Source organism: Cavia porcellus, unplaced genomic scaffold, assembly GCF_034190915.1.
Source record: "Cavia porcellus strain 051 isolate PalLab524CR breed Dunkin Hartley unplaced genomic scaffold, mCavPor4.1 scaffold_9, whole genome shotgun sequence".
NCBI lineage: Eukaryota > Metazoa > Chordata > Mammalia > Rodentia > Caviidae > Cavia > Cavia porcellus.
Genome location: NW_026947492.1, coordinates 36,718,405 through 36,790,493, shown reverse-complemented (window position 1 = coordinate 36,790,493; position 72,089 = coordinate 36,718,405).

The following is a 72,089-nucleotide window of genomic DNA, read 5'->3' as shown; positions in this document are numbered from 1 at the left end:
AATGAAAGAGATTCTGAATGTATCTAAAGAAAAAAAATTGGAGGAACTAAACAAAAATATAGAAACCCTGGACGAGCAATATAAGAAACAAACAGAATACATAATGCAGATGCACAGAAATATACAGGAAATAAAAAACTCCACTGAAAGTTGTAAAAACCGCCTTAATGAAAGTGAAGATAGAATTTCAGACCTTGAAGACAGGATTGCAGCTAGTGAACAGGAAAGGAAAGATGTTTTAAAAATAACATGGAATCAGGAAACAACAATTCAACAACTGCAAGATGATGCAAAGAAGAATAACATGAGAATGATATGGTTTAATGAAAAAGAAGGAGACAACATAAAGGATGTAAAGAAGATATTTAGAGAAGTAATAGCTGAAAATTTCCCAAGCATGAGATCAGAAACTGACATCAGGATCAGTGAAGCATATAGAACTCCAAATAGTCATAACCAAAATAAAACTACACCCAGACATATAATAATCACCATCCCAGAAATCCAACACAAGAATAGATTATTAAAAGCTGTCAGAGAGAAAAGACAGATCACTTATAAAGGAAAACCTATCAGAATCACAGCAGACTTCTCATCACAAACAATAAAGTCAAGAAGAGCATGGAGTGAAGTATTCCAGATCCTAAAGCAAAATGATTTCCAACCTAGACTGATATATCCTGCAAAACTACCATTCAAAATTGATGGTGAAATACAATACTTCCACGACAAAGAACAGCTAAAGAACTTCATGAACACCAAATCAACCCTGCAAAAAATATTGAAAGACAGTTTAGATACACAACGGAAAAAACCACTAAGCAAAGCAAATAATTAAACAGAACAGAAAGATAAAGATGCAACAGCAGAGAGACAACATGTCAACAATAAACCAGCATTTAACAGTAATAACCATTAATGTAAATGGTCTCAATGCACCAATCAAAAGAAACAGACTAGCAGAATGGATCAAGAAACAAAATCCAACCATATGCTGTTTACAGGAAACCCATCTAACACAGAAGGATACTCACAGACTGAAAGTCAAAGGATGGAAAACAATTCTTCATGCAGCAGGAATCCAAAAAATGGCAGGAGTAGCCATTCTGTTTGCAGACAACGTAAACTTTAAACCAACAATGACCATAAAGGACAAAGAAGGTCACTACATACTCGTAAGGGAAAACTCCAAGAGGAAGACATAACTATCTTAAATATATACGCACCAAACTCCAAAGCACCCAGTTATATAAAACAATTATTAACAGAAATGAAAACTCAAATTATCAGTAACACATTTGTAACAGGAGACCTTAATATGCCATTGACACCAAGGGACAGATCAACCAGACAGAAAATGAGCAAAGAAATAACAGAACTGAATCACACCTGTGAACAAATGGGTTTGATAGACATATACAGAATGTTCCACCCAACAACATCAGAATACACATTCTTCTCAGCAATACATGGATCATTTTCTAAAATAGACCATATATTAGCTCACAGAACATATTTAAACAAATGCAAAAGAGTTGAAATCATCCCTTGCATGTTATCGGATCATAGCGCTCTGAAATTAGAAATTAATGATAAAAGATACTGCAAAAATCCCGCAAACACATGGAAACTGAATAACACACTCTTGAGTAATCAGTGGGTCACAGAAGAAATTAAACAATACCTAAAAGAAAATGAAAATGCAGATACAACTTACCGGAATCTGTGGGATGCAATGAAAGCCGTCCTGAGAGGAAAATTTATTGCACTGAGTTCCCACATCAGGAAAACAGAACGAATACAAATAAATAACCTGATGCTACACCTCAAACAGCTAGAAAAAGAAGAGCAAGTCAAGCCCAAAGCCAAATGAAGAGAGGAAATTATAAAAATCAGAGCAGAAATTAATGCAATAGAGACTAAGAAAACAATCCAAAGAATCAATGAATCAAAGAGTTGGTTCTTTGAAAGAATAAATAAAATCGATAAGCCCCTAGCCAACCTTATTTTAAAAAAGGGAAGAAAAAGCTCAAATTCATGCAATAAGAAATGAAAAAGGTGAAATCACTACAGACCCAATAGAAATACAGAAGATCATCAACACCTATTTCGAAAACCTCTACTCTCAAAAGTTTGATAACACAGAAGAAATAGACAGATTCTTAGAAGCATATGAAGTACCAAAGCTAGATCAAGAGGATATAAAACTGCTGAATAAGACAATCTCTATTAATGAAACTGAAAATGTAATTAAGTCCTTACCCACCAAGAAGAGCCCAGGCCCAGATGGATTCACTGCAGAATTCTACAAGAAATACAAAGAAGACCTAATGCCGACACTCCTCAAACTATTCAATGAAATTGAAAGGGAAGCAATCCTTCCTAAGTCATTCCTGGAAGCAAATATTACTCTAGTACCAAAACCTGAGAAAGACCCAACTAAAAAAGAGAACTATAGACTGATCTCCCTAATGAACACAGACGCAAAAATCCTCAATAAAATATTGGCAAATTGGATCCAGCAAATCATCAAGAAGATTATACACCATGACCAAGTGGGATTCATCCCAGGAATGCAAGGATGGTTCAACATACGCAAATCAATAAATGTAATCCACCATATCAATAAAGCCAAAAATAAGAATCACATGATCATTTCTATAGATGCAGAAAAAGCCTTCCATAAGGTCCAACATTTATTCATGATAAGAACTTTACAGAAAGTTGGAATCGATGGTCTTTACCTCAATATAATAAAGGCCATTTATGACAAACCAACAGCCAGCATCATACTAAATGGCCAAAAATTGAAAGCCTTTACTTTAAAATTGGGCAAGGATGTCCTTTATCACCACTCCTATATAATATAGTACTGGAAGTACTAGCCAGAGCAATTAGGCAGGAAAGAGAAATAAAAGGGGTAAAGATAGGAAAAGAAGTTAAATTATCATTGTTCGCAGATGACATGATACTCTACATAGAAGACACCCTAAACTCCATTGAAAGACTCTTAGATACAATAAATAAATTCAGTAATGTGGCTGGATACAAAATCAATACTCAGAAATCAATAGCATTCCTATACACAAACAACAAAATCACAGAGAGGGAAATAAGAGAAACTGGACTATTCACATTAGGAAGCAAAAAAATGAAATATTTAGGAATTACTCTTATGAAAGAAGTGAAAGACTTATACAGTGAAAATTATAATACACTGAAAAAGGAAATTGAAGATGATCTCAGAAAATGGAAAGACATCCCTTGCTCATGGATAGGAAGAACAAACACTGTGAAGATGGCCATTCTCCCAAAACTGTTACACAGATTCAATGCAATCCCAATAGAAATACCATCAACATACCTTATAGATCTAGAGAAATCACTCCTAAATTCCATCTGGAACCAGAAGAGACCTAGAATCGCGAAGGCAATTCTAAGCAGCAAAGACAAAGCAGGAGGCATCACAATCCCTGACTTGAAGTTATACTACAAAGCAACAGTAGTAAAATCAACATGGTATTGGAATCAAAACAGAGCCGAAGATCAATGGAATAGATTAGAAGATACAACCACAACTACAAACACACTCAACCACCTTATCTTTGATAAAGGAGCCAAGCAGGTTCACTGGATGAACGACAGTCTCTTTAATAAATGGTGCTGGAAAAACTGGCTCTCCATTTGCCGAAAACTAAAGCTAGACCCATGTCTATCACCATGTACTAAATTAAAATCTAAATGGGTCAAAGATCTGAATATTAAAAGAGAAACACTAAATCTATTGGAAGACAAATTGGGTAGAAACCTGGAGACATAGGAGTAGGTAGAGAATTCATGAACAGGACTCAAACCGCACGGGAAATACTTCCCAGAATCAATAACTGGGACCACTTCTTATTAAAAAGTTTCTGCATGTCAAAAGAAATCTCCAGCATAGTGAAAAGAAAACCCACAAACTGGGAAAAGATTTTAGTGAACTCTCTCTCAGACAAGGGACTAAAACATATAAAGAATTAAAAAAACTCAGACCTCCAAAATTCAAAGATCCAATCCAAAAATGGGCATCTGAGATGAATACACAATTCTCAGATGAAGAAATGCAAATGGCAAATAAATACATGAAAAAATGCTCACCATTATTGGTCAGTAGAGAAATGCAAATTAAAACCACACTGAGATACCATCTCACTCCTGAAAGAATGGCCAGGATCAAGAAAACCAACAACAAATTCTGGAGAGGCTGTGGGGAAAAAGGAACTCTCCTGCATTGTTGGTGGGAGTGTAGACTGGTACAACCTTTGTGGAGGTCTGTCTGGAGATTTCTCAAAAAGTTGGGATTGGAAATCCCATTTATTCCAGCTATTCCACTTCTAGGCATATTCCCAGAAGAACTGAAAGCATCATACCACAGTGATATATGTGCACCTATGTTTATAGCAGCACAATTTGTAATCGCCAGATCTTGGAAACAACCCAAGTGTCCATCAACTGAGGAATGGATAAAAAAGTTGTGGTATTTATACAATGGAGTATTATTCAGCTATAAAGAAGGATCACATTGAGACATTTATCAATAAATGGGCGCAGCTTGAGACCATACTCATAAGTGAAATAAATCAATCTCGCATGTGTGAATACCGAATAGTTTCCCTAATGTAAGTAATGATTCAAATATATAAAAATATGTGGTAATCATGATTCCCCATTATGTGGCCTTGAAGCCTTATAAAGTTTTCACTTATTAATTAGAAAGGCTTTTTCTGGACTTCTTGATATGGAAATATTTGAAGCTATAGTATATGAAGTTTTATCCAAATATTTCAAGGAAAAAGACAAGACACTATGGTAACTACTATTGAGTTGGGTTATTTGGTGGTGAAGCACTAGGTTGCTGAAACAGTCATGCTTTGAGCTCTATTGTTATATTGTTATGTCCTGTTATATCTCAATCTCCCCCTTATTCTTTAAAAAAATTATTTAGTTATTTCTTATGTTTGTTTTAATTAAGGGGAAAAATTTTAAAAATTAGGATATATAATAGTAACTCTTTTTGATTTCCTATTAACTTGTTTTGAAGTCCTGTAATACTTCCACTATCTTGTTTTGACTGATTAGACTCTGTTCCATTCTGTATGATAGTATCAAGTTTGAGGGTATAGGCAACTACTTTGAAGGCAACAAGATTCACTAAGATGCCCATTCTGGTTTGACTATTATTTCCTTTGGAAGTCCTGTAATGTTTACAATGCCTAAGTTTTATTGGTCTTGTTCTCTACTGTTTTGTCCAACTTTATAATATCTAATGAGATAGACAATTCTTTTTAAGGAAACAAGAGACAACGTTGATAACCATTGTTGATAACCTTGTACTCTGTTCTACATCATGTGCTATGTCTATCCTTGGTTTTGACTGACAGCTTTGTTTTGCCATATTTGACTGTATTCTCTCCCCCCCCCCAAAAAAAAGTAATAAGAACTAAGGAGTAATAAAATCCAAAATGTGTAAATTTTGTTGTAAAAAAGAGAGGGGAAAAAAAGAGCTCTAACGGATATAACAGCAAGTGTGTTTAGGGGTGTTAAATAGCTGACTATATTAATGCTTTTGGATCATTGAACACTGTTTGCAGTCTCTCTGTTTGAATGTCCACTTTGTATTCTTTGATACTGTGATTTGAGCAACTATTTCCAAGATGATAATATGTAATCTATTAACAGGTGATTTCTTACTGTTATGTTTTTTTTTTTGTAGTTCTGTATTACGTGTACCCTTACACCGCTTTGTTTTGTTTTGTGTTTTTCTCTTTTTCCTCTTAAATAAAATTTTTTAAAAATGATGAAAAACTGAATTTTTCTGTACCATTTTATGTTTAGCAAAAAGAGAAGAAAGCAATCTTTCAAAATACAACTTTTGTCTCTTTCTATTTTAACAATTGCTTTGCTTAATATTTACTGAAAAAAGATGTGGAAGAGAAAAGGAAATACTCCTTCCTCTGGCTTGTCTAATTTATCATCCAGGATCCTTTATTTGCAATGCTTTGAGAACTGAAGAAAAGATTCCTTTGATCCTACATTTTCAGTGCTATAGATCATCATTCCATATATAATAAAAACTGGGTAAATACTTTAGCTGCTTGACTGATGTTAACAGCAATTACTGAAGACAGAAATTACTGTTTTTTTTTTTTTTTTTTTTTTACGATTTCCAGTATTTTTCACATAACATTGAAGCAATTATACATAAACGTTCACTTTCTAATATGTATTTAAAATTTTACATTTTATGTTTAGCAAGGAACTAAGTAAACATGACACTATTCTAAAAATCTTGGTAAAACTGAAACTTAAAATTATGATTTCAAGTAGAAAGAAATGCATAGTGAAAATTAGAGTTACCGTGTGTAGTACATTGCTTTTTTCAGTGTCTTTCAAATAAGTCAGTTTTTCATCTCTGACCTTTTTCTTGAAAATAAAATTGATTATATGTGGAAATAATATTCTTCTGATAATAAAAATATTGCATCTATTTCTAATTATTAACAGTATTGACATTATTAACATCAGAAAAAAGTGAAACTTTATATTGTTCTATTACGATTACTAGTGTAACAGAAGGAAGTAAAGATCAAAAGTACAAAGCCTTGGCCATGTCCTTTGTATGATGAGTGGTCAGACCTAGAGCAATCCCTGTTTGCTAGACTACATTAAATATCACTGGGCATGCAAAGAATCTGTGAGGCAAGAACAAAAGAGATGGTTGGGTTTCTTTATAGGAAAGAAAAGAAATCGAGCTCCCTACGGTGATAGAAAGGAAGATAAAGAAGAAAGGTTCAAAGGAGGCAGGGACAACAAGTGAGCAAAGCAACGTGGACAATAAATCATAATGAAGGAAACACAAATGGTCAAAGGACTTTCCGAAGCTTAAATGTCTAATATTCATTTTTAAGTTATTTCTCTGTAATGTTGCTTTATTTTTCTTCAATGTGATGTCAGTCAAGTACATGATTACACTGCTTCAGAATTATTGTAGATTCTGAGGGTTTAGCACAGCAGCACAAGTGCCTGCTTGGCAGGCGCCAAGCCATGAGTTCAATCCTGTGTACCAAAAAAAAAAAAAAAAAAAAAAAAAAAAAGACAGAAGAAAAAAGAATTTCAAAATTATTGTAGAGCATAGAGAAGCAATTAACAATAAAGTTAAATTGTTGTGAAATAGATTTTAAGCAGAAGCAGCAACTAGGAGACTGTTTTTCAGAATTCTGGTAGATTCTGGATCTTTATCATATATGGCATATGGATTTTAAGTGACATTTCATTTAAATAAAATTGACTGCATAAATTCTGAACAACAGAGGATTTTTAGAAACAGTTGTATGGACTTTATGATGTACATTTCCTGTTTTACAGGAAAAGGGCTTCCAGTGAGGTTCAAATAATACTTATATACAAACTTGCAGTGTATGGTATCAGAGGATATCTAAGTGTATTTCTAGAACCATCCAAATAGCATAAAAGCTCATAATTATAATGGATGAAGAACAACACTGGTAAATATAACACAAAATACACTACAATCAATTAAATGCATATAGTTCATTAGTTTCTGTTGTTTTTGTTTGTTTGTTTGTTTTTTGTCTTTTTCCTTTTTATCAGTACCAGGGATTGAACTCACGACTGCCTGCTTTCAAGGCAGGCGCTTATGCCGCTGAGCTAAACCGCCAGCCCCTGATTTTCTGGTTTTGTTATTTCAATACATTTCTACACTACTCAGGAAAAATGACATAAACAATACAGAGTGGAATTTCATAAAAATAAAGGAGAAAACGAGAGACTACATCTCTTGCAAATGGAAAGGGCAAGGAGAGGGGGAAGGAAAGGGGAAGTAAGAAGAATCAAATTGTACCATAAACTGTTCAGTCCTTCAATCTATGAAAATTGTTCTGGTATTATCCAGACACATTCATGTAAAGATATGTAGGTGTTGATATATTTAAGATGAAGATTTTAAATCTCATCTTTTCCATTCAGCATAAGCAGTAATAACTTAAATATTGACACAAAAATTTGTTAAAAATGAATTTATAAAAAATATTTTAGTGGTTCTGTAAGTGCTTAAAATTTTTGTTGTTTTTTTCTACTTTTTAGAGCATACTTTAAATCTTTGACAACAATTTAAAGGTCATATTACTTGTTATTACAGGACTATTTCACAAGAAAAAGATAAGGGGACTGGGGGTCTAGCTGAACAGCATAAACGCCTACCTGACAAATGAAAGGTCCTGAGCTTGATAGTACTATACCTAGTACTATAAAAAAAAAAAAAGAATAAAAATAAAAGGTTAAAAGGCAATTCCTCTTGCTAATCTCTCTAATAAAGATGCTCAGTTTCTGTGGGATGTGGAAAAGAGAATCATAGTAGTTAAAAGTGAAACAGTGAACCAGAAATTCTGCCCTGCCCAAGTTTCTTTTCTTCTTTTGTGATGCTTTATTTGCATAGCTATAGTGGGAGTCTTCCCACTACACTCTTCCTATACATTTCTGGCAGGAGAGTATGATGATTATTAGTATGGTCTCTGCTGTCAACTGACTGGGCTTTGCCTCCTGACTAATCAGCATGATGAATTAGGCAAAATAGTAACTTATTGTGTACTTAAGGTAATGTTTCAAAACAGATAACTAACCTTACTTTATGTTATTCAGATATTCAGAACTAGACTTTTAGATAAATAATTGCCAGTCTTTTGCTAGTTTTGTGCCTTCTGTACTTAACACAAATGTTTAAGCTATCTTTATTGATAGGCAAAAAAGAAAAAGGTGAGAGAGATGGAGGGCTAGAGTGAGAAATGAGTGAAACCAAGTGTGTTCATGTGATAGAAATCTCAACTGTGAGTGGTGAAGAATTTGCATAAAATTCAGTTAGGATATAGGTGTGAGTATATCAGCATTAATGTGATCCTATGGCTTTTATGACATACTGAATCTATGTCTAAATTTAGGATTGATATGGTAACCTCTAGAGCCAGCTAAACAAATAGAAAAAATTCATTAGCTTTGATCACAACACATATTTTGATATAAAGCCTAAAGTTAGAAAAAAGTCTACAGAATTAGTTTTAGAAACTAATCTGATGTCAAAGTTTTAGATGTGTGAAATAAACACAGGATATGAAATGTTATATATTCCATGAGTGAGAATCATAGCAACACCACCATTTTCTCTTAAACAGTTCTTTAAAACAGGTCCGATGGTATCCAGTTTACATTTTAATTAGAAAAATAATTTCAAAGATTTTCTGTAGCTTATAAAAGAAAACAGTGTAACTAAATGCATCTCATGGGGTCGAATTTCAGGATGGCAAATTGTCAATTCAGTGTAGCAACTGAAGCAATTTAAAATTTAAAATTGACATAAAAATTAACATTAAAAGGCTTGGATGCTTGGCGTGATGGCACATGCCTGAAATCCTACCATTTGGGAGGCTGGGCCAGGAGGATCACTGTGAGTTGATAGCCAGCCTGGGCTATATAATGAGTTCAAAGTAGCCTGAATCATATTTTGAGACCTTTTCTCAAAAAAACAAAAACAAAAAAGCATAGATTCTTGAATATTAACTAATGTACACTTTTTCCTTAATCATCAACCAATTATTTTTCATGCATTTATTCATTATTTAGAAAATGTAAGTGAAGTATCTGTTTTGTTCAAAGTATTATTCCAGGCCCTAGAAAACAAAGATTAGAAAGTCTAAATATGTTTTCTTAGAAAATAATTTATCTCAGTGGGGAAAACAATTATAATTTATTGTTGTCCAATTATAAAACAGATTAGTTCCAAGAATGAAGAGAATAATTTACTCATCCAACTTTAAGTATGAAAATTGGTCAGAAAAGGCCAAACAACAAAGGCCATACATGTAGGATTTTAAAGTACTTGAAGAGAGGAATTCGCATCTAGGAAAAAATAATTATTTTAACCATAAGGAACAATATATTTTAACAAAGAAGGTAAGAAACCAGATACTACACCATAATGCTTATTCATTAATTTTTAATCATCTTAGGTGAATTCTATTAGTTGTTAGTGATAAAAAGTGAGAAAATGATGCTCAGCCTTTGCTTCAACAGAATTTAATGTGAAAAACACACAAGTGAAAAATGGTACAGTTTCCTCATCTTATCCATGACAGAAGCTTTCCCAACCCCCCAGGAAGTACTGGAAGCCTCCTGAAGCCACAGATAGAAAATGTCAAACACCATGTATATGGAGTCTTTCCTATGCGTACATATCTATGATAAAGTTTACAAATTAGGCATAGCAAGAGATTAATAGCTAATAAAATAAAATAAAATATACCATAATGAAATTGATGGTAGCACTACTCTTGTAATTCCCAGTCCATAGTGATGGCTGATAACCAGACCAGGTTAGGTACTCTGGACAAAGGGGTGATTCACATCTGGAGTGGTGTGGAGTGGAATAACTCAGGATATCACTGTATCATTAAGAATTAAGACATTACACAATGTAAAACTCATAAATTGTGTACGTCCAGAAGTTTCCATTTAATATTTTTTAGACTCTGTTTGACCATGGGTAACTGAAATCTGAAAGCAAAAACACAAGTAATAAGGGATTTCTGCAATTACTATACCTCATGATAATTAATATAAAGGGGTAATGCAATTTGAAAATAGACTATGAAAGAAATGTAACTTAGTGATCTCATTGGATATGTATTTCACAAAGCAATGATTACCTGTCTTTTTAAAACAATATAACATAAGATAAAAGCTTCTTCCAGGATTATTTTAGGTATTATTTCAACTCTATTCTGTTTCTTTTCCTTTTAGGACATAAAATGTAATATTCTAGACAGTTTGACAGTATTCCCCATATCTCTTAAACACTTCTACCTTTCCCCCTTGGATTTGCTTAGTACAATTTTTATTTGCTTGCTTTAAGTTCACTATCTTTTTTGTATTTTGTGTAATGTTAAAGCCATCCAATGTGTTTTCACTGAATGTGTTTCACTTCCAATTTGTATTGCATTCTTTTGTGAAAATTTTAATGACATAATTTTCCATAATTTTACTTTTATTTTTACATCTTTCCTTTTTTGCTTAATTTTATCATAGCCTTTAAACATATCTATTTCCAAGGTCTTCATCAATGGTGGGTTCTTGTGATATACCTTTTATTTCTTTGTTTTTAGTTTTTTTTTCCTTTTATAACTGTGATAATTTTTCACTAGGTAATGACACTATGGTTCAGTTTTTAAAAATATAGATACTTATCTTTTTCTAAAAGGAGATCATTTTTGTTCTAGTTTTCTTCCTGTATTGAGTAATAGTTGAATTGCATCTTTATTTATAGCTGCATATATATTTCCCTTATTCCTAAGGTGAATTCGTTATTTCAAAGTAGTAAAAGTTACTCTCAAGGGCTGTAAAAATAAACTGAGGCACAAACTGAGAAGAAAAGTGTTTATTTGAGCTGGTCAGAATTGCAACTCAGAAGACATAACTATCAGGTAGGTTAAAATGTGCTCCTGTGTCTTATGGCTTTAAAACAACTTTCAAAGGCAAAAACAAACAAAAACCAAGAGGGGAGAAGCTTACATCATTTAGGTTACATCATTCATGTGTCAAAAATTTAGATCAGTGCCAGAAAGATAGTAATAAGCTCTCTTTAGGAAAGAGATTGAGTCATGTAAGTAACAAAGGTAATTTACTTTTTTAAAGTACTGGAGAAAGACAAGGTGAAACACATTCATGGAAGAAGGAAGAGACGGGCAAGTTGATTCCAGCAGCTATTTGTGGGGTTAGAATATTTTGCCCTAACGGAAACAAAAGATCCCAGAACATAAACAGAATGCAGAGAGTTGTGTGGCTTCAACATTTACTTTAAGGCAGAAGTGACAAAAGCTTAGTCTTTTGGAATTTTTCAGTCTGCTTTCATGTGTTTGATTTAAAATTTTCCATATTTTTAAAGTATACAATACAGGTTTGTGGGCTCATGGGTTTTCAACTAAAAGTCCAAGTATGAGCATCCTTCCCTTACAGTCACATATCCTTAACATGCAACTCCACTTCCTCACTCACTGTAGCCTCTGGAAACTGTTCAGCACTTTATCTTCCCAATTATTGTGTTATATGAGTACTTTAAAGTTTTGTTTTTGGTATGCAAAGCTTATTTAAAAAACCTGAGTGGATTTTGTATGCAGAGGTCAGCTTACTCTACAGTTCCTTCCTGTGTGGTTTTATATGAAATTGCAGCCATTTGATGGAACTAAATACAATCTGTTCCAGACCAGGAAGGCTGCTGTGCTGATACCAATATCATATTATATGTTCCCCACATCAAGAGCTATAGTCCCTCAAGCCCTGTGTTCACTGATTGCTTCCCAACACCTTCAACATACTGTTTATTAAGTTAATATAGGTTATTTAGATGTCAGTTATATGGGAGAATTAATAAAGCAGATTGATGGAAATCAACAAAAATATGGTTTTCTTTAAACTGATAAACCTCACTGCTACAAGAGTTTGGACAATCTAGATTAAATGGTGTCGACTTCCTAAATGTAATCTGTCCTTCCATCATATTCCTGGATATAACATGCATTCTTTTCTCCAGAGGCAGAGACTGTTTTTCTCTTTCTACCTTCCTACCTGCACCATGTTTCTACAAATGTCCTTAGGTACAATGTTGAAAATTATATTTCACAGATTAAGACTTTTTTACATGAAAATGAAGAGAAACAATAGTGTCCGGTGGATTTTAAATATTATCTTCCATTCTATAGCACAGTTACAATGTGATTCTGCCAAGCTGTGGGTTTTGACAGCTTTCTCCATAGAGTCTTGTTTTGCATTAAACACTGAAGAAATGAAGCAAGACAGACTTCGGCAAGGGTTGTCATTCTTATACCCACATTATCCATGGAGAGAATTTCCCCCAGATTGTCCATGATTCACTCTGTAAACTTTTCATGGTATTCCCGTAGATAATAGCTACAAGTTCCAGAGAACCCACTAGGTATCTGTCATCTCTGGTGTTTCATACACTCAGCCGCCAGTAATCTACAAAATTTTGTGGTATGTTCTTCTCACAGATTATTTGGCTTCAGGAGGCACTTGCCTCACGTAATTAATGCTTACTGTGTTTTCTTGATTTAAGGTATTTATGAGAAAACATTATCAGTTATATAATTTTATATAGATAATCAAAAGGTAAAAATATAAATAAGAAATACATTGGAAATGTAGAAGTAAGTATTAAAATGCTTAAATACATTTTCAGCATCAAAAATATTCATTATATATACATTTATAAGATCTTTATTGCGATTAAACCATGCACAAAATATACCAATGTAATATAACTTTAAGGAAAGGGTAGTTCGATGCAGCAAAGAATATTTTCATTATTACCAACCCTCATTTGCATTTTCCTGCACACCTATTTGATTTATTCCATAGAGTTATATTCCTATTTTATTTCTAGTACAAAGCCCAATACAGAATAAACTGATACTTAAAACATATCAGGTAAATGGCTAATGATACCAAGCCATTGCAGTTTGATATTTTGTACTATAATAACTCTTCTGAAAGTATTTAACTGGCTTCCCTGTAACCATAGCAACTATAATATTTTTCTAACTCATTGTACCATTAATTTAAGAGAGAAAAAGTATATTAGTTTAATATAAAGTATGAATGATTGATTTTAACATTGTCATGCACATTGATACCACAGTAATTCAGACACACAGTTTAAATATCTCATGATTTCTCTTATACAGAAATACAAGTTTAAATTAAAGAGAAAATTAAACAAAAAACAAATATAATAATAAAAAACAGGGAGATAGGTTTTTGCAAAAGTGAGAGGGATCAAGAGATGAGGTCAGGGGAGAGGGAAGGAGAGACTACAGGGCTGAAAAAGTAGTAGGATGTCTTACGTACATGTATTGAATCCCCACAATGATTAGTATGTGCTGCAAATATGTACATACAATTTTAAAAAAATTCAGAGAACAAGACCATATTTAGCTATCTTAATATATATCTCAGCACTTACCACAGTGGTGGGTAATGTCATATATATATTTGAGGAAGTTGATTTCCTAGTCATGAATCTATAATATATTAAATATTGGTTGAAGTCTAATCTATTGCCTTCTCTTTATATTTCTACTTTGTCAAAATGCTGCTTTCAGAATTCATTGTTTCAGAATTTCCTCAATATATAATTATAAAACACTACTGTTTCTTTTTTGTAGAGATCACTTGACATGGAATTTTCAATTTTTCATTTACTGTGTAATTTTATTTAATCTTTGCACTTAGAATTAACTGTTTATTGAATCACTATTTTGTGGTCTCTAAAGTAATCAAGTGTTTTGAGACTTTCTTCATTTCATAAAATCTAATGTTTATTTTTGTACCTCTTTTGATGTTGTGAGCAAATTCACAAAGTTAAACATTTAAATATTAAGTTGTTTTTAAAATTTTTTCTTTGATACTTTTTTAATTGGTCATACTTGTTCATCCACTTATGTATGTTAGAAGTAATGTTATATATGAAAAACCAGCACTTTATGGCAAAAATAAATTTTATTTTAATAGCATACAACCTATCAAAATTATTGAACCTACTGAAATGTTTGTTTTTACCTTCAGTCTCTAAAATTCATAAACATTATAACAAAAGAATACTTATCTGACTTATGATAGCACTCAAAAAAGAAACCATGCAAATAAATGCACTAAATGGGAAATAATCCTCAAATAAATTATAATCTCCTTGAAGGCATCTTCTACATTTTCTTCAAATTCAGTATAAAGGCACAAAACAGTATTAATGAATCACTATGTGGCATTTTATGTCGATTATCATAACCACTCATGTTAATGAATATCAAAGATGAGATAAATCAGAAAGTCAGGAGAAAGGTTAAATGCCTTTGCAAACAGAAAATACATTTATCAACAGTTTTGCAATGGCTCTCTCTATTCTAATCTGTCAGAGCAGTGAATTCTCATATTAAAGGGAGTTCTTAGTGGCTAGGGATGTAGCTCAGTGGCAGAGTAAAGCTTACCAAATATGGGGCCCTGGATTCACTCTTCAGCATGCTCACTTACATGCAAATACAGACACACACACACACACACACACACACACACACACACACACACACACTCACACATACACACACACACACACACACACACACACACACTCACAATCATAACAAGAACAGCAACAAAAATACCCAAATTCCTCATAAACTGACACTTTCCTATGAAATCTTAAATTGGTAATACAAAATAAGTTCTGGAGGAAACTAGTCTAATTGTTCACGAGAAATACCACATAAACTCAGTCTCTCTCACATCACAATTATTGCTTCCAAATAAGTTCTAGCCATGGTCTTTGGCATTACTCATGCATTTACTCACTTAATATGCAGTACTAAATTAGATGTATTTTTATATTTCCATATTTCATGTAGTAGAAACTAAAACTGTGACACCAAAAATTAAATTTATTAAAACTATCATTAAATACACAAAGAAGATTTGAACACACCTAACCTGGGTCTGTAAACTGGACTGAATTACTTTCAATGTTGCTTTGGAAACCTGAGAAACTTCCACATGGTATCTTTGTGTCCAGTCCTTCCAGAAATTTTTAACATTATTTTAAAAATGAGATATAATTAGAGGTGAACTGGAAATTCCTTGTTAAAAAATAGCTATCCATTAATCAGTCAAAAGCGTTTGTATGAATAAGTACATTTGATGTCTAATAAAAAAATGGTAGATTGGTTTTATGGAATTTGGAGAACTCTGTTTTCCTGAATTTATTTCCTAAATGCACACTTACTTACTTAATTGAGATAAATTGTTAAACCCTTATTTAAGGCAAAATTGATAAACACAGGCAGGGTGTTTTATAAAATATTTTAAAAGGTACAGATTTCTGACATTGTTACTGATTTTCCAATAAAATACATCATTATTGCTCTCTCTAGCCTTTCTTTTTTGTTGTTTTTTAAAATTTTATTTTACTAGTACATGTTGGTAGCATTGTAGCTGGAGTTTACATTCATTTTAAGGAACTGGTACATGCATAGAGTGTATCTTGGTTATTTTTTATTTCCCTTTCTTTCTCCAGCCAACTCCCACCCTCCCTCTCTAGAATTTTGCCCATTTTCATTATTATTTTAATTAGTAGTAGTGGTGGTGGCAATTCATGTTTATGACACATAATGCCTACATGCACTGTGGATATTTGGTACATGTAAATATGCATCATGAATCTTTTTATGTTCCCTTTTGTTCTCCACCCCCTCATTCCCATTCATTATTTCTCTATTTCCTTATATCAGTCTTTAGTTCATTGTTTGTGCTTTGTATTACTCAGATGAGAGAAACCACATGTTTATCACTCTTGTGTATCTGATGTATTTCACTTAAAATTATGTTTTTCAGTGTATATATTTTCCTAAAAATGTCTACAACTTATCCTCATTTATAGCCAACTAGCAGAGAATACATTTTTTGATACACTTGTGTGTTGATGGAAATAGATACACTTTCAGGTGTTAGCTATTATAAATTGTGTCACTATAAACATTTATGTGTGTGTCATTATAGGATGATGTCATTATCTTGAGGAAGAACTAGAAGAGACATAGCCAGGTCAAAGGGAACTTTCAGTTTTCGTTCTTTGAAAAATCTTCGAACTGGTGTTTATGTTAGTTTACATTCCAACCAATAATATAGAAGATTTACTTTTTCACTATACTTTTCACTATACTTTCACTATACTTTTCACTGTAATCATACCAGCATCTGTTATTATTTGATTCTTTGATAATTACCACTCTTTCTAGAGTAAGATAGAATCTTAGTGTTGTTTAATTTTTATTATTCTAATGGCCAGAGATGACTTTACCTGAATCTGATAAGGCCATTTGTGACAAAACACCAGCCAGCATCATATTAGATGGGGGGAAAACTAAAAGTTTTTCCTCTAATTTCAGGAACAAAATAAGGATGTACACTATCACTGTTTCTGTTCAATACAGTATTTGAAATATTAGCCAAAGAAATAAGGAAAGAGAAAGGAATAAAAGAAACATGTATGGGAATGGAAGTCATATCATCATTTGCAGATGATATGATGTTCTACTTATAAAATCCAAAGAATCCCACTAAAAGACTCTTAGATTTAATAACCTTAACAATGTAGCAGGATATAAAATCAGCACACACACACACACACACACACACACACACACACACACACAAATAGCATTTGCATACAGTACTAATGAACTCATTGAGAATGAAAGTAATACCATTTACAGCAGCATGAAGAAAAGTTCAATATCTAAGATTAACTTAACTGAGGAAATGAAAATTCTACAACAAAAAAGAAAACAAAAAACCAAAAATCAAAACAAAACAATAAAAAACCTGTGGTACTCTGAAAAGGAGTTTCAAGAGGCCATGATGAAATGGAGGGTGTTCCCTGCTCTTGGATACGCTAATATAAAAATGGCTATACTCCCAAAATTTTTATGCAAATTCAACACGCTCCCAATCAAAATACCAGCAGGATTTTTTACAGATGAAGAAAAATGTATCATAAAATTAATTGGAACCCAAACAGGCCCACAATAGCCAAAGCAATTTTGGGCAACAAGAACAGAATAGGAGGTCTCACAATACCTGACTTTAAGCTATCTTACAGAGCTACAATTACAGAAAAAAAAATGGTACTGCTGGCTGGGAAACCAAGCAATCATCTCACCTCCCTAGTAAGTGGCTGTGGCTCAGGCAAGCTACAGCTGCCCCAGGGCATGAACCACCCAATGTATCCTGAGATCCAAGCTATGTTGGAACTTAGGATGTTGGGAAACCAAGTAACCAGTTCACCTCCCTGTTAAGCAGCCATGAGCCCATGGGTGAGCAGGCTGAGAATCAAACATCCCCCACTCATTAGTAAATGGGAGCCAGAGATCTGAACATCTCTTGGGAGGCTGACCATATGAAATATAGCAAATAAGGGGAATTTCCTTCTACCATCTCTTTGAAGGCAAATATTTTTATCACTGTTTTGCTTTGTTCTGATTAATGGTATCGCTCTATTCAATATTCTGTTTTGATAAGTTCTATAATGTTCTGTATTTCACTTGATTTTGCTATACCTGATTGAAAGAACAACTATTGTGAAGATAATGAGATATACTATGGTATCTATTACCGTTATCTAGGTAACCTGCAGTGAAGTTCTGTACCAATTTCACTATACTGTCTCAGTTGGGTTTGTTCAGTGTTTTCTTTTTAATTTTAAAAAGATTAAGATAAAAGAGGACATAAAACAGATCAGAACAGAACAATTTAAGCAACATAGTGTTTCACCACAAGAAAACCCAACATAACAGTAGCTACCATAGTGCCTCTTTCTTTGAAATATTTGATTATACCTTTATACACTATAGTTTCAAACATAACAAAAATATAAAACCATTCAAGCAATGAAAGTATTACAGGGCATTCAGAACCAACTAACAGAAAATTAACAATGGTTACTATATTATCTCCTTGTTTATAAAAACTTTGTTTATACTATCACACATAATAAAATCCAATAAGATACAACATGAAAAAACTGATTGAGACAGAAGAATACAAGCATGGGAGGACTTCAAAATAAGATGATATTAAATCAGCACTAGCTATTATAATGTCTTGTTTTCTTCAGAATAGATGTTCATTGCATCACAGGCAATAGTATCAAACATCCCAGAATAAAACCATTCCAAATAATGAATGAAAACATTATAAGACTTTAAAGCAATATAATGGGGAATCATGATTATCACATACTTTTATGTATTCTTACCATTTCTTACACGATGGAGACTATATGGTATTTATACATGTGAGTTTGATTTATTTTGCTTATGAGTATGGTCTCAAGTTGCATCCATTTGTTTATAAATATCTCAATGAGCTCATTCTTTACAGCTGAGTAGTACTCCATTGTGTAAAAATACATCTTTTTTATCCATTCCTCAATTGATGGACACTTAGGTTATTTCAAAGATCTAGCTACTGCAAATTGTGCTGCTATAAACATGAGTACACATATATCACTGTGGTATGATGTTTTCAGTTCTTCTCAGAATACGCTTAGAAGTGGAAAAGCTAGATCAAATGGGACTTCCAATCCCAGCATTTTGAGAAATCTCCAGACTGACCTCCACAATGGTTGCATCAGTTTACAATACCACCAATAGTGCAGGAGAGTTCCTTTTTCCTCACAGCCTCTCCCATCATGTGTTGTTGGTAGTTTTCTTGATCGTGGCCATTCTTTTAGGAGTGAGATTTGCATTTCTCTAATGAGTAATGATGAACATTTTTTTCATGTATTTATTTGCCATTTGTATTTCTTTATCTGAGAAGTGTGTATTCATCTCAGATGCCCATTTTTGGATTGGATCTTTGAATTTTGGGGGGCTCTGATTTTTTTTAATTCCTTATATTTTAGACAGAAGTTCTTTGTCTGAGGGACAGTTCACTAAGATTTTTTTCCCAGTTTGTGGGTTTTCTTTTCACTATGCTGGAGATTTCATTTTTTTTTTTTATCGGTACCAGGGATCGAACTCATGACTGCCTGCTTGCAAGGCAGTCGCTTATGCCGCTAAGCTAAATCCCGAGCACCCTGGAGATTTCTTTTGCATGCAGAAACTCTTTAATAAGATGTGATCCCTGTTACTGATTTTGGGAAGTAGTTCCCTGCTTATGAATTCTCTACCTACCCCTATGTCTTCAAGGTTTGACCCAATTTTTCTTCCAATAGATTTAGTGTTTCTGTTTTAATATTCAGATCTTTGATCCATTTAGATTTTACTTTAACACATGGTGACCGACATGGGTCTAGTTTTAGTTTCCAGCATATGGAGAGCCAGTTTTTCCAGCACCATTTACTAAAGAGATTGCATCCTTCCAGTAAACATCGTTTTGTCTTGTTCTGTTGTATTTTACTACATTCAAAAGAATAAAAATTTTAAAAATGGGTTCTGCCAACAAAAACATACATGTGGATCATTGGACCAGATTAGAAGATACAGAAATAAGATCACATTCTAGTTTCAGGAACAAGATAAGGATATGTGATCTTGAAAAATGAAAGAAGGACATCATATTGCACAAAACATGCTAGAAAAACTACACATAAAAGATAGAAATCTCAATACATAATAAACTAAAATCAAAATGGATCAAAGTTCTGAACATTAAAACAGGAAAACTGAACCTACTAGAAGATAAAATAAGTGCAAATTTGTAGTCAGTGTTGTAGATGTGGACTAACAGAACTCTAATTGCATAAAAATAACCAGTCAACAAATGGGAGTACATTAAATTAAAAAGCTTCTGCACAGTGAGTAAATAAACAAATAGAATGAAGAGGCAACCCACAGAATAAGGGAAAAATTGCTAGCTTTTTCTCAGAAAGCAGACTAATATCTGGACTGTATGATGAATTTAAAAATAGACTCAGCTAAAATAAAATCCCAAATCAAGAAATGGCCAAATCAAATGAGCAGTCGCTTTTCAGAATAACTACAAATGGCTGATAAATATATGAAAAAAATGTTTAATAACTCTGGCCACTAGAGAATTGCAAAGTAAAACAACATTTTATCCATTTTCAATTGTTCAAGTGAGTAATATTAAGTACATTCACAATTTTATGTAAACATTATTAGCATTTCCAGCTATTTCCTGCTTTCAGAGGTTCTAAACTAACTCATTTCTTCCAAATCCTATATCCTGATATACTTTATCCTACTTTCTCTGTCTATAATTTTACACATCTAAGTGATTAATAAAAGTCTAATATGATATAACATTTGTACTTTTGTGTCTGGCTTATATTATTTAGAGTTAAGATCTTATGTTTAATACCTATTTCATCAGGTATCAGAATTTCTTCCTTTTTAATGGTTAAATATTTAATTGAATTTTAACATGTACAATGGAATGTATGCTTTTATAAAGACATTAAAAAAAAAGAATGCTGTTGTGTAGTACATCACATTGTTCTAGATACATCACAATGTGGGAATTCCACATTGATTTCTTCAAGTACTACTGTCTGATTAAGGAGTCTATAATATATGTGATAGATATAAAAAAAAGAGAGAAAAACTATATACATAGTACCTCTAAGTTGATTTTTATTGCCTACTCTCAATTTGTTTCTCATAAAAATTATTATGAAGAATTATTTAAGTATGAAGTTTGCATAGGTTTTCTTGATGCAACATCATGACCTTCACATTCAAAGTTAAAAGTCATGTGTTGTATATAAAACCCATGAAATCCACAAGAAAGTGAAATCTGTTTTGTGCAATCAAGTAACTCTATTCATAAGCAGGAATATTGACAAAGATAATATCAAATAAAATTATGTTACATGTGCAAATGGATGAATGAACAATACTCATTCAAAATATTGTTCTTTGACAATATATATAATTGAAAATGTACAGAACAATTATGAGTTGTACAAATCAATTTCACATTCTCATTTTTTATAAAATAAAGTTTATTGTAAAGCAACTGTAATTCCACTTAATGGTGACAAAAACAAAATATTATTTACAAGAGTATTAAAATGAGGTCCTGAGAAGATGGCAGATCAACAAGTAGCAAGGTAAAGATTCTCTCAGAGAAACAGCTTAGATGCTAGAATTTAACACAATGGAGAAGATCAGGTGAAAAAAAGAGAGATTCTCAAGATTCAGGAAGAAACTAAAAAAAAAAAAAAAAAAAGAAATGAAAAATGTGGACAGAAGGCTGGAGCCAGAAGCACTCTCACTGGAACTGGTCCCACACTGAGTGAGGTGCCTGGAGTCAGACCACTCACAGTCACTCTGAAGTTGCATTTGCATTGAAGTCAGGGATTGGCTAGCCTGAGGTCCTCGGCAAGAGGATGCATCACAATGGAGAATGGAGCTGGCATGTAAATCTCCACTAACCCACTGTGAGTGCTCAGAATTTGGTCCTCCTGTGGGAGGGGATGACTGGCTGGATGACATATTGGAATTGGGCAGGATGGGCCTGAACCTGGAACCAGAGCAGCTTCAGTTAGCCACTCCTGGCCCTGTGTAGATTGGTGGGATCTGCTTGGGCTGGGTCATGCCCATGATGGGGACCCAATGGTCAGGGACATAACTTCCCCTGAAATTGTCCTGAACCAGTTCCTCCCACAGGGCACACACTAATTTGTGGCCCTGCTGACTGACTGGCCTGGAGAGGAGGAGCCACACTACACCACCTTGGCATTCACCTCAGTGATAAACAACAAATTGCAGAGGGCAGCAATCCCTAGCCAGCATGCTTCAGAACCATAACCAATACAGAAAGGGTCTAGGATCTCCTCCACACACCTGTCTGGAAGAAACCAGAAACATGACAAGACAAAGCTTTCAGCCACCAACCCAGGGAATATAGGTCCAGGAGAATTAATAGAGAAGAGATTGAGGGCAGCAAACATGCAATACTGGACATGGCATCAGCTGACATAAAAAGAAAAAAAAAACTTCATGACATTATAGAAGAACTCAAAACAGAAATACTAATACAAGTAAAGCAAGATATAAAATTAGTAAAAGAAATGCTAAGCGTCTCTCAAGAAGACACAGACGAAAGAATGGAGGAACACAGAAAAAGGAGAAAACTTTAAATGAATAATATTTTTAAAATCTAGAATACATGAAACAGATTCAAAGAGATTACCTGGAAACTTAAAACCCCACTGAAAGCTGGCAAAATTGCTTGAAAGAAACTAAAGATACACTATCAAACCTTGAAGACAGATTTGCAATGCGTGATCATGAAAGAAAAGATCTCTTAAAAATAACAAGGAAACAGGGCAGTAATAATACAAAGGCTAGAAGATGACAAGAGGATTTATAATTTAAGAATAAAAAATGTGCATGAAGAAGCAGGGGTAAGCACAAATGAAATACAAAGGCTATTCACGGAAATAATTAAAGAAAATTTCCCAATCATAGGAAAAGGAAATGATATTCAGATACATGAGGAATACAGAACTACAGGCAGCTGTAACCAAAATAGACCTACACCCAGATATATAATAATCAAGATTCCAGAAAATCAACACAAGAACAAAATATTAAAAGCTGTCAGTGAAAAGAGACAGATCACCTATCAAGGAAAACCCATCAGAATCATGACAGACTTCTCTACACAAACCAGCAAATCAAAAAGAGCTTGGAGTGAAGCATTCTGAGCACTAAAAAAATAACCTCCAACCGAGATTGATGTACCCTAAAAAACTATCTCTCAAAACTAATGGAGAAAAAAGATGATTCCATGACAAAGAGGAACTGGGGGAGTTCATGACCACCAATTAAACCCCACAAAAATTACTGAAGGATATTCTAGAGAGAGAAAAAAGACCACAGAATCAGGAACAGTGGCAGAGACAGCTCACTGAATGGGGCAGACGGTGGAGTGAAGGGGAAAAGTAGACAACCAATGGCAGAAAAATAGCATAGCAGAGATGAGGCAGAGAAGGTTGGCTATAATCTCTAACATAGATGGCCTTGATACACTAACAAAAAGGACACAGGCAGAGAAGATTAGGAAATAGGACCCATTGAAATGTTCTATACAGGAAATATAATCAACCTGGAAAATGGTTAATGGATGGAAAGTCAAAGATGAGAAAATAATGCTCTATATGACAGGAGACCAGAGAGAAATTGGAGCAGCTCGTCCAGCAGCTGCAAATAGGTTAGACATGACACTTTTGTGCAGTGAGAACTACTCATCTATAAGGAAGGAAAACCTTGAGGGCTTTGTAGGTAAAGGAATACAACTTAAGATCAAGCTCAAGGGTAAAAAGTTTCTGAGCCACTTAGGTAAATAGAAAGTTGCCCCCATAATCTAAAAACTAAAGGAGTTAGTGGGACACAAAATGTACAATACATCCTATGAAAGTGAAAGGGGAGAAGTTGTCTAAAAAAGGAAGGCAGAGGACATTGTTAATAGTGTATCAGGATTTAAAACCCACATTATTTCCATTGCTCTTTTAGATTATATTTATTCCAGTCTGTCTACTTGTACTAAATTTGAGAGCACAGACAGCTATTCCAAAGTCAGCAGGATATATTATGGTAACCATCCTTAATTTCCTATTAACCTTATCTGAAGCCCTATATTACTTATATTGTCTTATTATGACAGATCTTATTTGAATCTGATTTTGTCTTGACTGATTTTATTTGAATCTCTTATGCTTGATAGTATCAATTCTGAGAGTATAGGCAATTACTCTGAAGACAACAAGATTCACTAGGATATCCATTCTGGTTTTGACTATTACCTGCTTTTGAAGTCATATAATGTCTCCAATGTTTTATTTTTATTAATATTGTTATGTACTGCTACATTCAGTTATACTCTGCTTGATGATATAGACAATTCTATTGAAAATAACAAGAGACATCATAGTAACCTTGTAGATCATCCTGTATTGAGGTTTTATGTATCTTTTTCATTTTGTGTTTTTCTAGCAATTTGTTTTGTTTTGTCTTTTCTTGTTTTGTTTTTCCCTGTAATGCAGAAAGGATAGGTATACCTGTAGAGACTCATGCATGCATAGAACTTCTAAACAGTTTATAAAAATTGGTTATATAATGCACAATGAAATGAACAACTACTTTGAAGAAAAAGAGACACTACAGTACCCAGTACTGATTCTGTAGTGTCATGATATGAAATCCATCAATAACATTGTTCTTTGTTCAGAGTGATTTTAGCTTGTTTTGTTTTGTTTGATTTCAACATACATGAAGGTATGGACAGCTATTTTGAAGAGAATGAGAGACATATGGTAGCCATTGTTGATTTCCCTATCGTCTGGTCTTGAAGACCTAAAATGCCTTCACCATCCTGTTCTGATCAGTTTTATACTATTTTGTTGTATATGAATTCACTGTGTGTGAAGATATGGGTAATTATTTGGAAGAAAACAAGAGATAATATGATAGACAGTGAAGATCTCTTGTTATCTTGCTTTAAATCTGTGTCTCTTACAGTGTTTTCTAATGATCTGTTTTGTTATGCTTAATTTTACTCTTTAAAATAAAATTAAAAATTTTTAGATGTACACACACATTAAAAAAGAATGTTAAAATATGAAATAGTATTAAATCTCACCACAGAATTTGCAAAACAGTAAATTAGAAAGCATACAGAGAAATAAAAGTTTCAAGAAACATTTTAAGATGAAATACTTGAAGATAAAAATTTTCCAAAAGCTGATGTAAAGATCTAATTATAATGAAAATCGTTTTTTTTTTATTGGAAGGTTTTTCTAAAATTGATTTTTCTAAAATCATGTTTTTTTAATTGGCAGATTTTCATATCAATTTTTCTAAATTGGCAGGTTTTTCTAAAATTGATATGAAAATTCATATCTTTCTTTATGCATTGCTTGGTTTTATTTCCAAGATTTTGCTATTACAAATTATACTGCTATAAACATTAGTGCACATATATAGCTAAATACAATGTTTTTAATTTTTCTGGGAAAATGCTTAAAAGAGAGATAACTGGGTCAAATTGGACCTCTGATCTGTTTTTAAGAAATCTTCACACTGGTTTCCATGATGGTTGTACAATCCTACATTCCCACCAGTAATGGAGAAGGGTTCTTTTTTTCCTCACAGCCCCCCCAGCATTGATAATGAATTGATTTCTTTATAATAGTCATTCTTTCCAATGTGAAGTGGAATCTTATTGTTGCTTTAATATGCATCTATTTCCATTGTCTTTAAATAGAGAGGAATTAACGAGTTGCTCCATTAGTCTTACCTTTTTCAATGCTTTTTGTTTCTACTTCTTTTTCTCTTCCTGTTTTCTTTCTGAATCATCTTAGAGTTAGTTGCAAATGTTGTCTTTTTATTCAGAGTAATCTAATATAAAGTCTTAAGATATAAAAGTTCCTTTTCATATTGCAGTATAATGATCAAAATCAGGAGATTTGAGATTGGTACCTGTACCATCATTATTACTTGGTGATACAGTATATATGTGAAGTTTTTGGGTTTTATTGTCAGCACTGAAGCTGCAATGACAGCCTTTTAAGATAGCACAAATCATCATATGCCAGATTTTAAATCCCCCTAGTTGTTTTCTACTTCCTTCAGAAAAACAAATCAGAATTTATAATGATTTACATGATCCTACATGACTTGGCCATTTGACAGCTGCCTTGTACTAATATGCTAAAACCATCCACGACATCACTCCCAATTTTAGTCCCTGGTCCTTGCTTTTTTTCCTGTGTTTTCTCACAGTCATCTACTTTGCTCTCTTCCCTTGGAACTTTGCTCTCTCGTCTCTTGTGCCAAATTTTCATCTCATTGAAAAGGCTTTTGTTGAGGACATTTATGTAAAACGGTAATACTTACTTGCCCCATTATTTCCTATGCTGTATCTTAGCAGTATCTGAGATACTGTATATTTTTCATGTATTTTATTCTATGTAGCTTCCATCTCCCACTGGTACATGAAACCTTTGGGGACAGGGATTTTTGTCTTTTCACTCATGTCAACACCTGCTAGAAGACATCCCAACACATATATGCAATAAATGTCTTAAATTAATAATAAAAAACTGAAAAAAAGGTCAGTTATGGAAAATAATTTTAAAGTATGGCAGAAAGAGCAGTAAACTAAATTATTATATTGGAATTTCATAAATTGTGGAGACTAAAGTGGGATTTGTTATTGCTTAATATGATTGTATGTTTTAAAGATTCTGTGGTGCTCATATTTTTAATATTATGTTTCTAAAAGTTAGAAAATGGCTAATTTTGATGATATATTTAAAATGAAAGAACTAAAGGTTAGCAAGTAAATTATATCAAGTGAACTTTATTACTGAAGTACAAATAGGTGAGAGTGACTAAAAAGTCTATAATATACTTTTGAAGTTGTTTAGCACAATAAACACCAGTGCCCAATAAAAACTACATGTTTTCTAAATTTAAATATAATTGGAAATATTTAAAATTTCTATATTTGCAAAGATTTTTCCTAAAAGTCTATAGTTATATCTATGACTGCAAGGCAAAAATATATTAAAGATACAGAAAAAACTGCCATTTTGCTTACACACAAAAAGAGAAAAAAAGCAACAGCACTAGAAAAACGATGGTACAAAAATTAGACTGACAAAAACAAAAGTCAGGTTAATGCAAAGAGAATATAATTACAATTCACAGAGCATGAAGTTTATATATATTGTTATTTATATGCACTCTAAGTGTATAGATAAATTATCGCCTACTACTGGTTACTTGTAAAACAATTTGTGATAACTCATAAAACAAATTGTGGTTACTCATAAAACAATTTGTGATAAATAAAGATTTAGAACATGTCAGAATAATCATAACTTTGATTCTTTTCTAATTATTTTCCTCAAATCAAGATAATACCTTATTTTAGTCCCAGTTAGAATTGATACATAAAATATAAAAATTATAATGTATAATGTGATATGTTGTCTCAGCTATACATCATATAATATTTAGGTCAGCCTAAATAATACCTCCTTAAACATTTATCATTTTGTGCTTTTAATTTTGGAAATATTCACAATGCCTTCTTTTAGCTTTTTGAAATACTGAATGAAAAACTGTTATATGTAATTCATTACTGTGCAGTGGCACAGAAAACTCTCTTACTGCTATCTAAATGTAACTTAGTATCCACTGATAAACCTTTGGCCATTCTTGGCCTGGAGTCTCCCTAGCCTTTGGTAACCACCTTTCTATCCTCAATCTCTGTGAGAACAACATTTTTAGAATCTTCATGCATGTGATGATATAATATATATCTTTTCTTCTTCACTTAATATATTGATCTACAATTCTATTGATCTTTTAAAAGGTTATGACTCATTAGTATTGCATTATGTATATGATCTACATTATATAAATTATTCATCAATTGACAGACACCTCAGTTTATCAATTGTTTTTGTGTATAATGCTTCATGAATATGAGAATGTAGATGTCTCTTGGATAAACTAACTTCATTTACTTTGGACATATATTCAATAGTAGGATTTTTAAATTTTTAAGAAATCTTCATAATGTTTTCATTAATGGGTATACCAATTTATATTACTGGCAAGAGTAATGGTCCCCTTGTTTTCCATATGCTTACTAATATTTCTCATGTTTAATATGTTTTATAAGTCATCCTTACTAGTGTGAAGTAATACCTCATCGATGTATTCCTTTGAAAATATATTTATTTAGGACTACTGACAGTTTTTATTCAAGTTGCTTTGCTTTCACCGTTGACTTTTTTAAGTTTCTTATATATTCTTGATGTTAACTCTTGTCAGAGGCATATTTTAAAATATTTCCTTTAATTGTTTTTTGTTTCTTCACTCTGTTGACTCTTTGTTTTGCTATGAAGAATATTTGTAGACAGATATGGTTACATTTTCTATTTGGATGGTTCTTGTTCAAAATAGACTTTGCATTAGCTATTCACAACAATGTATTCTTATTCATTTTAAAGCTGGTTTTTTAAAAAACTGATTAGAGATAAACATTGTTTTTTTCTTTCATATTTGGATATCCAATTTTCTCAGCATCATTTATTGAAAAGATTATTTCTAATCTATCTGTTTAGTACCTTTTTCAATAATCAATTGAATTAACATGTTCTGGATTACTTTAAGACTTTATGTTCCATTTTGTTGGTCAATATATCTTTTTATGTGATTACCATAGTGTTCTCATTACTACAACTTTGTAATATGTTTTAAGTCAGGAAGTATAACACTTTGTGCCTTGCACTACTTACTTAACATTATTTTGGCTAGCTGGAGAGTTTTGGGATTTCATATAAAATTTAGAACATTTTTTAACTATTTAGAATTTGGAATTTTGTGAAGAATGTTCTTGGTATTTGATTAATGATAGCAATGAGTTTATAGGTCACATAGAATAGTATGTAGGTTTTAACAGTTCTGATTACTCCATTCTATGAACTTGAACTATAATTCCACTTTTTTTTTTCTTTCTTTGATTTCTTTCAACAGTGTTGTAGCTTTTACCGTAATGACCTATCATCATTTTGGTTAAATTTTTTTCCTAGGCATTTTATTTTTGTAGCAGTTATAAATGAGATTTATTTCTTGATTTTCTATTTCAAGTAATTTATGATTGGAATAAAGCAAGAATATTGATTTTTTATGCTGAATTTGTATCCCACACCTTGTGATAAATGTATTAGCTCTAATGAATTTGACCAAATCATTGGCATTTTCTGTATATAAATATTTTACTTGAAGAAATTTTCCTTCTTATCCAATTTGGAAGTTTTTTGTTTCTTTCTTTATATTAATTGTTTCAGCTAGGACTTTTAGAACAATTTTGAGTAAAAGCGGTGAAATTAGAACATTTTTCTTTATCCTAGATTTTAGAAACATTTTAATTTTTCTCAATTTGAAGTGATGCTATCAGTTGGCTTATTATATATGCACTTTTACTAATATTTGACCAGGTAATTTGTTTAGAGTTTCTATTTTAATGTATTGTTGAATTTTGTCATGTCTTTTCTGCATCTGTTGAGATCACATGTTTCTGTTCATTGTATTCACACTATTGATATGTTGCATCACATTTCTTGAATTGTTATGCTGAACCATAATTGCAACCCTGGGATGACTACCACTTATACATGAAAAATAATCTTTGTAAAAAGAGAGACTGGATTTAATTGGTTTGTATTTAATTAAAGCTTTTTTTATCTATGTTCACAAAATATATTTGTTTGTGGCTCTTTTTTGTTGTGTCTTTGACTGATTTTAATATCAGTATAATGCTGACCTTACAGAATAAATTCTGACTTCCTTTATGATTACATTTTTGGAATAAGCTTTAAAAGAATTGCTTTAGTTCTTCTTTAGTATTCCCACCAGTTTGAAGAATCAGTGGTTAGCTATTTTATACTAGAAGATGGAATTCAAGTCAGAGCCTCCTGGAAGCAAAAGACACAAATTATGATCGTTTCATGAATATAAAATGTTTGGTACAACTTACAATGAATCCTCCTGGTACTGGATTTTTGTCTCATAAGCGATTGTTTTAAAAATAATTCAGTCTTGTCAATCCTTATTCATGTGTTAAGGATGTCTATTCCTTACATCACATTGAATTTTTACAGCACTGATAATTTTTGCATATATATATATATATATATACTTTAAAATTATAGGATTTTATATACTTTTCTAAGTCTGCTTCTTTCACATTTTATTTCTGATATTCAAAACTGTCCTCTCAGTATTTGGGAATTTATCCATTAAGCTACTGCTAAGTATTAAGATGGTTTCCAATGTGGGGCCACTGTAAATTTGGCTGCTATAAATATTGTAGCATTTTGTGTGAGCATGTCTGTGAGTGTATGTATGAGAAATATGAGTATTTCTGCTAGGTACTTATTTTGGCTATATATTTGATAAGGTAAAGTCCACAATTTCTACTGGTAGTAGATTGTGGGAAAACACTAGGTTTATAAGAATTGATACAATTATTTATAAAAATTTTGACCAGATATTTCATAAATTATTAGTATTACTATAAAACATTATCAATAATTTAACATTATATTTAAGCAGTTAAATCTTTGAAATCTTAGTGTAGAGACCCTCAAATCCAAATACTTATTGTGAAATATTCCACCAGATTTAAACACATTATTTAAGAATAATTGAATCAGTTTGCTAACTGTAAGATGTACATGTAAAAATAAGGAAGTGGATGTAAGGAAGGTATGTGCAAAGATAAGTTTCAGGACAGGGTCAAGCTTACAAAGTTAATTGAAAAAATAATGAACCAACTTTACTAGTCTTTGGAAACATACATAATAATTATTGAAGCAACTATATAATTTTTATAACTTTTATATCTTTGTAATATAACATATAAACTTAATCCAAGTTAATGCTTAATATTCTATAATTTTCCTGCTCACAGAAATGTGTTGTCCAGGAAACCAACTGATCTCTTAGCAACACCGCATTTTCTCTTTTATCTTGGAATTTTTTCAATTGCGATGCTGGATCTTTTTCAATTTTACATAGTGCATAATCATATTCAAGTAACAGATCTATTATAAAATGTCTAGATGCAACAAAGATCTTATTTTTTTACTTCAAAGGTATGATGAAAATATTTGCTTATTATGATAAAATTAATATTGAATATGTCTGAAAGCAGAGACTCAAAATACCACTACTAAGGAGTCCATCCCAGCGCTTATAAGATAATTAAAATTCTACCTAAACATATTTCAAATTACTCTGCTTAAACTAAATTCATTTGAAATGAAGGGCCCTAATTCTTTGTTTAACTAAAGCTTACTCTTGCATTTCCTGAAAGAAAAATCCATAATATTATGTCCTTTAAAACAAATCCCTTGGATTTTATTAAAGTAGTAAAAATACCAATGTGTGTGACAGTGGATTTTTCTAAGATAAAGGTTCTTTCTTTTATGTACTAATAAAAATGAAGTATACATATTTCTTGAAGGAGTATGAGTGGATATGAAAATAAGAACACATAACACCTACAATATATCTTATTTATACAGCTGCCAAATCTTTCCACTAGCACTCTGTCTGAAAGAAATGCATCTATGCCTGAGTAAAACTGTAATTAAACATTATGTTTCTCCCTGCAAGTAAAAGATGAGTTAATAACAGTATATTCATATGAAGACATCAGAGTTTTATTTATAAGTTCCTTTAAATATGATGCTATTTGTGCTAATCATGCTCATAGAGGTTAGAAACAGGTACATTTAGTCACAGGCACACTGTTCTAATAATAGTTTTTAAAGCATTTAGGTCATTCTAAGAAACCATATTCAAGTTCAAGCACTAATTTCCGATTTCTGTACTATTAGCTTTACTTGAAGTGATTTAACTCTATTAGAATGTTGGATATTTAATTTTGGAGAATATACAATGTCATGATGCTTTGTTGTTGAATCCCTTGAGAATGAATCTATTTCTCTGATTCTATGGATGCCCTTGAGCCTCATTTACTACTTATAGTGGATTGGAGAAGTGGTCATATCTAAGTCAAAATTTCCAATTACTAGGTGCTTCTCTCTCTTAGGAAACATACTTAGTCATCTTTCCATCCTACTTCGCAATTGAATTTCACGGATACCTCAGCATCACTCCACTCAGCTTCAGTCAAAGCAAGCCCAAAATAGTCCTTTCTTCTTGCTTCCCTGACCATCTTGATTTTCAGATTTAAGTGTATCTCACAGAAGTTATAAAATGTCACTTATTTATAAAAACTCTGAAAGAAAATGCTCCCAAATAAGTATTCTATTACCCAATTAGAATAAGCCAAATCAGGATCACACACTTCAAAGGTTCTGACTAGTTTACTCACTAATGTATCAGACAATTGTTTCAAAGGAATCTTTGAGAAAAGTAGTATAAAATTAAGATAATATTGGTCTTTTGTTGGACATTTCTATGCAGTAGTATCATTAGACAGGAAATAAAAACTTTCAACTAGGGAGTTGAAATCCCCAAAATCATTGCTTTGTCCCACTCTACCTGAGGGAAATGGGGGGACAATCTGCTTTTGGATTTCCATTCCTGGGCTTAAAAAAAAAAAAAAAGTCATCTGTCCACCTTGATAAAAGGACTATTGTCAATATGCATATTTCAGAGGCAATTAATTTTAGTCTTCTTAGGAAGAGTCTCCTGTATGGTAACAGCCTTATGATGTAAAATAAAATATCTGTCTTCTTATTCAAAGATTAATTAAAAATTCAGGTCCACATACCCATTCTATCACATACCCATTTTCATCACTATCTTCATTACCAGCTAGTCATTTATATATCAATATTTGGTGTCATGGTTTATGTCGGTGGCCTCCAGGCTTCATGCATTTACATTATGCATCTGTGATTGGTTAATTGTATAGTGCTTGGATTGATGGTGTCAGTGATACACCCACAGAAGGGTGAAGCCAGGATGTGATGTAATGGCGGGAAAAAGGTGTGTCTTGCACTCTTATCAGTTTCTGCCTTGCCCTTTGCAGCTGCCAAAAACTGCAGCCCCACCATGCCACCCTGCCTTGGAGCCAACTGAATATGGACTGAAACCTCTAAAACCCGTAAGAAATAAACCTTTCCTTTCCCAACTTTGGGCATCAGGTATTTTGTCTCAGCCACAAGTAAAACGTAACTAAGACATTTCATAAAATTTTTTGTTCAAATATAATGCTTATAATTTTGTGTAGTATATATATATATATATATATATATATATATATTTACAAAAAACATTAAATTGTGATACTACTGTTCCAACAACCCTCAGTGTTTGGTATTAATTATACATATAGTCTTTTCTTCTGCCTCTCTTGATATATAAAAATATGTGATTAGCTTGTGTAAGTGAACATGGATGTGTTTGATTTATATGCACATTATAAAATGGCATGATAGAAGAAAAAATGTATCTCTGTTTAGGTTCTCCAAGTGGAAAAGGCTACAAAAGACATCCAAATGCAATTTGAAATAAAACTTAATATTAATTTTTATTTTTTAAAAAATTAATAACTTCATAATTTGAAAATGTTTAAATTAAAATATCATAAAATAGTCTTGACTGTTGAGGTCATGATACAAAAGTAATATCTTGCAGTGCTCTGAGTAGAATTTTTTTCTAAGTCAGCAGAGAACAAAAGTATATTTTTACTAGCTGTACATGTAGCTTTATTTCTATTTACATAGTTGTGCCCATCCCCTTATTTTGGCTTCTATCCATCAATGCTCTGTGCTATATCATTAAGAAACTTACAGCTCTTAAATTTCTTTTTTATACTATTGTAACTTATCGACTCAGTGAGCTCACCAAGTCTGTCCTCCACCCATGCTGCCATCATTGGGGAGAAAAGTTGCCAGGGAAGTATCTGAGGTCAACTTTTCCCATCCAGATGAGTTATCATTTTCAAAGAACAACTAAGATTAAAATATACTTAGAGTTCGGTGAAGTGGATTTTTTTGAAGCCCAGTGACAAAACTGGGCTCCTTTACAGGGAAATCACTGGAGCTGCATATGGCATTAAAATGTATTTATGTATATATTAATGTATGAATTCATTGGGGTCAAAGTGCTTAAGGGGTGTTGTCATGCATGAAGTCCCCAAATGAAAGCACACAGAGCAGATATCAGCAAGAGCAAGCAGCAGTGTCTCTATTTTCTGGCTTGTATATGTTAACCCTTATCAAGCTTATATTCTGGTGTACTGTCATAACTATGTCCATGAGTAGTTGTCTGTGCTAAATTATTCTTATATAAATGTATCCTGCTGTGTTCATGCACTGGTGGGATCATGTCCTGATGCAACCTCAGATGCCCTGAGATTGGAAGCAATCCTGAAATCCACATCCCACAGCCTTTTTATGACTATTGTTGTACCTGGAAATGGGTTCCTGTTTAGATGCTATCACTGGTAGCATCCATTTACAGTCAGTTTCGCTGGTTGGGTGCTATTCCTAGCAGCCACCTATTGCCACCTCTTGTGGAGGCATCTGCTAAGTCATTTCCCTCATAGAAGGGGCTTATCCTCTGAAACATGATACCCTATATGGTCAGTTGTTTGGCCACATTCCTGTAAGTCTCACCATAGGTAAGCACCCCGCAAGGATTGGTGCCCTATTTGTCAGTTTTGGGCTGCCTAAGTCCGCATCCAGAGTATCAGCCCTCTAAGAACAGCCCAACTGGCAGTGCAAACATGGGGGTCTTTTTTACGTATCATAGTATCCATATTGTCCATAACACAGCCCAATAGCTCAACCTGCCTGTTTCAGTTTCACACCAGAGAATTTCTGTGTTGAGCTGGACAGCGAATGCTATCCATTGTGGGAGTTATGTCATGGTAGATCCATCAGTACATCCAGTGTCAGCTGGAAGTCCCTGTTTTCCTTCTGCATAAAGGCTATACTCCATAAACTGTAGTCTTTCCGCCTGTAGATTTTTCTGTATTGTATATGTCATTATTCCCAATACCGTTGCCAGTTCATCTTCCAGTAGGCTATAAATATGTCCCCAGTGTGTGAGGGTTGTGGCCTGGGTCACTCCACTTCTGGGATGGAACATGAATATACATAGACTCAGCCCTCAATTGGGTGTCCAATCTGTACTTTCACTCTCTTGCTGTGATACAAATATGGAAAACAGCACAGATCACTGTTGTTTTTCAATCAGAGAATACTGGCTTTCAACTCCTTTCCACAACTGTGAACAAAATCTAATAGGTGTTTCCACTTTTCCTGTTTTTGTTATAGGCCCACGCCTATCCCAATATCACTTACACTGACTGGCAGGTTAAAAGGCCAGGTAGGGTTAGTGATTTAGAGCACTTGGGTCTTCACTACTGCCTTTTCTGAGTCCTGTCCAGTCCCATGTCACTTCCTTCCATGTCAGTAGCCAGGTACCATGTCAGCATCCATGAAAACTCACTAATTTACACACAACTACAACTGGTGTAATGTGGGTGTGGGTATGTCTAGATTTCATCAGTAATGGCATCCAGAATCACTGTGATCATACCTGACCAGATAACACCTAAGAATTTGACAAGCCAGTCTCCTGGACCTTGTTCTTGTTGATGGCCTTTCCTAAGGCCAGCAAAGCTTCCATCAGACTATGGGTTGTGGCTTTCAAATCTTCAAGGCAATTAAAGGTTAACGTAATATTATAAATGTAATTAAACAGTAACACAGAATGTGGTTTGGTCCAGGTAACCAGGTCCTGGGGCATCATGTCATGACATGAAGTTGAGCCATGCAAATAGCCTTGTGACAAGAACTAGAATGTCCATTGTCTGCCCTCCCAAGTAAAAAGCAAATTGGTCTTGAATGCCAGCATCAGGGTAAGACAATGCATCAAGTATGGAATATCAGTCATTTGCCAGTCAGGATGTCCACCTCCATTATGCACTTAGCAACTGGGGATACAGACATCTTAAAGTGTACTAAGCCAAGTGTCTGATATCCAGTGTCACCTGGGCTCTCCTTGCCTGAGCCAGAGGGACTGGCTTAGGTCTGGAAACACCTATAGTAATGTCAGCCCTCCTAGTTTTCCTGTGATTGGCAGACACTGTGGCTTATTTAGCAATACGAGAGGTCCTCTGCTCCACACAGTGGTATGCAGCTTGAGGGCCAGTGTCTCGCAGCTGGCTCTTGGTATGGCTGAAGCCTGGCCTTGGAGTGAGAGCCTACATCCTTAGGCAGCTGCTAGCTCCCAGCACCAGCCCCCAGCTATTCGCCCCCCATGAGTACTTCTTATTTCCCCAGCAGGGTAGTCCTTTTATCTTATCTGTGACTAAGTCTGTAGCCAGAAGAGCCATTTAAATCTGGTGCCAATTGACTTTCCGTAGTACCATAGCCTGTTCACAGGGATGGGGTGGGTTGGTCCTACTCTTCTGCAGGCCACCTGACTTTTGTTTCACTTGTTTTGTCAGTTCCTATAATTTGATGGCCTTACAGGTGTACAGATGGTGTGATGGGTAGAGATGGGAAGTCCTTCTAGCACATCTTCCTGAACTAGGAGATCCTCTACCTCCACCTCATGACAAAGAGCAGTAATGCAATACTAGGGCACTTTCCTGGAAGTGGAAACTTACACTGCAGGAGATGCTTCAGCAGGAAGTAGTAGTTCCTGTGTCCTACATGGCTTCCACTACAGCCAGTCGTTGTCCAGGTATCCCTCGGCCCATTTCACTGAGATAAAGACATTTGGTGTGGACAATGGGACACACAGCCATCACTGTCTTTATCCCTGCAGTGGCGCTGGATGAGTTGGGGGTTGTTGTTCTTTGGGGCACTTGTCTGATGTTGGCAGCAGTAACAGGGATCTCACTCCCGTGTCTGTACCCACTGCTGTCCTGCACACCTATGCCTATGTCCTGCTGCCTTTGTGGGTGGTGGGCAGGGGTATCCCCTGGATTCTTTTCTAATTCACTGCCTGAGTGAGGTAGGGCTATGGTTGCCTGGTGGGAGGCTTGGGCCCTTGCTTGGAGTTGGCTATGTCAACAGACTTCTTGTGTTTTGGTTGCTTGAACTTGGATTTCTCCCCAGGCTCAACCTTTGAAGCCTTCTCATCAGAGTTAGTCTTCTACGCTTCTCTGAAGGTGACTACAGGTAACCAAGGTGAGGCCAGGAGAGGCATGTCAGCACCTACTCTCTGAGTCTCTCTTCACCATCAGACAGTTTCCAGAGATGCCAAGGAGGGGGTTCTCACATCATATCCTGCCAGTCCTGCTTATCCTGCCCACTATACCATTTGTCTGGGTGGGGGGTCTGAAAGACTGTTGTCATGGGTGAGGTTCCCAAAGAAAGCACACAGAGTAAACATCAGCCACACAGCAAGAAGCAATGTCTGGCTTGTGTACATTAGCCATTATAAAGTTTAAGTACTTGTGCATTGCCAACTATGGCACATGTATGGTTGTGTATGTTAAATTATGCTTATAGAAGTGTACCCCACTTATTTGGTGCACCTGCACCAAATAGTGGAGTCACATCTGGAATCATCCTCAGATGCCCCCAGATTTGAAACAATCCTGAAATGGCAACTCATAGAAATATACTAATTCTGAAAATGTGTCACCACAATTTTGCAAACCCACATATAATCTGTTATAATAATTTGAGGACTTTTAGAAAATATAACTTCTTTCCAGAATCTACTTCTTTGTGCATTGTTTGTACAGAACAGAAAACTAAATCAGTGTTTATCATAAACAAAGAATTCTAAGAACCCCATCAAGACTCATGTCATCAAGAATCTTTGCCATCTAATAAATGGTAATTAAGAGTCATTTAGAAAACATTTGTCTTCCTTTAGAAATGTACTTTACATCTATTAAAATATAGGTCATAAATTTTATATATTATGAATGGATTTTTAGCAGTAGTAAAATTCTTCAAGCTAAAAATTTAACGTTAATAGTGAATTTGTGAAAGGAAATGCTATCCATCTACTAATGCCGTAGGATTTCCTATTTTAATAATGCAGTAATTTAGGAGTTTGAGAACTGCTCAACTGCTTATCTGTCTTTTCCTGAACCATACTGTTTCATAATCTTTATCTTTATTAGCAACAGATGTTCTCTAGGTAGCTTGGAAAGCTTGGAGCTTACTTAACCACCAATTTAAAGCATTTATTCCATCTTCTCAATTTGAACATACATCTTTCAAACTATGTCCTGGGAATTAAGAAAATGTTTTGAAGGTTAAAGGACCAAGATTCATTACTGCATTTAGTTGTTCATTTTTGCTGAATTTGAAGTACTTTGTAGTTGGAAGCCAGTTAATTGTCATAAATACTCTCTAGTCCTTGCCTCTACTATAGATTTGGTTATATTTTCTTTCATTACAGCCTGCATTTTGCTGCTACCAATACAGAGCACAAAGGGCTGAAGCATTCTTAAGGATTATCTCTTAATATTTATTTTCTTTGAAATCTTTTCTTTATTTACCTAATGTCTCTTGTCTCTATGTTTCTCTATAAACATAGATAATATAACAGATCTATATTAAATCTATAATAGAAAATTCACACTTGTTTCTCAAAACATTGTGTATATAAGATGAAGTTCTGGAAATTTATGAACTTTTTCATTATAATCATTTAAACCAATATTAAGGTCTATCTAGCTGCTGCACACTTAAAGAAAACAAAATCTTTGAAATATTTGACCAGCACTTAATAAAAAATGAAAACAGAACATTCAAGAAAAATTATAAAGAAGATAATAAAAAGTGGTAATCATCAAATTCATAAACTATGACAGAAGTTTAATAAAAGAATATTTAGAAAATACAAAATGAAATGTAGGTTATAGAAACTTATTTCATTCGTGTGAAATGAACATGTTCTCAAAAACATTTAAGTCACAGGTACAGAAAATATTTTATATGGCTTCCTGAAAAGATAGTCTATTGTTTAATAACTAAAAGTAAATCTTTAAAACATTTCTGTAAATAAGTTACTATAGTGCTTGGAAGGGTTTTGGTAAGACGAATTTCATTGTCTGTCTTAATTACATTTCCCTCATTGCTGGGACAAAAAACCTGACACTGAAAATTAAGGAAGGAAAAGTTTATTTAGCTCACAACTAGTGGAGGTTTTAGTCTATAATCAGCTGGCTACAAGACAGGATGGCTTGGCATAGGGGCAACACTTGAAGGAGGCAGATAACACCAAAAACAGCAACAACAAAAAGGGGTGGAGGAAAACAATCCTCTTTTTTTCCCCTTATATTGTAAGAAGATTCTTATAACAGGTAAGCTTTAGAGTTCACTCTGAAATTCTCATCTCACAAACATAGGACAAAAGGAATATATTTTCACTTTTGATGAGCATTTCAGAGTGAACCATAGAGCTCACTTGTTATAAGAATCTTCTCTTTAGATAATACATTATGTCAGAAAAAAAGGAACAATATACATACCATACAACAATTATCCTATTCCACCTAGTAGTACAGCTAATTTACAGAGATTCAGACATTTATAGTAGGATTTTAGTGCAAGTGATATAGCTCAGTGGCATAGTGCCTGCCTGGCAACTGTGAGATCCTGAGTTCAATTCCTGATACCACTCCCCCCTAAAAGTGGAAACAAGGAGTGAAATGAGGATGCATATACCGAAGGGGACAGAGGAAGATTGGGACAAACAGAGATAAATTGTGTTTTTTTTATTTCCTTTTTTATATGAAACATGTAAGGCTTAAATTGAGATTCAGTAAGGCATAGATGGAGATTGAGAGTGAGAGCAAAAGAGCTTACCCTTCATTAGAATTACTTAGCTGAAGTAATAGGGGAAAAAAGATCCTATTATGATGGTCTGAAAAATGATGGCTTCAAAAAATTAAAAAGGAAGCACTTAATTAGTTGAGCTCAGTAGCGACACTGTCCCAGAAAGCAGTCATGAAAGTATGCCCCCAAACAGGGGGCTGCAGGGAGTTATAGAGCAGCAAACCACAAGGGGAGGGGTCAGGATCTTAGGATCAGTTTGTCTCCATAAAAGGTAATTTGGTTTGGTTTTACAGGAATCAGGAAGGTGGAACAAACTGTTACAGGAACCAGGGAGGCGGGGAAGGGGTTATACGGGGGACGTGCCACAAAATTGCAACTTAACTGGCAATTACACTAGTTTTACAGGAAGAGAACAAGTTATAAAGGCACACTGAGTAAAAAGTGCAGCACATTCTGAGTTTTCAAGCTTATAACATTCCCCACTGCTTTTGGTCCTTGAGTCAAATCTTTTAACTCTGTTGCATTATCATATGTAGGTAACCGGTTATAGCCTTCTTGTCTAAGTGTAAACATTTTAACAGCCTGGATGTGATTCAAGAGGCACTTTATAATACATAGCCCAATGGTTAAAGCAAGTAGAAAGTGGATAATTGGTCCTATTAGAGATGAGAGCAGAGTGGTCAGCCAGGGAGATAGCGAGAACAGATTTTGAAATCAATTCTGGTCCTGTTGTCCCTGTTGCTCTTGTTCATGGAACCTTTTCCAAGTTGGTTCATAATGTCTCGTATGACTCCAGAGTGATTGGTATAAAAACAGCAAGCCTCTCCCAATGTTACACCTTCTTTCATAAACAACAAATCCAGACCCCTACGATTTTGGAGGACCATTTCAGATAGAGAACCTAGTGACTCTTCTAGTTTAGAAACTGAATGTTCCAAAACTGCTAGATCTTTATCTATGAGGGTGCTCAACTTATGGTAATTTTTGTCACCCACAAGTAAATTTGCAGTGCCTAAAGCTGTAGGTCTGGGTAGACCCAATCCCATAAGGATTGAGATTAAAACAGGGGCTGCTCCAGATGTCCGGGAAAAGTCTGATTCAAGATTTAAGTGTTCTCATCCACTTGTGCTTGAATACCAATAAACAAGGAAACACATGGACCAGGATGCATAACTCAGCTTTCATAGTGAAAATGTCTAACATGACACGAGGAGTCAACCCAGAACTACAGGTGAACCATGATCCTTTTGGGGCCTCTAAATGCTGGCTTGGTGAATATGTAACATTGGGTATTACAATTGGATTAGGGCATGCATTATGATAGGGGCCAGAGTTGAGGTCTTAGGCAGTGAATTAAATACAAGTTCCATTTCCTTGAACATTTCCTAGAGTTAGGATAGGGATTTTCCCCCACCAACAAGGGGAGTTAGGATCCAAAGTGGTGGAGTTCTGGATCTGGTAAGAGGCATTTGAGCCCATAGAATCCTGTAGATCTATCCCTATGTAAAAAGGAGCCTGTGGGTCTAAGTACAGCTAGCAGTCCTGAGTTAGATTGGGATTGCTGTGATTGAGATATTGGAACATTACATCCAAGGGACTATATAGGTCAGAGATAAACCAGCAAGGTCACTATAAGGGAGTAGCTAGATTGGTTGTAGGACCAGTAGTAGGGGCTGGCTTGGGAATCTCTTCAATACAAGGGGTGAGTGGTGCCAGTGGCCTAAAAGCTGATCCAGTTGAGCAATCAGTGGCCCATCTCTTATCAATATGGAAAATTGTCCCAGGGTCATATCCAGACACATAGTGTCAAATGTTTCAAGTTTTCCCCCCTTGCCATGAGTAATGGTGGTCTTCTTTAAAATAAACATGAGGGGGTTACAATTTTGGCCACCACATTTTGGTTTGAGGATCATTTGAGATCTATGAAGGGATCCTTATTGTCCCATGGGTAGATGGACTCACATCCCCAGTAGTTACAAAAAAAAATTGATTGTGTCCTTCACAGGGCTCATTATGGCAAGGGTTTCCAGATGACTGCTCTCAGGGACAAACAAAATTGTATATTCTGTAAATGCTGATGGCCTATAGAACTTTGGCAGTCATAGGTGTCTTCAGAAGTGCCTCTATCTTGGGATGAAGACCATTTATTGCTGACTTCCAAATTAGCAGAACTCATGGAGAATGTCTGGTAGCCCATGTAACCAAGAAAGCATGGAAAGTAGTATTTTTGGTTATGAGCTCACCAGTTAGGACATTTGTTAGTTCCCAGGTGTAAAGGGACAGGTTATGCTCCAGAGACATTGTAACCATTTCCCAACAAGTGAGAGAAACTAACATTATCAGGAACATTTTGGGTGGAATTGCAAGAATGGCATTTGAGCATCACTTGATCTCCTGGGCTTGCAGCCAAAGGGATGTCTGTTGCATGTGGCTTGACTTGGGGGTTGCAAAAGAGCTGGTGAATGGAAGTCAGCATTTTAGGGACTTAATTAAACTGGGGTTATCAGCCTCAGCCAAATGAGTACTATTAAGGCAGGGAACAAAGGGTGGTGGTCTCCCATAGATTGCCTCAAAAGGGATTATGCCCTTTTGATGTATGAAGTACAATGCACGCCCAGGAAGGCAAAAGGAAGTAGGCTCACCTCGTTTTCATCAAACTCTAAAATCAATTTGTTAAGTGTTTCTTTCAGAGTTCAACTTGACCTGAACTTTGGGGATGATAGGCGCAGTGAAGTTTCTAATCAATCTGCAATAACTGATCAACCTTATTAGTGATAGGAGCTATGAAATCTGGGCCATTGTCAGACACCATTGATAAGGGAAAGCCAAATCTAGGAATTATCTCATGTAAAAGCTTTTTGACAACAATTGTAGCTGATTTGGTCTTCGTTGGATATACCTCAGTCCATCCAGTGAAAGTGTCTACCAGAATGAGAAATACTTGTGTTCATATAGTCCTGGTTTCTCCATTTTTGTGAAATCAATTTCCCAGTGTTCTCTAGGAAAAGTCTGTCTGTGCTTCTGAGATAACGGTGGCTTTGGCATTTACTTGCAGACACTGTGAGCATCTTTGACTAACTTCCTTTGCCAATTGAGTCAGCTTGGGAATGAAGTACCTATTCTGAAGCAACTCAGCTAATTTAGAACCCCCTAGGTATGAGGCTTGATGGATTTGAAAAATAAATCTCTTTCTAAAGCAGCAGGTATTAAAATTCATCTGTCTGGCAACTGAAACCAATTTTCAGGGGGTATTTGTTTTGCTTTTAGTTTTCTTGCTAGTTCTTGGTCCAATTTGGAATAGATCAATTGAGGCAGGCAAGGGGGTTGCAGAACTGGCATCAAAAGTGCTGCAGGCTGTTTAGGTGATCTTAGAGCTGTTTCATGAGTGCTCCTATTGGCCAATGCATTTCCTATAGCTATTGGATCCCTTCCTATTTGGTAGCCCTTGCAATGTACCACTGCAACAGATTTGGGTAGCCAGATGTTGGCTAAGAAGTCCAGGATAAAAGGAGTGTGTAGTGGTTGATTCATTGTGTCAACTTGAGACAGTTAGAAGCTAACTAAATGGGTTTAGCAATTCTACACCCAAGGATATAGAATAAGACCAAACCTAGGGTGGGTTATCACCTCAAGGTATAAAAGGGGAGGAGGAAGGAGGAATCCATTCCATTCTTGGGAGAAGCTCCAGTCTTGGCCTTTGGTTTAGACCTCACCTCCTGGCTTTCAGTATAGACTCCTCAGCCTTTCATCACAGAGTCTTCAGCCTTCTGTCGCAGACCCATCAGCCTGCTGGTGTGGACTTGCACAAGAAACTAGGGTGAACTCCAGACCTTGGATTGAATCCTTCAGCCTCCAGTGCATAGATATCCTCTGCACCCTTCCTCATTGGACTCTGTGACTATCATAAGCCAATCTTGTTGTTTCTGTATATCCTGGGTTATATCTTTTCTCTCTAGTAAAACCCTGACCAATACAGAATTTGGTACTGAGGAGTGGGGTCCTTTGCTGTAACTATACCTGACCATGTTTTTCAAGAGGCTTTGGAAATGGCTTGTGGGCAGAGTTTGGAAAGGTTCAGACATGTCGCCTGGATGCATAGAGCTGGAGCAGCTTAGGCTGTTCTGTAGAGGAGATTCTGGTCAGAGCTCCAGAGACCAGAAGACTAAAAGAAAGCCTCATGGTAAAGACCAGACTTGGGAGGTTTCTTCTGGGAAGAAGGACTGCATTGGTTGTTGGACTCCATATGATGTGTGTTATGGCTTGGCAGAAAGTTTGTCTGCATTTTGTTCATGCCCAGAGACTTTGCCTGAGACTGAGACAAAGGGCAATGGACTGATTAATCTTGAAAAGGAAATTAAAAAGCAATCAAATATTGAGTCTGTGGTATGGCTATTGTTGGGGTTTTTAGCCAGCTTTATGCAAATCAAGAGCAAAGAGCCCAGCAGGATAATTTACAATGCTGTGAGTTTGGCCAGAAGGAAAATTCCAGGAAGGCTGTGAATTGTAGAGAGTTGAGATTTTGATTGTTGATGGGAAACAGAGAGATAAGAAAGATGCCCCTCCCCCCCCCCCCCCCCGCATCCCAAGAAGTGGGTCCCCATCCTTTGCAGCCTCATGGCAAAGGTGAAAGAATTTGTTCAGAGAAGGCTGCAGAGCACCATGCTCCAGAATGGTGACAGAGGCCACATGAGATTCCAGAATGGTGGCAATGTAGAGAAGCTTTTTCTCACAATCAGGCAAACAGAGCCCAGCAATCCAGTCAACTGACCCTACAGCCAAGAGAGAAAAAAGCCTGGCTACTGCTTCAGCTGGCAGCAGACCTTGGCAGCATCCACAAGGTGCTGATTTTAGGTGCAAGGAAAATGCATGAATTCTGAGGGTAAGAGGGCTTCCACCTCGATTGCAAAGGGCCTGGGAGGCCAAGCAGTGTGCTCCTGAGAGGGCAATTTGTGAAGATGTAAAGGTGAAGCCAAAGGTGCACTGAGTTTGGAAAAGCCAAGAATGTGGATGATCCAAGGAAAGCTGCAAAAAGCGAGCAGAGGGATTTAAGAGAAAAAGTACAGGAGCTGAAATCCCTGGAAGTGCCATAGGGGTGGAATCACCCAAGCCTTTTGGAGGTTGCAACCAGATTGCTTCAGATGCTGAGCATGGAATTCTAGGACTTAATGTTTGTCCTGCTGGATGTTGGACTTGCTTTGTTTCCAATACTTTATATTCTCCTGTTTGTAACTTTTGGAATGGTAATGTTTATCTTGTGCCTTTGCATTTCAGCCTTGTGTCATTTGTACAGGGGCTTACAGTTAAGAGTTTGCCATAGATCTTGGAGAAGACTTGGGACTTGGACTGTTCAGCAATGCTGAAACTTAGGGCTTTGGCAACTCTTGGAAGTGGACTAAATGTCTTTTGTATAAAGGATGTACATGAGTCCTAGAGGCCAGGGGTGGAATGTCATGGTTTATGTCTGTGTTCCCCAGGCCTCATGAGTTTGCATTGTGTACTTGTGATTGGTTCATTGTCTAGTGCTGGGATTGATGGTGTCAGTGCTCCACCCACATAGGGGTGGAGCCAGGATGTGATGTAATGGTAGGAAGAAGGTGTGTCTTGCTCTTTTCTGGTTCCTTTTTGCTGTTTGCAGCCACCATGAACTGCAGCCCAGCCATGCCCACCTGCCTTAGAGCCAACTGAGTGTGGACTGAAACCTCAAAAAACTGTAAGAAATAAACTTTTCCTTTCCCAACTTTGGGCTTCAGGTATTTTGTCTCAGCAACAAGTAAAAAGTAACTAAGACAGAGTGTTTTTAATTTTTGAACCAGCAGAGTTCAGGAGCCCTCTCTCTCAGTAGATTGCCTCCATATACATGAACGGTAGCAAAAGTGTACTGGCTATCTGTGTAGATAGTTGCCCTTAGATCCTTAGCCAGGTTTAGGGCCTCCGTTAGGGTAATCAGTTTTGCTCTCTGGGCAGAGGTGCCTTGATCCAAGGGTTGGGCCCAAATAACCTGTGTCTGTGTGGTCATAGCTACCCCTGCCACTTGTTTACCTTCAGAGAGAAAGCTACTGCCATCATTAAAGTATTCAACATCTGCATCTTCTAATGGAAGATCAGTAAGATCCTGATGAAGGCTGGCAGTTGCAGAGAGCAGGTCCTGGATCTACCTGTAGATTCACCTGTGAATCATTATCTGGCAATAGGATTGCTGGATTTAAGACAGTAGTTTCCCTGAATTCAATGAGGTCAGAGTTAAGCAAAAGGACCTGGTATTGTACAGTTCTTGCATTTGAGAGCCACCTTTTGGGTGGGGCCCTGAGGAGAGTTTCAATTGTGCAAGGTGCTACAATTTGGAGTTTCTGTCCAAAGGTTAATTTATTGGCCTCTTCTACTATTACAATGGCTTGAAGGTAATTCGGCCAGTGCAGGGAGACTGAGTCAAGCCTTTTTGAGAGATAAGTGACTAGGTGGCACCAGAGCCTCAGCATTTGAGTCAGTGCCCTCTTTGCTATCCCACATTGCTCTGCAATGAATAGCAGGAAGAGTTTGGTAAAATCTGGCAAGACCAATGTGGGATCTTGGGCAAGGGCCAATTTTAGTTTTTGGAATGCTTGGCTTTCCCCCTTGGTCCAAATAGGTGGGTCATAAGGGGTTCCCCCAGTTGCAGCATGGAGGGGTTGTGCCAACTCAGCAAAGTCCAGAATCCAGAGGCAGCAATAGCCTATGGATCCCCAAAACTGCCAGATCTGCCTTTTAGTCTGAAGTTCAGGAATTTGGAAAATAGCCTGAACTCTTTTATTTGAGAACAAGTGATTTTCCTCAACAAGCACAGAGTCTAGGTAAGTCACCTCTTGTGTGCATACCTGGGCCTTTTTAGCTGAAACACAGTAGCCCAGGCATCTAAGCAGGTGTAGCAAATCTCAAGTGGCCTATAGGCAACCTTCATAGTTAGGGACTGCCAGCATCATTTCATCAACATATTGCAACACTGTGACTCCAGAGTGTTCACCATGATATTCTTGGAGGTCCTTCCTTAAGGCCTCATCAAACAAGGTAGGAGCATTTTGGAACCCCTGTGGGAGCCTAGTCCAGGTCAACTGGCAAGAACCCCTGGTGTCTGGGTCTGTCCATTCCAAGACAAAAATAGATTGACTTACCAGTGCAATAGGAAGAGTGGAGAAGGCATCCTTGAGATCTAGAACCAAGTACCAAGTCTGACTCAGAGGCAGAAGACTTAGGAGTCTTCCTAAGTTTAAAGATTCAGGACAGTGGGGTGAAGAGTAACAACATGTTTGTTCACCTCTCTTAGATCTTGGACTGGATGATAGTCTGTAATTCCAGATTTTTGGACAGGAAGCAGCAGGGTATTCCAAGCTGAAGTACAAGGTATTGGAATTTTTGCTTCTTTTAACCTCTATATGTGTTTCAAGATTCCCAGTCCACCTTGGAGACTGAGTGGATACTGGTACATCCTGATGGGAGTCACATGAGGCAAAAGTTCTATGACTAAGGGTGCATGGTTAATAGCCAGTCCAGGAGGGTTAGTCTCAGCCCAAACTACAGGCATCTCATACATGAAGATGTCCAGCAATTTGGTCTGAACCTATGAAGATACCTTTGGTGGCTCAGCCATTAATAGGTGTCCCTCAGTAAAGGGCAGGTTATCAGGAAATATAAGGGTGAGTCTTTAGTAGTTGATGTGCTCTTGAGGTAAACAAAGGAATTATCCTCAGAAAAGCTAAAGTCTTGGCCAAGCAGGGGCTCAGGGTACTCAGGCACCACAAGGAAAGAAGGAGTTAAAGTCTGATTTCCCAAGTGGGTAATCTTAGTTTATGTCCATGGTTAATGCTGGATGTTACCCGTGGCCCCTTGAATAGCCATATTCTTGGACATCTCCCCAAGTTGGCACTGTAATACTGAGTAACTGGCTCCAGTATCAACAAGGAAATCTATGGGTTGCCCTTTCCCCTGCAGTTAAGTTTACCTGGGTTTCGGGGGGAGTGGACAAACCCAGCAATTGTCAATCTTTTCTAATAAGACCTGAGGGGTGGTTTACCCTTTCTCTAATTTGGCCTTTAACTTTAGACAACCCTTTTTCCAATTGCCCAATTCCTTGCAATATGCACATTGATTCTTGTCTAGCAGGACCTTTGTTTAATGATCTTTTCCCTTTTTACCTTGAGTATGTCCTACTGCTAGTATGGCCAAGATCTTGGTTAATTTCTTCTTTTGTGGGTTTTCCCTGTTGTCAAAGATGTTTTGGGCTATCTCTATCAACTGACTTGTCATTATTCCTTCAAAACCCTCTAATTTTTGCTTAATGTCAGGGGCTAACTAAGAAATGAATGCTCATCTATTTTCTGGTGCCTCCATGTCTGTAGGTGTATACATATGATAGGCTTCTAAAAGGTGCTCAAAGAAAGCTGGCAGAGACTCAGAAGCCAATTGTCTTACCTCAGTTACTTTTGATAGATTAGTTGGCTTTTGCAGCAGCTCGGAGTGCCATAAGAAGAGTCTGATGATACCGATTGAGAACCTCCTTACCTTCATCTGTTTTGGGGACCCAGTTGGGGCAGGTCAAAGGGAAAACAGAATTGAGCCTTAATGGGTCTTAAGTGGGTTCCCCATTAGTGTCAAGGAAAGATCAGTACGTTAAGGTGTGGACCCTTTCATATTCCTCGGATGTGAAGACAGTGCGAAAGCTGTTGTCAGTCATCCCAGGTTGGCCAATGTGTGAAACAAATGGTCTCAAGGAGAGATATTAGAGTCTGAGGGTCCTTAGAGAAAGTCGGATTCTGTAATTTGTTGTACAAATCACTGGTAGAGAAGGAGACATAGGTAAAGAAGGATCCTTGAGAGGAGTCCAACAGAGGGACTTCTCAAAGGGGTAGAATGGAGGGTAGGTCAGTGGAGTCAGGGCTGGGTACTGAGAAGGGTAGTGGGGGACAATGGTTGTGAGTACAGGGTGGACTTGGAAGGGAGGGGGCCCTTGGAGAGGGTTCTGGTGAGCTTGTGGAATCAGGGCAGTAGGGAAATGGCTGGGAAAGAGGAGAGGAATCATTGGGAGAAGGTAGAACAGCAGGAAGAGCTGACACCTTAGTTTTCATCATTGCCATGAGAGGAGGTTGTGTCACCCAGGTTCCTCTTTATAGGAGCTTCCGTATCCATGAGAGTAGATCCTGGATAAAGTCAATCCAAACTTCAGTATAGACTACTTGATCAAGGGTGCATGGCCAGCTTATGAGAGGATCCCATAATGACTTGACGGACCTGTTGAGTGACTTGTAATTTAAAAGTTCCATGTGAAGGCAACCCGACACCAATGGAAGGCCATTCGAGTTCACAGAATGTTCTTAGTTTCTTAGGTAGACAGGATCTCCATATCCAGCATCTTGGTTCCTAAAAATCCTTAAAATGATTAAGAACGAGTTGCAAGGGTGACAAAGGGGAGGAAGCTGTCTGGCCCATAATAGTGGACACGCAAACAGCAGTATAGATAAGCAAACAAAGACAAGATGGTGGAAGCCTACCACAAAGACAAAGACAAGGTGAAGACAAAGACAAGATGGTGGAAGCCTGCCCAAAGGGGAATAAAATATTCCCCAAAGTTGGCAATATCTCACCACAAGTGGGATCAGGCTTAACACTCTGATTTCCCCAAAGTATAATGTACCATAAGAACAAAAACATGAACAGAGGACACGAAACAAAATGAAAGTGACAAATACCTGTCTGTGAGAAGAAGCTGCCTTCAGAAAGATCTTGATGTTTCATTCCTTGGAAGTGTCTGAGTGTCTGATTTATCTGAGGAATAGCAGTCCAGGGGCTGAACCTCGAGAAAGGTGGGATCCTAGACAGGTTCCTAAATGTGATGGTCTGAAAAATGATGGACTCCAAAAGAGTAAAAAGGAAGCACTTTATTAGTTGAGCTCAGTGGTGACACTATCTCAGAAAGCAGTCGAAGAAGTATACCCAAAGCAAAGTGCTGCAGGGAATTATAAAGCAGCAAACCACAAGGGAGGGGTCAGAGTCTTAGGATCAGTTTGTCTCCATAAAAGGCAATTTGGTTTGCTTTTACAAGAATCAGGGAGGTGGAACAAGCAGTTACAGGAACCAGGGAGGCAGGGAAGGGGTTACATGGGGAATATGCCACAAAACTGCAACTTAACTGGCAATTACACAAGTTTTACAGGAAGAGAACAAGTTATAAAGGCACATTGAGTAAAAAGTGCAGCACATTCTGAGTTTGCAAGCTTATAACACTATGAGAGTTGTGTGAATTGTGGCACCAGAAATTTACCATACTACTCTGAAAGAATATTCATTAATGGTTGCATGCTGTGAAGAAACTCATTATTTTGAAAAAGAGGCATAAAGGAAAATATTGAAGCATTTATTCTGTGTTTCCTATACAATTATACTGATGAGAAATAAAGAGAAGATCAAGGGAAGAAGTTTTAAAAGTTACAAATAAATGATAATATTATTGTAGTTTCACTATGCAACTGCTAATGAATCTAGACCTAAGGCATCAAAGGCCAGTGAAATTAGAAAAATGAAGCAGATGGACACTGCCTGCTTGCAAGTGGAAAACCAAAATATCATCCATGGAATAATATTTCCAAATGCACTAATTAAATCAAATCAAGGCCCAAGATCCAACTCCTAATGCAGAGGGTAGGAGATTATATATCTTATAACTGATCATGTGTACTCAAGCTGAGCTACAGAACATAAAACAAATCATCTAGTTTATTTAAAAGTACGTTACAGGAAGAGGAGAAAAGACAGCATTTACATATTAACCAACTCTAATATATATGTTATTTAGAATTTTTAACAAATTTAAAATACACATATATTTGCCATTCAAAGACTGGTGTGTAATAGACTATCATTCTCATTGTAAATAGACGTAAAAGAGGACAGAAATATATGAACAACTTTTTCTGGCTATGAAAATACACAACACAAAACAATGAGAGAAATGGAAGTTATGATTTAAGTCTAAGAACACTCAGCTCTCTGTTCGTAGACAGTTATTCAGTTTCTTAGTCTATTTGTCCAAATGTAAGGGAATGTCATAGACTGAATAAGTTACAAACAAGAGACATTCACTCTTCACAGTCCTTGGGGATCTGCAATGTATGACAACAAGAAACTGGCAGGTTTGCTTGTCTGATGAGGGCATTCTTCTAAACTGTGTTCTCTGGAGGTAAGGAATACTATGTACTTACATTGCAGAAAATGAAAGGGCAACATAGAGAGAACTACCTACATCAAACTCTTTGCTGAGTTTGATCCCATTCATAAGCCTGCATAATGCACTCTCTTCCCAAAGGATGTACCTCCCTCTATAGCTGCTTCAGGAACAAAATTTCAGTACAAATCCTGAAGTAACAAAAACATTCAACGCATAGCATTCAATGGACAAAGAAGGGAACTGCACTCCACAGTATACAGTGGTCTTTCAATGTGCAGTGACAATGATCTGATATTAAGACAGGTGAATTGACTGGTGTATGTGGATTAAAACCTTAGAGAACAAGAATATGAAAGGAAGTAGTGCTGTGGAACAGCATGGGAGTCCCTCAACATAGTGCCAGAACACAGGAGGTACACATTTGGTAAATCCAAGACAAAGTTCATCCAGTAGCAGTTATTTCAAAGTCATAAATGGAATAAAGAGAACAGGAAGTTTCTTAAGATGAGTAGTGGGAGTTGCCAAGAATGGTGGAATTATTTTGAGTAGAATGATCCTTTTAATACCTTAGTAAAAACCCTGGCATCTAGGTAAAATGATATCTAAAAAGCCTTCAGAATAAGACTAATAGCCTATTGTATAATTAAATTTTGTTTGAAAAACTAAAAATAGGGTCTAACAATGTGAAAATAATGACATAGAAACTATACTAAGTTGCATGGGCTTGGCAAATTCCCTGAGATTTAGAAAATCTTCACTCAATTGTTTGTATAATTAAATCCAGAAAATCTGAAAAATGTTCAAATCATTGCCTAGTAGTAAAACAAATTTTAATTCTTCAAAGAAAGAAGAATCCAGGCCTATTACCTGAACATCTGAGAAACTAAAAAGTAATCTACTCCTATGATAGGACAGGTATAGGGAAAATGCTATAAACATATCCAAAAACAAAACAAAACAAAAGCCCTGGGAAGTTTGCAGAAGACAAAAGGCCACTGGCAATAGTAATTCTGAAATCCAGTCTGAAAAATGTTAGAATTTCCTTGACCGGGACTCATGGATCATAGCTCTGTATTCTGTTCTCTTTAGTTCCACCCTCTGTATCCTGCTTTATTATGTAAAGTAACATGTAATGATATTTCAGGAATTTTCTCAGTTGGATTTGTCCTGGCAGAGTTTGGGGTTTGAAAAGGCCCTTCTTTTTAAACTCAGTGTCTATTTCAGTTCAAGATAGTACTTCCATTATAACCTTCCTAAAATATTTATCTTGAGAATTATCATTAAATTTAAAATATATCCAAACATCTATTCAGGGCAAGCCCATCACTAACTTAGTCTTCTAATAAAACTGCTGAGGTATGTAATTTTCCAAGAAGCATTAGTCTTTGACTCAGAATAAGTAATTCCTTTAGAAAGGTTTTTGTCTTCCCAATAGGTACTATGAATCCTGCCTTTGGTCTTTTTGAAGACTTATTAAAAGATTTTATAGCCACATTTACATCTTCCTTTTCAAAGTATATTTTACTTGCAGTACCCTGAATTTGATTTTTTTCCTCAGAAATCATTTAATTTAAATATCATTTTCTTTCTAAAAATGCTAAAAAAAGTCAAAATCATTGAGTTGTGTTCTCTTTGTGTTTAACAGTTTTTGCTTTGTTACCTCTTCACAGTTTATCTGTAGCCTCTTCTATTTTATTCTAAGTGCAAACTGAAACTAGGTGGTACTTCTCTGATTGGAAAGCTCTAGATCAACAGTTTATTAAATATATTTTCTCCTTTGCATATACCTGCTGGCATACATTGCTAAATTTTTGCCACAGCATAACAAAGATCTCCAGTTCTCCAATTTCCAGTAACATCTTCAAAGAATCCTCAGAGCTGAAACCTTCCTAAATAGTGTTTCAAAGTATATTGCTTTCAATCATTCTTTAAAAAGCTGACTGCATAAAGTTCCAGGACTATTCTTCCATTTAAGTTTGTTAGGGCAGTGCCCCACTTCCAACTGTAAATGGATTTTAGTTTTATGTTGCTGTATTAAATTCATCAAAAGTTGTACAACTAAAAACAAAGAACATGTATTAACTTATTTTCTGATGATTACAATTCTTTGAGTAGCTTAGTAGGATAGTTCTAGTTCAAATATTCTTTCAGGTTGCATATCGTTTATACAACAGGGTTTTTTGGATAGGTAGTTTGCATGTTTCCAAACTCATTAACATGGCAAGAAATTTTATTATTCCATCTGTGAACCTCTCCAAAGGCTATTATGATATGGATTCCACCACGGAGAAAATAGATTATAAGGAATAAACTTAGAAAATGGGAAGCCACAGTCCTTTATAATCTAATCATGGAAGTGGTACAACTGCTATAGTCTATTCATTAAAATTTTATTAAGTCCAGTCTGTATTCAAGAAAAAATGAAATTTTACTTCTATACTTGAGAAATGTTCAAAAATTTATTGACATGTATTGAAAACCACTGTGACACAGGTTAGTTTAGATTCTCTGTGAGTGAATATTTGGTTGCTTTACCTTCAAACACATTATAAGCAACTAGTCCAGTTGCTGAGGAAAAAAGGTGCATGATGAAGAACAATACAAATATCAGCTATTTTCCCAAAATAAAATTCACAAATGTTATTAGTAGTTATTTCATATTTTGATGTGGATATATTTGTTAATATAATAAGTGATTCTTTTTGTTTTTTTCTAATTCCTCTAATAACATAAACTATATTCATACCGAATAAATAAGCCTCCGCATGTATGTTATGGAATTTTAAAGAGGGAATTTATTGAACTTGAAGAGAAAAATTATTTGTGAAAGATGGACAAAATAATATTTGGATCTTTGATTTTCTTTTTGGCAAGAGAGATGTTGTACTTTAAGTTATACCTGATAATAGTTGCTTCATGTGAAATGGAAGTAGATTTATGATATTGCCTTTCTTTGGAGATCAAATGTGATTAAATTCTGTGTATGGCATTACTCTTGTCTCTTCTATGTCATGATCAATATTTGAAAGAAAAGACGGTGATTAATAAAAATGCATTTTGATCTGTTTCATTGCTTCTCATTTAAAGAAAATCTAATATATTCTCACTTGCTTACAAAAACAATTTTGGGCAACAAAGGCAAAGGAGACGGCATTATAATCCCTGTCTTGCAATTGCACTACAAATTATTGTGATAAAAATAACATTTTCTGGAAAAAGAGGGAAAAAAATCCGCCTGAGGATCAATGAAACAGACTATAAAATGCAGAAACAACTCCAAACACACTCAGCCACCTGATCTTTGACAAAGGGGCTGCACACATTTACTGGACAAAAATAATAATAAATGGTGTTGTAAAAATTGGCTTTCCACATTTCAAGGACTAAAATTAGTCTCATGTCTCTCACTGTACATTAAACTAAAATCCAAATGGATTGAAGATTTAAATACTAAAGAATAAACACTAAATATGCTGGAAGATAGAAAAGGTAAAACTCCTGAACACACAAATATAGACAAACTATTTCATTTAAAAAAAAACTAATGTCACAGGAAATACAACAAAGAATCAACAACTGGCATCTCATCTTATTAAAAAACATTTTGTGCAGCAATAAAAATCACCAACAGAGTGAAGAGACAACTCACAGAGTGAGAAAATTATTTTGCTAGCTGTTCTTCAAAGGACTAATATGTAGACATATAAAGAACTCAAATCAGACCCTCCAAATTTAAAGACCCAATCCAAAAACAGACATCTGAAATGAAATGGTACTTCTCAGATGAAGAAGTAGAACTGGCAAATAAATATATGAAAAAATGTTCAACATCATTTGTTATTCTAGATGTATAAATTAAAGCAACACTGAGATTCCATTTCACCCTTGAAAGAATGACTATCATCAAGAAATCGATAACAAAACTGGTGGGGCTAGGGGAAAAACCCTTCTCCACTGTTGGGGGTATAGACTGGTGCATTCACTGTGGAACTCAGCATGAGGATTCCTCAGAAACCTAAAACTAGAAGTTCCATTTTATCCAGTTATTCCCCTTCTTGATATCTTTCTGAAAAGATCAAACAAATCAATTTGATGAACCAAAATTCCTCATTTCTTAATAGTACCTTCCACAAGTGTATATTCAGACTCAGCAAAACGGCCCTTTTGACTTCTTCTGGGGCCATGATGTTTGGTAAGACACATTATTCACTGACATGCTCTCTACTTTGCCCAATATCCCATGAGACTGAAATTTGCATGATATATAGCTTCTAATATATCAAGAAGACTACCATGAAGCCTTATTATCTGACTTATAGTGTCTTCCATTTTCTGGACTTTAATAATCGCTCTCATAAAAGATATGCATTTCTTGCATTTTATTTGCCTATCTTCCCTGTTCTATTTTGATTGAAAAAGGAATAAATAACTGGAGAGATTTATGGGGAACTATCTGAAGGGATAAAGCCTTAATTAACAACATGTCCTTAGATGATTTAACACTAAAACATAGAAACCATGGTGTTCATTTGCTGCTGTCCCAAAATGTAGCTCTCTAACAATGCCATTTTAGCCTTGTGTAGATGCTAATATTTAGCACATTTCAGACATTCACAACATGTAAACAGCAGGAAACAATTTTAGCATCAACAGAGAGTAGGCAGCTACACCATAAAATTTTCTTGTAACACTGAAAATGAAACTCAGAAAAGGAAAGAATGGCTTAGGGCATGAAATACAACAATTATTTCCTTTTTTTCCTTTTTTTTTTACTATTTGAAATGTTTTGAGAGGGTTTGTTGCTATGTTGGTTTGGTAAAATAGAAAGGTAGAAAATGACATTACAGGAAAATAGAAACTAAGAAATGTGTTTTGCTCCAAATGCTATTGTTATCACTAAAACTCAAACAAATAAAGCCTAATAAGTTATTTATTGATATGGATTTGTAGTGGATTAAGACTCAGTTTTTTACATACATTATCAGACATTAAAAATATAGTATCTGCAAGAATTCATCATCTAATTAATATCAATGCCTAATAATCACATTTAATATAAAATATAGAATAAATATTTAATTTATTCTTAGATTCATGTCTATAGCTGACAGCTTTATACTATTTTAAGAATGATACAAAGTACTGTTGTCCAAAAATGTTTTATTGTATGGTCATTGGCAGCTGCTATTTTATTTATTTATTTATTTATTTTTGGGTACTGGGGATCAAAGTTATGAACTTGTGCTTACTAGGCAGGCACTTGTGCTGCTGAGCTAAATTCCCAGCCTGCCTGCTATTTTAAAATTGATTAATGCATCATTATATATAATCATGTTTTATCACTTATAATATTAATTAAAAGTTTAATATTCCATAATTTAAGGTATGAAACGAAATGGTGATAGGCTGATTATAAATCATGGACTGACAGCACAGTCAACCATTCTGGGTCTCAGTTTATTGTTAAAAAGTACAAAAAATGTTATTAGCTACGTCATAAAGTTAATAAGACATAAACAACAAAGTATGTGACATGCTAGACAAACTTCAATTACTAAGCAGTTACATATTAACTCTAAATATATTTTAGATCCAAATCTGAATTGGAATCGAAACATTTTCCACTGTATTCTAGGGAAAACACTGAATTAGAGTGAAGTGAAAATTGAGAAAATTTGATACTTTGAAAAGGGGAGTGGGTGACATAAATGGAAAGTTGAGGGTGAGCAAAGAAGGTTTAGCACCAGAGATGGAGTTAGAAAATATCAGAATTGGCTTGGTGCTAAAAGGGTCCAAGGTGATTTCAGTTTGAACCATAGAATTTTATTCTAGTGAGTTTAATAACCACTTTGAATTTCAAGTTTATCTTGTAAAATGAAAATTATATATATTTCACTGTCTTGCTTTCATAATAAAGACAGAATTCTTACCAATAAACCAGAATCATGAAGATTAAAAACTGATTCCAACAAATTTAAACATTATGATTACCTATTGCAAGATGAAGAAATTTGCTCAAAATGTTGACACAAGATTACATATAAGCTACAAGTAACAGCAAATGTGATTGCAGGTTTTTTTATATTCCTATTTTCTAATACAGCGACTTTCACACAACCTATAAGTATTTACTTATTTGATAAATAAGCAAGGGAATAATTTGCTCAGTGTTAAGTGGTAGAATGGATGTCAAGCAAATACTCAAAACCGTAACTCTGAAGCATCAGTTTATACTCTCTGGGTTCTAAAGTCTCCCTACCTTGACTCTCACTACCCTTATTCTGCTTTCTCTCTCTTGATTTCACTCTCTTTCTACACCCCCCTGATGTAGGGGTGTAGAATCAATGAGAGTTTCTAAAATGATCAAAGACTATGAGCTGGAAATTCTAAATGAAGCAGACTGAATACAGGGATATTGCCACCTACAGAATTCAGGTGACTGTGGAAGGCAAGAAGAGGCAGTGAAAGCAATGCAAACTAACTTTAAGTTGGTCCTAAAACAGAAAGCAGAATTGTAACACAACATAAAGCTTTTGTAAATAAATAACAGCCTCTGTATCTTTAAAATAGAAGATAAGCCAAAAAATTTTAGTCAAGTTTTAATAGGAAAACAAATAATTTTGTGAATTCCATTCCTATATTTTTAGCGAAAGAGTTGTTTCTTTAGCTTTCTGTGTTCCTCAGATGCAGAGAAATCAACTTTAAAACCAAAAATACTAATTTTTTTTTTTAAAGGAGGGACTCCAGCGATCTTTCAGAGTTACACATATTCATGTTTGGGACTGAAGAATAATAACTACAAATGCACTAACAGCTTTTATGGATTTATGGCTCTGCTCTGAACTTAATCTCAAGAATGTGCTTATTTACCACCTACAAATTGAAGCTTTGAAAAGAATGCTTGATTAGAGTGACACAATTCTGAGATAAATGGATACAAGTGTTAAAGTGCTTTAATAAGAAATGGCTATTCTATTTTAATTGAGAAGATGGAAATGTTCTTCATGACACATGCTTTTGGAAATACAAACTTTTGGTATCCAGATTTTGGTAAAATTGTGTTCAAGTAAACATATACCGGTTGTGCTAATATATGTCTTTTTGTTTGTTTGCTTGGTTGTTTTTTTTTGTAAATTGAGAAGAAATTGGAAAACATTTAATTGTTAAGATTCTGTAACTCTTTTCAGTAAGACATTAAATTACAAAATGTGTAGTGAGGAAAGAAGTTAGTTGAAGAGAGATCTGGTCATTGCCTCTGCTACTGAGAAGTGCTCTCTAAGCCCCTAGAAAAAGAGTGCTGTGTAGTTTTATTCTTTGGTGGTGGTGATGGACACTTTACACACCAGACAGTCTAATGAATGTAACAATGGGATTTATTATGAGGCATATGGGAAACAATATATCAGTTTTAATCGCCTATAGCCCTGAAAACTAAAATCATTATCTTGAGCCTTGTCCTAGTCAGGCTTTGCAACAGAAAAGATATAATACAAGACACATAATTTATAGGATTATTTTACAAAATTCACCCAGTGAGTCAAATGCAAAAATGAAAGGGATCTGTCCAGACACTAGAGACCAAAAGAATCCAGCTGAGGGCCTGGATCCCATGGCAATGTCCTGCACAAATCAGGTTGAAGAGCTAGAGCCCATGATAATGTCTTCCATGAGTCCAACTGGAGTAGAGGCCACCATGTGGCATGCAAGCCTGTTTTATGAATCTGTCCTGAGAAGGCCCCAAAGTGAGGTAGAAGTTAGAAAGTATATGCCAGCAGAAGGATCTGTGCTAGCTGTCTGAGGGATCTGCATTGGAGTCCAGAAGTGATACTCAAGATAAGGACCAGGGCTGACCTACAGCTATCCTCAGCAACAGAGAAGTCCTGAGCTCCTCCAAAGATGAGAACATCTGAATTCATGTCAGGAATACCACCAGCACGACAAGCTTCTTAAGGAGGACCAACAGCACAGCACGTCTCGTCTCCTCTCCAGTTCTCTTTTTTTATGCTGTTAGCAACAATCCTCAGGTGGGCTATTCACACCCAGCACCATGCTGATTCTGTTCAGCTGGGTGTTACAAGTTGCTCACCAGTTGTCAATCCACCACAAACCTTCAGGAAAGTCTACTGACTGAAGTTACACTGACAGCATGTGATAAAGCTCAATAAAAACTCTTGACATCAAAGACTGTGAAAAACCTCCATGTTTGGTAATATTGTATGTATATTTTCTGAAGAAGAAACCTGGAAAAGCAACATTATCTAAGGTTGCACACAAGAAGAATACTTGAAACTACACTTTAGACCTTCATATTCTTCCTTACTGGTTCTTTACCTTGAATGATTTTAACTTGTATTCTTTGATGAAACTAAAATACTTAGTTGCAACTGTAGCAGTTTTCAGAGTTGTATATCTTATTCAAATGAGTTATTGAGCACAATGGGCAGTGGGGACCACAAATATTGTGTTAGGTGATCAATTGTGATGGTGTCCAGTATTTCCCCAAGTTTGTGTCTGAAATGAGAGCAGTTTTACAGGGGCTGTTCCCTGAGACATTCCTGAAACTAAGAAGAGGATAAAACAATATTATCTGGTAAAAAAAAATGATGAAAATATCCAAAAAGCAAATACTAACATCAAGAAATTTATTCTGGACAGGAAAGTAAGATATATACATATAAATATATATTTAAACCCACTACGGTAATGTAAGTTAAAAACAAAGACGAATTTTCACACCAGCAGCTATAAAAAGCAACACAATACAATTCTACAAATGACAATATTCCCATGGATGATTCTTCATAGAAGTGATAAAAATCAGAAACAATCGTAAATATTGGGCAGGTGCATTAAAAACAAGGTGCTATCTGTTCTATATGTAAAAAAACTTTCATTCTACCTGAAAACAAAATAAAAATGCTTTCAAGCAATGAAAAACTGAAGAAAGTTACATTTCTGTGTTACTATATGAAAAATCAGAGGAAAAATAAAGGGGCAGGAGAAAAATAAAGTTGGAGCATGCCTGAACTCACATAAATGGTATGTAATAGTCTTCATGCATATTGAGAATTATTGTAGATGAAAGCACAACACAAAGAAAGGATAAATGTGCAAGTGATGGTGCACAAAATGATTAATATAAAGTACAATGTAGATATATGTAAAATTAAATGTATGTAAAATTAAAATGCATGAAAACATAAAGATGGAAAGATTTTAATATTTGTGAGAATTGTATACAGTAATTACATTAGACTAACAAATTTTTGTTTAATTTTGTATGGCAATCACCTAGTAAAATAATGCACAAGAAATAATTTGATCATGTAATTTTTAAAACAAGAGTAACTAAAAAAGTGAATCAACACCAAAACAATATAGTAGTTAGACAATATAGTAATTTGGGGCTGGGGATTTAGTGCAGTGGCATAAGCACCTGCCTTGCAAGTGTGCGGTTGTGAGCTCGATCCCTGGTAATGATAAAAATGAAAACTCCAAAAGGTTTGCCATCTTGTCTTTTTTTAGCACGTGTTTGTAGTACATAATGTTTATACTCCTTGTGGGGAATTAGGAATAATGCACAAGAAATAATTTGATCATGTAATTTTTAAAATAAGATTAACTAAAAAAATGAGTCAACGACAAAACAATATAGTAGTTAGACAATATAGTAATTTCTTGTCTTTTTTTAGTATGTGTTTGTAGTACATAATGTTTATACTCCTTGTGGGGAATTTAGAGATTTCTATCAGTATCTAAATAGGTACACAGATCTAGATATCTATTATCTATGTAGTTCAATAGACAGATAATGTTATATAAATATATAATATAGTATTTACAGCATTTATTATATGGTATATATAACAAGATAAAATACATTATGTATAATATTTTCACATAATATACCAGGCTTTATTTTGGTATGTACACACAGAGAGAAATATAGAACTCTCTCTATATATTTCTATTTGGTAAGGCCATTAATCTTACAGATTAATCTTACAGATTACATTAATCTTACAATTTTGAGGTCACACACAATGCAGACCACATCCAATAAAGTGAGTTCATATATGTTAAGCAAAAATGAAATATCTAAAAGCAGAAATAAATAGGGCTACATTCACAGTGAGAGATTTTAAAACAATTCTCAAAGTCAACCAGGTTAACAAACAAATATTAATAATGGTACAGAAAATCAACAAAGTTAACTATTTGATCTAATTGCCGTATATTTACTTCTGCATTAATAACAAACTTCATATTATTTTGAATTATACATGGCATTTTTCAAATTTTCAAATTTGACCCTATGGTTGTTCACAAAGTAAGTCTTAGATAATTTCATAAATCCATATTCAGTGACCAACTGAGATTTTCAGTCCAACTATCCATTAGAAAGTGAATCTTGCCAGGGAATACTGAGTGATCTGGAAATAGAGTCTTCCTACAAAGAATGATATGTGACTGCAATTATGTGAGAGATGCAATAGGAAACTGCTAAGCAACAATTACAACTTCAATATTATTGACTAGATTTTGAAAGTCATGACAGAAAGGTAACTCACACCCTATCAAACTCATAAACAGAGTATCAAGGTAAGCCTCTCAAAACAAAAAGTTTTAAAAATTATTCAAATAAAATAAAAACAACATATGAAACTAATAAACATGTATTGAGCAAAAAAGGTAAAAATTCATATGTTGTATAATTTTATTCAGATGACGTTCAAAAGAAGGAAAAACTAATTTATGAGGTTTAAAACGAGAAGATTTGTTAGCTTTGGTATGTTAATTGATACTGGAAAGAGGTGCAGTAAGGATTATAGAATCTGATATTATAATTTCTAAGCAAAATGATTACATATGTTTGAGACAAAAATTAAACAAATTATAATCTTATTCTCTAATTTTATGTGACATTTGTATGTGTTGTACCTTGTAAATATTTTATTACTCTAAATATCTGTAATCTAAACTCTCTAAATCTTTCACTCCCAAATCAATCCTAAGATTTCCATTCACTTCAATTTTTAGTGACACTGAGCTAAAAACGAAGTATTTTAAAAATAATTCAAAGGTATTTTATTTTTCAATATTACAGGAAAGATAATTTCAGTTTGCCACATGCATACCCATAAGTAATTGGAAGTTAAATTCATAGAGTTATTTATCTAAGGTTTACAAGATCTAGGAAGTAGATAGGGTTGCAATAAAAATTACATAGAAACTACTTCTGAATCTTTGGTCTCCGTCTGCTATTTAAATGTTTCTTTTCCTGTGCCATAGTCTTCCCTAAACCCTTCATTTTATATACCGTAGTCCCCAGGTGTTCCTGTCATCTTACAAAAACTCCGCTGGCTCACTTCGTAACAGCTGGTTTTTTTCTTGCCCCGTCCTTTATAAAATTTTGTAAGAGCACCCACAGTGGTAACTGCTTTAGCTGGCAATCATTCTTGTGTGCTTTAAAGCTTTCCCACAGTGTAAAAGCTGCAACAAACCAACCCTGCCTGCCTGACTCCCCTCTGATATTGCAGTGTCCATGAATATGATGCCCATGGCATGTTCTCAGATACAGAGCTGAATTCTGTGACATGATTTAGAAATCTATCATTTAGTTTTAAGAACAATGCTAAATATATACACACACAAAAGATGCTTCAATAGTTTAAAAAAGAAAACATAACAAACTGCATAGGTACCCATATATTTGTCAAAATTACTTAAAACAAGAAAACAATTTAGAGCACTGCCATTTTTGAAGCATGTCTGTATATGTAAATTTGGTAAGCAAATATTGATAAAAATTAGTGCTTATTTGGTCAGGTCATTCATTTTTCTGTTTTGACTACAGTTCATATTTCATATTTATTCAACAAATATAAGAAAAAAGAAAGCTTTAAAAGGTAGCAATGGGAAGGTATTTTTAAATCTAACATTTGAGATCTAAGTCAAAAAGCAATATTCTAAAATTTATATTCTGCAATAACTTTAGAAGTATCAGTTCTGAGGATAATCTTAGACATGAAAGTAATTTATTGTTCCTGCAACAATAATTATTTTGTGCATTTTTGAGAGATGAAAATGAGCATAATAATACTGCAAGAATCAAAGTAAATCATAACAATAATTATTACACTAATAGTTAAATTATTTTTGTAAGAGACGCTTTGGAAGAAGTAAAAGGATTAAGTGTCTAATAATTTGTGGCACTACAGATGATTAAAATATGATGAGAAAGAATTTCAAAATCTGGCTAGCCCAGATATTCTTCCAGAATGTCACCTGCTGAATTCTGAAAATATCGAGACTGACTGAAAAGGCCCTGAACAAATGTTTGAAATTTACATAAACTATCTACTTTTACTGAGTGAGAAGTATTTCTAGTAAGTAGAAACCCTTCAAAAGAACAAGATAATTCTTGGAATAAAGAAGATTAGGTTATTCAGAATAAGTAGGCTATAACATGTTACAATATTCTATGAAAAGAATTGCTGAAAATGAAACTTTTGAAGTTATATCATTGGTTTACAAATTGTCTAATTTAGCTTTTAAACAAAAGCAAGCCATTCCAGTAATCCACATTAATAATGCAGAGGAGTTTGTGTTAGGACTATATGAAGGCCTGTGCTTGTTGTGCCTGCCTTACAGGGACCTATTAAGAAAGCGAACAAGGCCTGAATATTCTGTTTTTCATACTTCTCACATACTAAGTTTTATCCCTGCGTACAGCAGGAGTGTATTACCACAGGATGTTAGATACCCTCAGAATTAACTCCAAGGTGTAGGAAAGGGTGATTATGCAGTTCACTGTGAATATCCTATGCAGTGTGAGTTTGTTTGTGTGTGTACCTGGTGTGTATATTTCAGAAGATTGGGTATGTATTCATTTATTTTAAATATCTATCATACATATAAAAATGATTAAAAATTTCTTAGATTCTATTGTTACAAAAAAGTGCCTAAATAATATTCATCCTTAGAAGTGGATGGGAAATTTTTGCCCAGTACTAATTTATAGATTTTTGATTTTACCTAAACTCACAATTGTGTCTTTGTGTCTTGGTTACTTTCTCTCATTGCTGAAACAAAATACTTGGTGCCCAAAGTGAAGCAAGGAAAGGTCCACTTATTACAATTTTTTGGAGGTTTCAGTCCATACTCAGCTAGTTTCAAGGTAGGGTGGCATGGCTGAAGGGAAGCTATTCATGCAGGGCTGCAAGCAAGAAGAGTAAAAAGGAAAAAAAGGAAAGCATGCTTCCTTCCTTCCCCTACATTTTAAACTGGCTACCTGCTTCCTTTTTTGCTGTCCCTCAGCAGGTGCAGCACTCACACTACCAATTCTAGCGCTAGAAAACAAACCAATCACAAAAGCTGGATTTCGCTGCCTCCCTAATTGCTTGAGGCTTGGAGGGGGGCATCCAAACACAAACCATAACACTTTGCTAGTTGTCACATCCATAAAGGCTACAAATTGCGTGAGTTTAGTTACTCTATTATCAACTGTACATAACATTTCTAACATAAACTCTTTCAGATAAAATCATATGCATTTAATCCTTCTTTGTTTTTTAATTTTTTTTTTAAATTTAAAAAATATTTTTTAAAGAGAATAAAACAAAAGAGAACAGAACAAAGCAAATCAGAACAAAACAATGCAAGCAACACAGCACTTCACGACGAGACAACTGGATATCAACAGTAACTACCGTAATATCTCTTCTTTGAAATAGTTGAGCATACCTTCACACACAACAGCATCAAACATAACAGAATTGTATTAAACCATTCAAGAGTATGAAAATATTACAGGAGATTTAAAACCAAATACCTGATAATGAACAATGGCTACTATAATATCTCATTTTCCTTAAAAGATTTGTTTATACTATCACACATATTAAAATCCAGTGATAGAATATTAAATCACAATGACTGTCATAAAGTCTTGTTTTCTTCAGAGTAGCTGTTCAGGCCATCATACATAATAAAATCAAACAAAACAGAATAAAACCATTCCAACCAATGAATGAAAATATTATAAGACTTCAAAGAAATATAATTGGGAATCATGATTTCCATAAAATCTTATGCACTCTCACCATTTCTTACATTAGGGAGACTATATGGTATTTATATATGTAAGTTTGATTTATTTCACTTATGAGTATGATCTAAAGTTGCATTCATTTATTTATAAATATCTCAATGTGATCATTCTTTATAGCTGAGTAGTGCTCCAGTGTATAAAAATACCACATCTTTTTTATTCATTCCTCAGTTGATGGACATTTAGGTTGTTTCCAAGATCTGGTTAATATACTGTATCTCATTTCCATAATGCTGAGAAAAACTCAGTTATAAAGGTACACACACACACACACACACACACACACACACACACGCATGCATTCTATACTGGATATTCACAGTGACACTCATAATTTCCCCATTCCTATACCTGGGAGTTCATCTCTGTCTTTATATCTTGAAGTTGTTTAAAATTTAAGACTTATATTTACATATTTATTTTCTCTACCCCACATTATTACTAACATACAATAACTTCAACACAATTGTGGAAATGTTGATCTTTCTAAGTTAAGCATTCTTCCTCTATATAATATTTCTTCTCTGAGTGATTACATTTCACTGAGAGTTTTTCAAGTAGTTGACATTTTTAATTCTGAGACTAAACACCCCACCTGTCTTTCATAAACCTGAGAACGTACTATTTCCACAAAGACAGGTGGAACTCTGTCCAAATATTCATCCTTGTCACTGTTTCTTCTGAGAAAGTTTAGCATAACCTTCCTAATGAGGAGTAGGGAAAATAAATTCTAGAAAGAGAGAAAGAAATACCTCCTTCACCACGGGGTAGCTGCGTGTTGGTTTTCATTTGTTTTCCTTGACCACAAGGTTCTAAGAGTAAACAATGACTGTTGGCTCCCTAGTACAATGCCTCCAACGACTCTCTATAATAGTATAATACTTTTCAGCTTCTGAGTTCATGCAGTTGGAGAAGAGGGTGTATTGTTAAATCTGAAATTATTTTGCCAGTCTTTCTCTGGAGATACTGCCTATTCTTTCAAGGGTTAATGTATAGATCCTAATACGATCTCTAACAGGCTCTGCTCATAAAATCATTCATTGAATCATTTAACCATTTTTATCAACCCAGTGTGATCTAGTTTTGAACAGTTTTGAGTTCCATGAAGATGCTGGCACCCATATTTTTCCATTTATTAATGAGACAGCCCCTTATTGCAATATTATTTCAGTTTCCTATATAATTAGTCAATGAATGCATGAATGAATGGATGGGTAGATAAGTGACCCAAAATGGAGATATCTACCGTTTATATCCTGCAAAGAGGCAAAGTCCTCATTATGATTTGGATAGAGTTATCAAAAATAAACATTTTCTGGAGAAAGTAATTCAAGTATAGCATTTGAAGCCTAGCCCTATTTAAAAATATTTATCAAAATGTAGAAAGTAGAACTAAAAATATACTTGCTACTTTAAATTTATCTGGGAAATTATGATTTTACTCTACAACTTCAAGTGAACTTAGATTATCTAGTGATACTTTTAGGTGCCCAAATAGTTCATACAGAAAGGGTAAAGCATAGGTAACTGTTCAGTAGGATGTGTGAGGTGATGCTATAGTACAAATAATACACAAATATAAGCTCAGTGGCATTAACACAATAAGGCATTGTGCTCACTATACATTCAAAGTTTATGAGGAAGATACTTTGTTTCAGGTAATAATTCAGGATCTGGTCTGATAGATGTTATCATTCTGTTGCTACAAATATTTAGAATGCTCTAATATTATGGCAACTATTCTGGTTACTTTCTCTGGTTGCTGGAACAAAATGCCCAACACCCAAAATGAAGGAAGGGAAGGTTTACTTAGGTCACTATAAAGATTTCAGTCCATACTCAGCTGGCTCCAAGGCAAGGTGGCATACGTAGCACAGGGACAACATTGCAAGGCAGCAGCCAGCAAAAGCACCCAGAGCAAAAGGTGGGGTGGAGGTATGGTCTCTTTTTCTCCTTATATTGTATGCAGGCTACTCCTTACCCCCCCACCACCACCCAGAGCAGATGTAGCACTCAGTAAATCTGTGTCCTTTTCTTACATAGCATGAGGATATTTACAAAGTAAGGATCCTGGCTCTTTGTTGAATCTCTTAGTTAAACTTCTCAACTTCTCAAGTGGACACAATGTATCAGCCATAATGGTGGAGAATTATATATCTATACCTGGAGTGATACATTTATCAGCTAGCAGATCATTGGGCAGTACTAGTGATTGATTCCAATTATTTGCAAGAGTTCAAGAAAGTTAAATCTTTCTTTATTCTTGGAAGGCCAAAAATCTTGATATGAATATCATCTGAAAGGGAAACAGATCATGATAATACCATGTGTTATAGGTGGAAATTAAATTAACACACTTGGATATATATGTTAGCATCAACTTTTATATGTAAGTTGTAAAGTTACATAAATTTCTTGAGTCTTCTTTTCCTTAAAAATAGAAATAATAATCCTCATAAAGATTATATAAAATATAGAATATATGAAGACCCAACATATGTAAGCTTTTCAATAAATAGCAGTAGTGCATTTTTATAAAACACAGATTTCTAGGTATGAGTTAGATTTATCTGGAAACATTAAAAACTAGTGATGTCTGGGTCTGTTCTTGCACTCTGATAGAAAAAGCCAGCAAATTGACATTTTTAAATGGTAATTGTTTACCAGTAGAAAAGCAGGGTTGAATTTCTCCGTTGTAAGGCAAAATACTAAAACAGAAATGTATAATTGTATTAATTTAGTTGTCTTTTCAGAGTTTCATTGCTTTTTGAGAATATACAATTCAATAATTCACTACATTGTTTGGAGAGGAAAACAATCTTCCATTCTACAGTGAAGAAGATTGTTATTACATTTTAACAAATCAAGTTTATTGCTGTAGCAAATAACAAGTCCATGGTATAGAAATACTTGTTTTCTTATAATGATATAAGAACAAAAGTATACAAGGAAGTATAACATTTGGATATAGAGTAGCTTGGTGAAGCAGAAAAATCACTCTGATATGCAGTATCTTTCAAATTTACACAGAATTTATGGGTTACATTTCATACATACATATAATAGGAGCCTCTCAACACTATTTTTAACCACAAAGGCTACAATGACTGATACTACTATATGAAACCATCTCAGAAGCAAAAATACAACATGAACACTTATTTACAAAACAAAAATGCTATTTGTTCAAGTTTTCTGGTGTAATAGAGAAGCATAAGGAAAGAGAAAGTGAAAGTAGCCTTTATTGAGGACACAGAGAGGAGCTCACTACCTGAAGATGTTGGCTTTCTCCTCTTATTGGTTACAGACACCCACGTGACATGTTCAAGTCACCATTAAGACACTGATGAATGAGGATACTCTGACTATAAATATATTTCCTGAGGAGTACCTATAAAAGAATAGAACTTCAAAGACTAACTGTAGCAAAAGTCAGACCATAATTAATTAATTGAATTTTAAATTTAATCAGTGAACCTACTGAAAATATGCTTTACCTAAAGCACCATATTTGTTATGTTTTCACTCCTAAATATTCACTGAATATTATGTATATAATGCCATAGTCCACTAAGAACAATTTAGATATCTACAGTGCATAGAAAAATATCATTTATCTATTAAGCTATAAATAATTATTAAAAATTTGGAATTTACAAAGTACTTTCACTAGGTCCTAAGACAGTATGTCTCCATTTTATTCTTAGAAGTCATATTTAAATTACTAGAATGGTCAAATAAAAGGAAAATATTGACTTATTTGTGAAGACAAAATAAATATACATAAAATATTTTTACAACACTTGAATTGTTTAGATATGCAAGTAAGACCAAAGACAAAGTTTGGACAATTCATAATTGATGAACTAATTTCTAGAATAGTGGAAAGTTGATGGTATTGCTATTATTTAAATGAAGAAATGCTGTACACATGCACAGAAAAAAAATCAAAGAGCAAAGTGAAAGAGTAGATAGTACATTATTACTAATATCATATAAACATATAATGAAAAACAATTATGAATAAAAATTATAAATACGTGTTAAAATGGCATATGATGTTTGTGTAGTGTTATTTTTTTAACTGTTATTTGGGTATTGTGAGTAAATGTTTCTTGACTATTAAGAGAAAAATTTCAAACAATACAGTCATTGTTTATAGTTCACTGCACCATTTCTGAATCTTTGGACATATTATTTGAAATCCTTATGTTTCAGTGCATTAACAGTAAAGTGATGGTCATAGTAATATCTAGCTTAGAAGGTTATAGAGTTTAAGTACACATTATCCATAAATTGTCAAGCTCATTGTTTGGATTGTTGCAAATGCTTAAAAACCAACAGTTAAGGGCTGGGTAGTTAGCTCAGAGACATAAGCGCCTGCCTTGCAAGTGTGTGGTCCCCAATACCAAAATAAAGAAAAAAAAAGCAATTCTAAAATTAATTGTTAATATGGCTATAAATCAATAACTATTGACTAAATTTATAGCTAATAAGTGAGAAGAAAAACATTTCTGATAATTGAAATATTTATAATTTTGAATACTAAAAGTAACATTTATATTCATGAATCTCATTAAGAGTGAAGATTAAAAGTTAAATAAGTCAATTTTTTAGAAAGTATTAATGATGTTGAGCATGTGTGACTATAATCCTAGCAGTGTGTAATGGTGTGGCAAGAGGAAGTCCTGGAAGCTTACAAACAAAGCAAAAACCTGCATCTAAATTAAAAAAAAATTAAATTAAATTAGAAAGGGTTGAGAATGTAAATCAGTGTGAAAGCCAGAGGCTCAATATCTCTTCTCTTGCTAAAAACCCAAAAACAAAACAACTACAAAAAAATTGGTATATAAAAGTTACATATATTACTATTCAAATCATCATGGTAATGTTGATAATAGTTATGAGTATAATTTGATAGATGTAATACAATATGTTAAACAATTTTCATTGTTTTACATATTTATAAATCATTTCTTGATTTACATATTTAAATTTTGGAAAAACTTATCAAGAATATTTTTTTTTTTACTTTCTTCCACTTTAAATGCAACATCCATAATAGTAGAACACTATTTGCTAAACATTAAACTCAAAACTAGAGAACAGGATTTTAGCAAAATAGATTTTAATATTTTTTATCTTCAGTATCATTAATGATTAATGTATGTGGAGTAGAAAAAAGTCATTTACAGTGGAAATACTCATTTAAAAAAAAAACCCAAAGTTACAATCTTCTGCTTTTACTCTGTTTTTTTCGAAAAATCAGACAATGATATACCTGCTACATGGTCTTCTTTTTTCACCTTAATACGCAGTACCTATTTTATAACTAATACTAGGTTTTATGTCAATGATAAAAAAAATCCCCAGTTTACATTGCTGCTACTTCTGAAACTGTTGCCCATAAGTTACACTTTTATGTTTTCTCAAAAATTCTTTAATACAGTATTTAGAAGAGGGCTATGTTGAAATAAGATATAACACTAATTTCTTTTAATTTTAAACAATGCTCAGCAAAATTATGGCGATTATACAGCTGGTTTTCATTCAAAAGTCTATTCCAAAGACATATAATTTGACATGTTTAAAACACAGAAATAAGAGATAAAAAGAAAAGAGGTATCACACACAATCATGTAGAGAAACATATTCTGCACAACCAAACTGTTGAGTGATACAATATAAATCGAACAAGAGGGAACAAGAGGAACTAAACTCAACAAATCTAGAAAACAGAAAGGACTCTCTTAGTTACCTTCCTTGTTGCTGAGACACAATATTTAATACCCACAACTTCAAAAAGAGAAGTTTACTTTGGATCAAGTTCCAGTCTGCAGTCAGCTGGTTCTGAGACAAAAGGGCATGGTGGAAAGAATTGGTAGAGAAAGCTGCCATTTGTGGCAACCAGGAAACAAAGTAGAAAATAGGGTGGGGATGCATCCTTTTAGCTCATACTCAAAGTGACCCTCCTCTTCCTACCAGACCACACTCCTAACAGCAAGTCAGCCTGTAATGCCTTTTGCATAATCCAAACACCTTTCATGGTAAACAACAAAGCAATAAAGTGCTATTTTTTTAGAAGCTTGTACATTTGCAACAAGTGACATATATGAGAATGCTTATAGCAATATTTTTTATTAGTGGCCAAAGTACAAATAGTCCAAAATTTATCAAAAGCAGAACGGACACTTAAATTACAAAATATTAATACAACAGACTGCATACAAACAAAAATTGAACAAGAACTTCTTGTAAAATTATGGGTTATTATGGAAAATAGAATATTGAGAAAAGCAACCCAGAGGAAAAAAACCTACATATATATATAAAACGTTGTCAACTGTTTTTTTTTTTTTTTCAAAGTGGTTAAAACTATAGAGATGAGAGATGATGCAGTGTTACAAATTACATTTTAAAGCAAATAATTAAAATAATTTCCCTCAAAAGATGCTATGGTAATTCTTTAGGGAAAGTATTTGTGATTAGATTCTCTAAACAAAGTTCATGGAAGGATGTAGGGGGGTTTTTTGTGTTTTGAAATAGGAATTCCCCTAACAGTTTAAGGTGACCTTGAACCCAATATGCAGCCCTGGCTGGCCTACAATTCAACTCCATGTGAAACTCTTGCCTCAGACTCATGAGTGCAAAGATTGTAAGTTTTTGCCTTCATTTCTGACTTCTTTTTGTTTTTCTGATTTTTTTTTTTTGTTGTTGTTGTTGTTGTTGTTTGTGTTTGAGGTTGTTGCTGTACGAGGTCTTAGAAGACAAGATACAACCAGAACAGAGTCACTCATTCTAAGGAGGGAGGTAGATTCAAATATAGGATA